At 38.9% G+C, this 72,089-nt stretch overlaps 1 protein-coding gene and 3 long non-coding RNA genes across 5 annotated transcripts; 1 reads left to right on the top strand and 3 right to left on the bottom strand.

Annotated features, from left to right (window-relative positions):
• The first annotated feature begins 1,549 nt into the window (after positions 1-1,549).
• LOC148679969 (uncharacterized) lies at positions 1,550-8,740 on the top strand. The gene is made up of 3 exons (XR_015942459.1): positions 1,550-5,282; positions 6,420-6,888; positions 8,628-8,740. It is a non-coding gene; the product is annotated as an uncharacterized LOC148679969 (long non-coding RNA).
• A 31,945-nt stretch (positions 8,741-40,685) lies between these two features.
• LOC148679968 (uncharacterized) lies at positions 40,686-51,150 on the bottom strand. The gene is made up of 2 exons (XR_015942455.1): positions 49,855-51,150; positions 40,686-41,803 (listed from the first exon to the last, which is right to left on the bottom strand). It is a non-coding gene; the product is annotated as an uncharacterized LOC148679968 (long non-coding RNA).
• LOC147840092 (uncharacterized) lies at positions 41,893-50,906 on the bottom strand. Of its 2 annotated transcripts, none has more exons than XM_088650008.1 (2): positions 50,443-50,906; positions 41,893-49,020 (listed from the first exon to the last, which is right to left on the bottom strand). In XM_088650008.1, the coding sequence occupies exon 2, from the start codon at positions 48,818-48,820 to the stop codon at positions 42,749-42,751; it is 6,072 nt and encodes a 2,023-aa protein (XP_088506134.1). In that variant the 5' UTR covers positions 48,821-49,020; positions 50,443-50,906; the 3' UTR covers positions 41,893-42,748. The 2 variants fall into 2 exon arrangements, with proteins under 2 accessions (XP_088506134.1, XP_087142497.2); XM_087286371.2 differs by lacking the exon at positions 50,443-50,906 and adding an exon at positions 49,696-49,757 and having other exon boundaries at positions 41,893-49,080.
• A 16,691-nt stretch (positions 51,151-67,841) lies between the features above and the next one.
• On the bottom strand, positions 67,842-70,460 carry LOC148679967 (uncharacterized). The gene is made up of 2 exons (XR_015942458.1): positions 70,185-70,460; positions 67,842-69,093 (listed from the first exon to the last, which is right to left on the bottom strand). It is a non-coding gene; the product is annotated as an uncharacterized LOC148679967 (long non-coding RNA).
• Positions 70,461-72,089: the final 1,629 nt, after the last annotated feature.

The raw sequence follows: 72,089 nt of genomic DNA, 5'->3' as shown, positions 1-72,089 counted from the left end.
ACTTGTTGGAATATCAAGACGAGAAGATGTAAAATTAGCAAAGAACAAAAAGGTAATAGTAAACAATGCAATTACATACAAAATGGGTTCAGTCTTGCTTGTTGTTCTTGTCCTTATTAAAACTACCCCAAAGAGAAGCACTTATGAACAAAGGACAAATCAATGCTCCTGTTTGAAGTGATCTTAATGTGTTTTAGATGCAGATGTCACTGTAAATTCCAAAAGACAACACTCTCTTGTAGCACATGTCACTTGAAACTACCCCAACAAATAGCACTTACCAAATACAGCATCAAAGTCAGTGCTTTTGTGAGGGTACCGATAGAGACAATGGTGGCAGACTAAAATCTTGTCTGTTTAAAGTTTTCACCAACAAAGGAAAATCCAGGATTTAAAATTGGATAGAAGAGGAGTACAAATGGAACAGAATCTTGGTGGGCAGAGGTGATTAAGTCAGCAAACATCTACCCCAACTTGATAGCACTTTCTACTTTGCTTAAAAGAAAGATGCTAAAGTTAGAGTTGACCTCAACTGGTTTCTATCAATTAAAAATGAGGCAGATGCAAAGGAGTGTCCCCATGTTACTCCAACTTGTTGGAATATCAAGACGAGAAGATGTAAAATTAGCAAAGAACAAAAAGGTAATAGTAAACACTGCAATTCCATACCAAATGGGTTCAGTCTTGCTTGTTGTTCTTGTCCTTATTAAAACTACCCCAAAGAGAAGCACTTATGAACAAAGGACAAATCAATGCTCCTGTTTGAAGTGATCTTAATGTGTTTTAGATGCAGATGTCACTGTAAATTCCAAAAGACAACACTCTCTTGTAGCACATGTCACTTGAAACTACCCCAACAAATAGCACTTACCAAATACAGCATCAAAGTCAGTGCTTTTGTGAGGGTACCGATAGAGACAATGGTGGCAGACTAAAATCTTGTCTGTTTAAAGTCTTCACCACCAAAGGAAAATCCAGGATTTAAAATTGGATAGAAGAGGAGTACAAATGGAACAGAATCATGGTGGACAGAGGTGACTTAGTCAGCAAACATCTACCCCAACTTGATAGCACTTTCTACTCTGCTTAAAAGAAAGATGCTAAAGTTAGAGTTGATGTCAACTGATTTTCTATCACAAGGGCAAAGAAATTAAAAATGAGGCAGATGCAAAGGAGTGTCCCCATGTTACTCCAACTTGTTGGAATATCAAGACGAGAAGATGTAAAATTAGCAAATAACAAAAAGGTAAAAGTAAACAATGCAATTCCATACAAAATGGGTTCAGTCTTGCTTGTTGTACCTGTCCTTATTAAAACTACCCCAAAGAGAAGCACTTATGAACAAAGGACAAATCAATGCTCCTGTTTGAAGTGATCTTAATGTGCTTTAGATTGAAATTTAATAAGCAAGGCATGCAGATGCCACTCTGAATTCCAAAAGACAACATTCTCTTGTAGCACAGGTCACTTGAAACTACCCCAACAAATAGCACTTACCAATTACAGCATCCAAGTCAGTGCCTTTGTGAGGGTACCGATAGTGACAATAGTAGCAGATTAAAACCTTGTCCGTTCATAGTCTTTAGCAGCAAGAGAAATCATTGGCAGGCAGTGCCACACGCATCTTGTTGTCTGCTGTTAGAAAGAGCAGATATGAGACATGTACTTTGCCAGGACCCATTATAAGGGTGCACTTGCCTTATGGTTTTGCCACAGTCGTTAACACTCAGCCTTTCTTGAACGCTAATCAAGTTTTGATTGCTGGCTGAAAGTCTTCAGAACAACTCTGCATTGTTGAAAGTGATGGGATTTTTCACACATTTGAATTGACTTGATGCAAATGCATCTAGGCTGTATGTGTCCTGCAGCAGGAAGGAATTAGGAGACCATTTGACAAGCTATACCAATTCCAGGTGCAAAACCAGTAAACAACGGGAGCACTCTCATGCAAACTCACACCCTCTAGTGTTTACTGTGTGTATGCTGCTGTTTGGATGCAAGTGGTAGAAGTGCATGATGGACAATACCATAATATAAAAATATAAACAGGGACAACACTGGCCAAATGAGAAACAGTTATTCTAAAACAGAATTACGATTGCTTCTCTTTCCAAACATTACTAGGTTGCAATTAAAAATAGAATAGAATAGGACTAAGAGGTGACTAAATCAGCAAACATCTACCCCAACTTGATAGCACTTTCTACTTTGCTTAAAAGAAAGATGCTAAAGTTAGAGTTGACCTCAACTGGTTTCTATCAATTAAAAATGAGGCAGATGCAAAGGAGTGTCCCCATGTTACTCCAACTTGTTGGAATATCAAGACGAGAAGATGTAAAATTAGCAAAGAACAAAAAGGTAATAGTAAACAATGCAATTCCATACAAAATGGGTTCAGTCTTGCTTGTTGTTCTTGTCCTTATTAAAACTACCCCAAAGAGAAGCACTTATGAACAAAGGACAAATCAATGCTCCTGTTTGAAGTGATCTTAATGTGTTTTAGATGCAGATGTCACTGTAAATTCCAAAAGACAACACTCTCTTGTAGCACATGTCACTTGAAACTACCCCAACAAATAGCACTTACCAAATACAGCATCAAAGTCAGTGCTTTTGTGAGGGTACCGATAGAGACAATGGCGGCAGACTAAAATCTTGTCTGTTTAAAGTCTTCACCACCAAAGGAAAATCCAGGATTTAAAATTGGATAGAAGAGGAGTACAAATGGAACAGAATCATGGTGGACAGAGGTGACTTAGTCAGCAAACATCTACCCCAACTTGATAGCACTTTCTACTCTGCTTAAAAGAAAGATGCTAAATTTAGAGTTGATGTCAACTGGTTTTCTATCACAAGCGCAAAGAAATTAAAAATGAGGAAGATGCAAAGGAGTGTCCCCATGTTACTCCAACTTGTTGGAATATCAAGACGAGAAGATGTAAAATTAGCAAAGAACAAAAAGGTAATAGTAAACAATGCAATTCCATACAAAATGGGTTCAGTCTTGCTTGTTGTTCTTGTCCTTATTAAAACTACCCCAAAGAGAAGCACTTATGAACAAAGGACAAATCAATGCTCCTGTTTGAAGTGATCTTAATGTGTTTTAGATGCAGATGTCACTGTAAATTCCAAAAGACAACACTCTCTTGTAGCACATGTCACTTGAAACTACCCCAACAAATAGCACTTACCAAATACAGCATCAAAGTCAGTGCTTTTGTGAGGGTACCGATAGAGACAATGGTAGCAGACTAAAATCTTGTCTGTTTAAAGTCTTCACCAACAAAGGAAAATCCAGGATTTAAAATTGGATAGAAGAGGAGTACAAATGGAACAGAATCTTGGTGGGCAGAGGTGACTAAGTCAGCAAACATCTACCCCAACTTGATAGCACTTTCTACTTTGCTTAAAAGAAAGATGCTAAAGTTAGAGTTGATGTCAACTGGTTTTCTATCACAAGGGCAAAGAAATTAAAAATGAGGAAGATGCAAAGGAGTGTCCCCATGTTACTCCAACTTGTTGGAATATCAAGACGAGAAGATGTAAAATTAGCAAATAACAAAAAGGTAAAAGTAAACAATGCAATTCCATACAAAATGGGTTCAGTCTTGCTTGTTGTACCTGTCCTTATTAAAACTACCCCAAAGAGAAGCACTTATGAACAAAGGACAAATCAATGCTCCTGTTTGAAGTGATCTTAATGTGCTTTAGATTGAAATTTAATAAGCAAGGCATGCAGATGCCACTCTGAATTCCAAAAGACAACATTCTCTTGTAGCACAGGTCACTTGAAACTACCCCAACAAATAGCACTTACCAATTACAGCATCCAAGTCAGTGCCTTTGTGAGGGTACCGATAGTGACAATAGTAGCAGATTAAAACCTTGTCCGTTCATAGTCTTTAGCAGCAAGAGAAATCATTGGCAGGCAGTGCCACACGCATCTTGTTGTCTGCTGTTAGAAAGAGCAGATATGAGACATGTACTTTGCCAGGACCCATTATAAGGGTGCACTTGCCTTATGGTTTTGCCACAGTCGTTAACACTCAGCCTTTCTTGAACGCTAATCAAGTTTTGATTGCTGGCTGAAAGTCTTCAGAACAACTCTGCATTGTTGAAAGTGATGGGATTTTTCACACATTTGAATTGACTTGATGCAAATGCATCTAGGCTTTATGTGTCCTGCAGCAGGAAGGAATTAGGAGACCATTTGACAAGCTATACCAATTCCAGGTGCAAAACCAGTAAACAACGGGAGCACTCTCATGCAAACTCACACCCTCTAGTGTTTACTGTGTGTATGCTGCTGTTTGGATGCAAGTGGTAGAAGTGCATGATGGACAAAACCATAATATAAAAATATAAACAGGGACAACACTGGCCAAATGAGAAACAGTTATTCTAAAACAGAATTACGATTGCTTCTCTTTCCAAACATTACTAGGTTGCAATTAAAAATTGAATAGAATAGGACTAAGAGGTGACTAAATCAGCAAACATCTACCCCAACTTGATAGCACTTTCTACTTTGCTTAAAAGAAAGATGCTAAAGTTAGAGTTGACCTCAACTGGTTTCTATCAATTAAAAATGAGGCAGATGCAAAGGAGTGTCCCCATGTTACTCCAACTTGTTGGAATATCAAGACGAGAAGATGTAAAATTAGCAAAGAACAAAAAGGTAATAGTAAACAATGCAATTCCATACAAAATGGGTTCAGTCTTGCTTGTTGTTCTTGTCCTTATTAAAACTACCCCAAAGAGAAGCACTTATGAACAAAGGACAAATCAATGCTCCTGTTTGAAGTGATCTTAATGTGTTTTAGATGCAGATGTCACTGTAAATTCCAAAAGACAACACTCTCTTGTAGCACATGTCACTTGAAACTACCCCAACAAATAGCACTTACCAAATACAGCATCAAAGTCAGTGCTTTTGTGAGGGTACCTATAGAGACAATGGTAGCAGACTAAAATCTTGTCTGTTTAAAGTCTTTACCAACAAAGGAAAATCCAGGATTTAAAATTGGATAGAAGAGGAGTACAAATGGAACAGAATCTTGGTGGGCAGAGGTGACTAAGTCAGCAAACATCTACCCCAACTTGATAGCACTTTCTACTTTGCTTAAAAGAAAGATGCTAAAGTTAGAGTTGATGTCAACTGGTTTTCTATCACAAGGGCAAAGAAATTAAAAATGAGGAAGATGCAAAGGAGTGTCCCCATGTTACTCCAACTTGTTGGAATATCAAGACGAGAAGATGTAAAATTAGCAAAGAACAAAAAGGTAATAGTAAACAATGCAATTCCATACAAAATGGGTTCAATCTTGCTTGTTGTTCTTGTCCTTATTAAAACTACCCCAAAGAGAAGCACTTATGAACAAAGGACAAATCAATGCTCCTGTTTGAAGTGATCTTAATGTGCTTTAGATCGAAATTTAATAAGCAAGGCATGCAGATGCCACTCTGAATTCCAAAAGACAACATTCTCTTGTAGCACAGGTCACTTGAAACTACCCCAACAAATAGCACTTACCAATTACAGCATCCAAGTCAGTGCCTTTGTGAGAGTACCGATAGTGACAATAGTAGCAGATTAAAACCTTGTCCGTCCATAGTCTTTAGCAGCAAGAGAAATCATTGTCAGGCAGTGCCACACGCATCTTGTTGTCTGCTGTTAGAAAGAGCAGATATGAGACATGTACTTTGCCAGGACCCATTATAAGGGTGCACTTGCCTTATGGTTTTGCCACAGTCGTTAACACTCAGCCTTTCTTGAACGCTAATCAAGTTTTGAATGCTGGCTGAAAGTCTTCAGAACAACTCTGCATTGTTGAAAGTGATGGGATTTTTCACACATTTGAATTGACTTGATGCAAATGCATCTAGGCTTTATGTGTCCTGCAGCAGGAAGGAATTAGGAGACCATTTGACAAGCTATACCAATTCCAGGTGCAAAACCAGTAAACAACGGGAGCACTCTCATGCAAACTCACACCCTCTAGTGTTTACTGTGTGTATGCTGCTGTTTGGATGCAAGTGGTAGAAGTGCATGATGGACAAAACCATAATATAAAAATAAAAACAGGGACAACACTGGCCAAATGAGAAACAGTTATTCTAAAACAGAATTACGATTGCTTCTCTTTCCAAACATTACTAGGTTGCAATTAAACATTGAATAGAATAGGACTACAAAAAGAACAGAATCTTGGTGGGCAGAGGTAACTAAGTCAGCAAACATTTACCCCAACTTGATAGCACTTTCTACTTCGCTTAAAAGAAAGATGCTAAAGTTAGAGTTGACCTCAACTGGTTTCTATCAATTAAAAATGAGGCAGATGCAAAGGAGTGTTCCCATGTTACTCCAACTTGTTGGAATATCAAGACGAGAAGATGTAAAATTAGCAAAGAACAAAAAGGTAATAGTAAACAATGCAATTCCATACAAAATGGGTTCAGTCTTGCTTGTTGTTCTTGTCCTTATTAAAACTACCCCAAAGAGAAGCACTTATGAACAAAGGACAAATCAATGCTCCTGTTTGAAGTGATCTTAATGTGTTTTAGATGCAGATGTCACTGTAAATTCCAAAAGACAACACTCTCTTGTAGCACATGTCACTTGAAACTACCCCAACAAATAGCACTTACCAAATACAGCATCAAAGTCAGTGCTTTTGTGAGGGTACCGATAGAGACAATGGTAGCAGACTAAAATCTTGTCTGTTTAAAGTCTTCACCAACAAAGGAAAATCCAGGATTTAAAATTGGATAGAAGAGGAGTACAAATGGAACAGAATCTTGGTGGGCAGAGGTGACTAAGTCAGCAAACATCTACCCCAACTTGATAGCACTTTCTACTTTGCTTAAAAGAAAGATGCTAAAGTTAGAGTTGACCTCAACTGGTTTCTATCAATTAAAAATGAGGCAGATGCAAAGGAGTGTCCCCATGTTACTCCAACTTGTTGGAATATCAAGACGAGAAGATGTAAAATTAGCAAAGAACAAAAAGGTAATAGTAAACAATGCAATTCCATACAAAATGGGTTCAGTCTTGCTTGTTGTTCTTGTCCTTATTAAAACTACCCCAAAGAGAAGCACTTATGAACAAAGGACAAATCAATGCTCCTGTTTGAAGTGATCTTAATGTGCTTTAGATCGAAATTTAATAAGCAAGGCATGCAGATGCCACTCTGAATTCCAAAAGACAACATTCTCTTGTAGCACAGGTCACTTGAAACTACCCCAACAAATAGCACTTACCAATTACAGCATCCAAGTCAGTGCCTTTGTGAGGGTACTGATAGTGACAATAGTAGCAGATTAAAACCTTGTCCGTTCATAGTCTTTAGCAGCAAGAGAAATCATTGTCAGGCAGTGCCACACGCATCTTGTTGTCTGCTGTTAGAAAGAGCAGATATGAGACATGTACTTTGCCAGGACCCATTATAAGGGTGCACTTGCCTTATGGTTTTGCCACAGTCGTTAACACTCAGCCTTTCTTGAACGCTAATCAAGTTTTGATTGCTGGCTGAAAGTCTTCAGAACAACTCTGCATTGTTGAAAGTGATGGGATTTTTCACACATTTGAATTGACTTGATGCAAATGCATCTAGGCTTTATGTGTCCTGCAGCAGGAAGGAATTAGGAGACCATTTGACAAGCTATACCAATTCCAGGTGCAAAACCAGTAAACAACGGGAGCACTCTCATGCAAACTCACACCCTCTAGTGTTTACTGTGTGTATGCTGCTGTTTGGATGCAAGTGGTAGAAGTGCATGATGGGCAAAACCATAATATAAAAATAAAAACAGGGACAACACTGGCCAAATGAGAAACAGTTATTCTAAAACAGAATTACGATTGCTTCTCTTTCCAAACATTACTAGGTTGCAATTAAAAATTGAATAGAATAGGACTACAAAAAGAACGAATCTTGGTGGGCAGAGGTGACTAAGTCAGCAAACATCTACCCCAACTTGATAGCACTTTCTACTTTGCTTAAAAGAAAGATGCTAAAGTTAGAGTTGATGTCAACTGCTTTTTTATCACAAGGGCAAAGAAATTAAAAATGAGGAAGATGCAAAAGAGTGTCCCCATGTTACTCCAACTTGTTGGAATATCAAGACGAGAAGATGTAAAATTAGCAAAGAACAAAAAGGTAATAGTAAACAATGCAATTCCATACAAAATGGGTTCAGTCTTGCTTGTTGTTCTTGTCCTTATTAAAACTACCCCAAAGAGAAGCACTTATGAACAAAGGACAAATCAATGCTCCTGTTTGAAGTGATCTTAATGTGTTTTAGATGCAGATGTCACTGTAAATTCCAAAAGACAACACTCTCTTGTAGCACATGTCACTTGAAACTACCCCAACAAATAGCACTTACCAAATACAGCATCAAAGTCAGTGCTTTTGTGAGGGTACCGATAGAGACAATGGTGGCAGACTAAAATCTTGTCTGTTTAAAGTCTTCACCACCAAAGGAAAATCCAGGATTTAAAATTGGATAAAAGAGGAGTACAAATGGAACAGAATCATGGTGGTCAGAGGTGACTTAGTCAGCAAACATCTACCCCAACTTGATAGCACTTTCTACTCTGCTTAAAAGAAAGATGCTAAAGTTAGAGTTGATGTCAACTGATTTTCTATCACAAGGGCAAAGAAATTAAAAATGAGGCAGATGCAAAGGAGTGTCCCCATGTTACTCCAACTTGTTGGAATATCAAGACGAGAAGATGTAAAATTAGCAAATAACAAAAAGGTAAAAGTAAACAATGCAATTCCATACAAAATGGGTTCAGTCTTGCTTGTTGTACCTGTCCTTATTAAAACTACCCCAAAGAGAAGCACTTATGAACAAAGGACAAATCAATGCTCCTGTTTGAAGTGATCTTAATGTGCTTTAGATTGAAATTTAATAAGCAAGGCATGCAGATGCCACTCTGAATTCCAAAAGACAGCATTCTCTTGTAGCACAGGTCACTTGAAACTACCCCAACAAATAGCACTTACCAATTACAGCATCCAAGTCAGTGCCTTTGTGAGGGTACCGATAGTGACAATAGTAGCAGATTAAAACCTTGTCCGTTCATAGTCTTTAGCAGCAAGAGAAATCATTGGCAGGCAGTGCCACACGCATCTTGTTGTCTGCTGTTAGAAAGAGCAGATATGAGACATGTACTTTGCCAGGACCCATTATAAGGGTGCACTTGCCTTATGGTTTTGCCACAGTCGTTAACACTCAGCCTTTCTTGAACGCTAATCAAGTTTTGATTGCTGGCTGAAAGTCTTCAGAACAACTCTGCATTGTTGAAAGTGATGGGATTTTTCACACATTTGAATTGACTTGATGCAAATGCATCTAGGCTTTATGTGTCCTGCAGCAGGAAGGAATTAGGAGACCATTTGACAAGCTATACCAATTCCAGGTGCAAAACCAGTAAACAACGGGAGCACTCTCATGCAAACTCACACCCTCTAGTGTTTACTGTGTGTATGCTGCTGTTTGGATGCAAGTGGTAGAAGTGCATGATGGACAAAACCATAATATAAAAATAAAAACAGGGACAACACTGGCCAAATGAGAAACAGTTATTCTAAAACAGAATTACGATTGCTTCTCTTTCCAAACATTACTAGGTTGCAATTAAAAATTGAATAGAATAGGACTACAAAAAGAACAGAATCTTGGTGGGCAGAGGTGACTAAGTCAGCAAACATCTACCCCAACTTGATAGCACTTTCTACTTTGCTTAAAAGAAAGATGCTAAAGTTAGAGTTGATGTCAAATGCTTTTTTATCACAAGTGCAAAGAAATTAAAAGTGAGGAAGATGCAAAAGAGTGTCCCCATGTTACTCCAACTTGTTGGAATATCAAGACGAGAAGATGTAAAATTAGCAAATAACAAAAAGGTAAAAGTAAACAATGCAATTCCATAAAAAAATGGGTTCAGTCTTGCTTGTTGTACCTGTCCTTATTAAAACTACCCCAAAGAGAAGCACTTATGAACAAAGGACAAATCAATGCTCCTGTTTGAAGTGATCTTAATGTGTTTTAGATGCAGATGTCAATGTAAATTCCAAAAGACAACACTCTCTTGTAGCACATGTCACTTGAAACTACCCCAACAAATAGCACTTACCAAATACAGCATCAAAGTCAGTGCTTTTGTGAGGGTACCGATAGAGACAATGGTGGCAGACTAAAATCTTGTCTGTTTAAAGTCTTCACCACCAAAGGAAAATCCAGGATTTAAAATTGTATAAAAGAGGAGTACAAATGGAACAGAATCATGGTGGTCAGAGGTGACTTAGTCAGCAAACATCTACCCCAACTTGATAGCACTTTCTACTCTGCTTAAAAGAAAGATGCTAAAGTTAGAGTTGATGTCAACTGATTTTCTATCACAAGGGCAAAGAAATTAAAAATGAGGCAGATGCAAAGGAGTGTCCCCATGTTACTCCAACTTGTTGGAATATCAAGACGAGAAGATGTAAAATTAGCAAATAACAAAAAGGTAAAAGTAAACAATGCAATTCCATACAAAATGGGTTCCGTCTGGCTTGTTGTACCTGTCCTTATTAAAACTACCCCAAAGAGAAGCACTTATGAACAAAGGACAAATCAATGCTCCTGTTTGAAGTGATCTTAATGTGCTTTAGATTGAAATTTAATAAGCAAGGCATGCAGATGCCACTCTGAATTCCAAAAGACAGCATTCTCTTGTAGCACAGGTCACTTGAAACTACCCCAACAAATAGCACTTACCAATTACAGCATCCAAGTCAGTGCCTTTGTGAGGGTACCGATAGTGACAATAGTAGCAGATTAAAACCTTGTCCGTTCATAGTCTTTAGCAGCAAGAGAAATCATTGGCAGGCAGTGCCACACGCATCTTGTTGTCTGCTGTTAGAAAGAGCAGATATGAGACATGTACTTTGCCAGGACCCATTATAAGGGTGCACTTGCCTTATGGTTTTGCCACAGTCGTTAACACTCAGCCTTTCTTGAACGCTAATCAAGTTTTGATTGCTGGCTGAAAGTCTTCAGAACAACTCTGCATTGTTGAAAGTGATGGGATTTTTCACACATTTGAATTGACTTGATGCAAATGCATCTAGGCTTTATGTGTCCTGCAGCAGGAAGGAATTAGGAGACCATTTGACAAGCTATACCAATTCCAGGTGCAAAACCAGGAAACAACGGGAGCACTCTCATGCAAACTCACACCCTCTAGTGTTTACTGTGTGTATGCTGCTGTTTGGATGCAAGTGGTAGAAGTGCATGATGGACAAAACCATAATATAAAAATAAAAACAGGGACAACACTGGCCAAATGAGAAACAGTTATTCTAAAACAGAATTACGATTGCTTCTCTTTCCAAACATTACTAGGTTGCAATTAAAAATTGAATAGAATAGGACTACAAAAAGAACAGAATCTTGGTGGGCAGAGGTGACTAAGTCAGCAAACATCTACCCCAACTTGATAGCACTTTCTACTTTGCTTAAAAGAAAGATGCTAAAGTTAGAGTTGATGTCAACTGCTTTTTTATTACAAGTGCAAAGAAATTAAAAATGAGGAAGATGCAAAAGAGTGTCCCCATGTTACTCCAACTTGTTGGAATATCAAGACGAGAAGATGTAAAATTAGCAAATAACAAAAAGGTAAAAGTAAACAATGCAATTCCATAAAAAAAATGGGTTCAGTCTTGCTTGTTGTACCTGTCCTTATTAAAACTACCCCAAAGAGAAGCACTTATGAACAAAGGACAAATCAATGCTCCTGTTTGAAGTGATCTTAATGTGCTTTAGATTGAAATTTAATAAGCAAGGCATGCAGATGCCACTCTGAATTCCAAAAGACAGCATTCTCTTGTAGCACAGGTCACTTGAAACTACCCCAACAAATAGCACTTACCAATTACAGCATCCAAGTCAGTGCCTTTGTGAGGGTACCGATAGTGACAATAGTAGCAGATTAAAACCTTGTCCGTTCATAGTCTTTAGCAGCAAGAGAAATCATTGGCAGGCAGTGCCACACGCATCTTGTTGTCTGCTGTTAGAAAGAGCAGATATGAGACATGTACTTTGCCAGGACCCATTATAAGGGTGCACTTGCCTTATGGTTTTGCCACAGTCGTTAACACTCAGCCTTTCTTGAAAGCTAATCAAGTTTTGAATGCTGGCTGAAAGTCTTCAGAACAACTCTGCATTGTTGAAAGTGATGGGATTTTTCACACATTTGAATTGACTTGATGCAAATGCATCTAGGCTTTATGTGTCCTGCAGCAGGAAGGAATTAGGAGACCATTTGACAAGCTATACCAATTCCAGGTGCAAAACCAGTAAACAACGGGAGCACTCTCATGCAAACTCACACCCTCTAGTGTTTACTGTGTGTATGCTGCTGTTTGGATGCAAGTGGTAGAAGTGCATGATGGACAAAACCATAATATAAAAATAAAAACAGGGACAACACTGGCCAAATGAGAAACAGTTATTCTAAAACAGAATTACGATTGCTTCTCTTTCCAAACATTACTAGGTTGCAATTAAAAATTGAATAGAATAGGACTACAAAAAGAACAGAATCTTGGTGGGCAGAGGTGACTAAGTCAGCAAACATCTACCCCAACTTGATAGCACTTTCTACTTTGCTTAAAAGAAAGATGCTAAAGTTAGAGTTGACCTCAACTGGTTTCTATCAATTAAAAATGAGGCAGATGCAAAGGAGTGTCCCCATGTTACTCCAACTTGTTGGAATATCAAGACGAGAAGATGTAAAATTAGCAAAGAACAAAAAGGTAATAGTAAACAATGCAATTCCATACAAAATGGGTTCAGTCTTGCTTGTTGTTCTTGTCCTTATTAAAACTACCCCAAAGAGAAGCACTTATGAACAAAGGACAAATCAATGCTCCTGTTTGAAGTGATCTTAATGTGTTTTAGATGCAGATGTCACTGTAAATTCCAAAAGACAACACTCTCTTGTAGCACATGTCACTTGAAACTACCCCAACAAATAGCACTTACCAAATACAGCATCAAAGTCAGTGCTTTTGTGAGGGTACCGATAGAGACAATGGTAGCAGACTAAAATCTTGTCTGTTTAAAGTCTTCACCAACAAAGGAAAATCCAGGATTTAAAATTGGATAGAAGAGGAGTACAAATGGAACAGAATCATGGTTGACAGAGGTGACTTTGTCAGCAAACAGCTACCCCAACTTGATAGCACTTTCTACTTTGCTTAAAAGAAAGATGCTAAAGTTAGAGTTGATGTCAACTGGTTTACTATCACAAGGGCAAAGAAATTAAAAATGAGGAAGATGCAAAGGAGTGTCCCCATGTTACTCCAACTTGTTGGAATATCAAGACGAGAAGATGTAAAATTAGCAAAGAACAAAAAGGTAATAGTAAACAATGCAATTCCATACAAAATGGGTTCAGTCTTGCTTGTTGTTCTTGTCCTTATTAAAACTACCCCAAAGAGAAGCACTTATGAACAAAGGACAAATCAATGCTCCTGTTTGAAGTGATCTTAATGTGCTTTAGATTGAAATTTAATAAGCAAGGCATGCAGATGCCACTCTGAATTCCAAAAGACAACATTCTCTTGTAGCACAGGTCATTTGAAACTACCCCAACAAATAGCACTTACCAATTACAGCATCCAAGTCAGTGCCTTTGTGAGGGTACCGATAGTGACAATAGTAGCAGATTAAAACGTTGTCCGTTCATAGTCTTTAGCAGCAAGAGAAATCATTGGCAGGCAGTGCCACACGCATCTTGTTGTCTACTGTTAGAAAGTTCATAGTCTTTAGCAGCAAGAGAAATCATTGGCAGGCAGTGCCACACGCATCTTGTTGTCTGCTGTTAGAAAGAGCAGATATGAGACATGTGTTTTGCCAGGACCCATTATAAGGGTGCACTTGCCTTATGGCTTTGCCACAGTCGTTAGCACTCAGCCTTTCTTGAACGCTAATCAAGTTTTGATTGCTGGCTGAAAGTCTTCAGAACAACTCTGCATTGTTGAAAGTGATGGGATTTTTCACACATTTGAATTGACTTGATGCAAATGCATCTAGGCTTTATGTGTCCTGCAGCAGGAAGGAATTAGGAGACCATTTGACAAGCTATACCAATTCCAGGTGCAAAACCAGTAAACAACGGGAGCACTCTCATGCAAACTCACACCCTCTAGTGTTTACTGTGTGTATGCTGCTGTTTGGATGCAAGTGGTAGAAGTGCATGATGGACAAAACCATAATATAAAAATAAAAACAGGGACAACACTGGCCAAATGAGAAACAGTTATTCTAAAACAGAATTACGATTGCTTCTCTTTCCAAACATTACTAGGTTGCAATTAAAGATTGAATAGAATAGGAGTACAAAAAGAACAGAATCTTGGTGGGCAGAGGTGACTAAGTCAGCAAACATCTACCCCAACTTGATAGCACTTTCTACTTTGCTTAAAAGAAAGATGCTAAAGTTAGAGTTGATGTCAACTGCTTTTTTATCAAAAGGGCAAAGAAATTAAAAATGAGGAAGATGCAAAAGATTGTCCCCATGTTACTCCAACTTGTTGGAATATCAAGACGAGAAGATGTAAAATTAGCAAAGAACAAAAAGGTAATAGTAAACACTGCAATTCCATGCCAAATGGGTTCAGTCTTGCTTGTTGTACGTGTCCTTATTAAAACTACCCCAAAGAGAAGCACTTATGAACAAAGGACAAATCAATGCTCCTGTTTGAAGTGATCTTAATGTGTTTTAGATGCAGATGTCACTGTAAATTCCAAAAGACAACACTCTCTTGTAGCACAGGTCACTTGAAACTACCCCAACAAATAGCACTTACCGAATACAGCATCAAAGTCAGTGCTTTTGTGAGGGGACCGATAGAGACAATGGTGGCAGACTAAAATCTTGTCAGTTTAAAGTCTTCACCAGCAAAGGAAAATCCAGGATTTAAAATTGGATAGAAGAGGAGTACAAATGGAACAGAATCATGGTTGACAGAGGTGACTTAGTCAGCAAACAGCTACCCCAACTTGATAGCACTTTCTATTCTGCTTAAAAGAAAGATGCTAAAGTTAGAGTTGACGTCAACTGGTTTTCTATCACAAGGGCAAAGAAATTAAAAATGAGGCAGATGCAAAGGAGTGTCCGCATGTTACTCCAACTTGTTGGAATATCAAGACGAGAAGATGTAAAATTAGCAAAGAACAAAAAGGTAATAGTAAACAATGCAATTCCATACAAAATGGGTTCAGTCTTGCTTGTTGTTCTTGTCCTTATTAAAACTACCCCAAAGAGAAGCACTTATGAACAAAGGACAAATCAATGCTCCTGTTTGAAGTGATCTTAATGTGCTTTAGATTGAAATTTAATAAGCAAGGCATGCAGATGCCACTCTGAATTCCAAAAGACAACATTCTCTTGTAGCACAGGTCACTTGAAACTACCCCAACAAATAGCACTTACCAATTACAGCATCCAAGTCAGTGCCTTTGCGAGGGTACCGATAGTGACAATAGTAGCAGATTAAAACCTTGTCCGTTCATAGTCTTTAGCAGCAAGAGAAATCATTGGCAGGCAGTGCCACACGCATCTTGTTGTCTGCTGTTGGAAAGAGCAGATATGAGACATGTGTTTTGCCAGGACCCATTATAAGGGTGCACTTGCCTTATGGCTTTGCCACAGTCGTTAGCACTCAGCCTTTCTTGAACGCTAATCAAGTTTTGATTGCTGGCTGAAAGTCTTCAGAACAACTCTGCATTGTTGAAAGTGATGGGATTTTTCACACATTTGAATTGACTTGATGCAAATGCATCTAGGCTTTATGTGTCCTGCAGCAGGAAGGAATTAGGAGACCATTTGACAAGCTATACCAATTCCAGGTGCAAAACCAGTAAACAACGGGAGCACTCTCATGCAAACTCACACCCTCTAGTGTTTACTGTGTGTATGCTGCTGTTTGGATGCAAGTGGTAGAAGTGCATGATGGACAAAACCATAATATAAAAATAAAAACAGGGACAACACTGGCCAAATGAGAAACAGTTATTCTAAAACAGAATTACGATTGCTTCTCTTTCCAAACATTACTAGGTTGCAATTAAAAATTGAATAGAATAGGACTACAAAAAGAACAGAATCTTGGTGGGCAGAGGTGACTAAGTCAGCAAACATCTACCCCAACTTGATAGCACTTTCTACTTTGCTTAAAAGAAAGATGCTAAAGTTAGAGTTGATGTCAACTGCTTTTTTATCACAAGGGCAAAGAAATTAAAAATGAGGAAGATGCAAAAGAGTGTCCCCATGCTACTCCAACTTGTTGGAATATCAAGACGAGAAGATGTAAAATTAGCAAAGAACAAAAAGGTAATAGTAAACACTGCAATTCCATGCCAAATGGGTTCAGTCTTGCTTGTTGTACGTGTCCTTATTAAAACTACCCCAAAGAGAAGCACTTATGAACAAAGGACAAATCAATGCTCCTGTTTGAAGTGATCTTAATGTGTTTTAGATGCAGATGTCACTGTAAATTCCAAAAGACAACACTCTCTTGTAGCACAGGTCACTTGAAACTACCCCAACAAATAGCACTTACCGAATACAGCATCAAAGTCAGTGCTTTTGTGAGGGTACCGATAGAGACAATGGTGGCAGACTAAAATCTTGTCAGTTTAAAGTCTTCACCAGCAAAGGAAAATCCAGGATTTAAAATTGGATAGAAGAGGAGTACAAATGGAACAGAATCATGGTTGACAGAGGTGACTTAGTCAGCAAACAGCTACCCCAACTTGATAGCACTTTCTATTCTGCTTAAAAGAAAGATGCTAAAGTTAGAGTTGACGTCAACTGGTTTTCTATCACAAGGGCAAAGAAATTAAAAATGAGTCAGATGCAAAGGAGTGTCCCCATGTTACTCCAACTTGTTGGAATATCAAGACGAGAAGATGTAAAATTAGCAAAGAACAAAAAGGTAATAGTAAACAATGCAATTCCATACAAAATGGGTTCAGTCTTGCTTGTTGTTCTTGTCCTTATTAAAACTACCCCAAAGAGAAGCACTTATGAACAAAGGACAAATCAATGCTCCTGTTTGAAGTGATCTTAATGTGCTTTAGATTGAAATTTAATAAGCAAGGCATGCAGATGCCACTCTGAATTCCAAAAGACAACATTCTCTTGTAGCACAGGTCACTTGAAACTACCCCAACAAATAGCACTTACCAATTACAGCATCCAAGTCAGTGCCTTTGCGAGGGTACCGATAGTGACAATAGTAGCAGATTAAAACCTTGTCCGTTCATAGTCTTTAGCAGCAAGAGAAATCATTGGCAGGCAGTGCCACACGCATCTTGTTGTCTGCTGTTAGAAAGAGCAGATATGAGACATGTGTTTTGCCAGGACCCATTATAAGGGTGCACTTGCCTTATGGCTTTGCCACAGTCGTTAGCACTCAGCCTTTCTTGAACGCTAATCAAGTTTTGATTGCTGGCTGAAAGTCTTCAGAACAACTCTGCATTGTTGAAAGTGATGGGATTTTTCACACATTTGAATTGACTTGATGCAAATGCATCTAGGCTTTATGTGTCCTGCAGCAGGAAGGAATTAGGAGACCATTTGACAAGCTATACCAATTCCAGGTGCAAAACCAGTAAACAACGGGAGCACTCTCATGCAAACTCACACCCTCTAGTGTTTACTGTGTGTATGCTGCTGTTTGGATGCAAGTGGTAGAAGTGCATGATGGACAAAACCATAATATAAAAATAAAAACAGGGACAACACTGGCCAAATGAGAAACAGTTATTCTAAAACAGAATTACGATTGCTTCTCTTTCCAAACATTACTAGGTTGCAATTAAAGATTGAATAGAATAGGACTACAAAAAGAACAGAATCTTGGTGGGCAGAGGTGACTAAGTCAGCAAACATCTACCCCAACTTGATAGCACTTTCTACTTTGCTTAAAAGAAAGATGCTAAAGTTAGAGTTGATGTCAACTGCTTTTTTATCACAAGGGCAAAGAAATTAAAAATGAGGAAGATGCAAAAGAGTGTCCCCATGCTACTCCAACTTGTTGGAATATCAAGACGAGAAGATGTAAAATTAGCAAAGAACAAAAAGGTAATAGTAAACACTGCAATTCCATGCCAAATGGGTTCAGTCTTGCTTGTTGTACGTGTCCTTATTAAAACTACCCCAAAGAGAAGCACTTATGAACAAAGGACAAATCAATGCTCCTGTTTGAAGTGATCTTAATGTGTTTTAGATGCAGATGTCACTGTAAATTCCAAAAGACAACACTCTCTTGTAGCACAGGTCACTTGAAACTACCCCAACAAATAGCACTTACCGAATACAGCATCAAAGTCAGTGCTTTTGTGAGGGTACCGATAGAGACAATGGTGGCAGACTAAAATCTTGTCAGTTTAAAGTCTTCACCAGCAAAGGAAAATCCAGGATTTAAAATTGGATAGAAGAGGAGTACAAATGGAACAGAATCATGGTTGACAGAGGTGACTTAGTCAGCAAACAGCTACCCCAACTTGATAGCACTTTCTATTCTGCTTAAAAGAAAGATGCTAAAGTTAGAGTTGACGTCAACTGGTTTTCTATCACAAGGGCAAAGAAATTAAAAATGAGTCAGATGCAAAGGAGTGTCCCCATGTTACTCCAACTTGTTGGAATATCAAGACGAGAAGATGTAAAATTAGCAAAGAACAAAAAGGTAATAGTAAACAATGCAATTCCATACAAAATGGGTTCAGTCTTGCTTGTTGTTCTTGTCCTTATTAAAACTACCCCAAAGAGAAGCACTTATGAACAAAGGACAAATCAATGCTCCTGTTTGAAGTGATCTTAATGTGCTTTAGATTGAAATTTAATAAGCAAGGCATGCAGATGCCACTCTGAATTCCAAAAGACAACATTCTCTTGTAGCACAGGTCACTTGAAACTACCCCAACAAATAGCACTTACCAATTACAGCATCCAAGTCAGTGCCTTTGCGAGGGTACCGATAGTGACAATAGTAGCAGATTAAAACCTTGTCCGTTCATAGTCTTTAGCAGCAAGAGAAATCATTGGCAGGCAGTGCCACACGCATCTTGTTGTCTGCTGTTAGAAAGAGCAGATATGAGACATGTGTTTTGCCAGGACCCATTATAAGGGTGCACTTGCCTTATGGCTTTGCCACAGTCGTTAGCACTCAGCCTTTCTTGAACGCTAATCAAGTTTTGATTGCTGGCTGAAAGTCTTCAGAACAACTCTGCATTGTTGAAAGTGATGGGATTTTTCACACATTTGAATTGACTTGATGCAAATGCATCTAGGCTTTATGTGTCCTGCAGCAGGAAGGAATTAGGAGACCATTTGACAAGCTATACCAATTCCAGGTGCAAAACCAGTAAACAACGGGAGCACTCTCATGCAAACTCACACCCTCTAGTGTTTACTGTGTGTATGCTGCTGTTTGGATGCAAGTGGTAGAAGTGCATGATGGACAAAACCATAATATAAAAATAAAAACAGGGACAACACTGGCCAAATGAGAAACAGTTATTCTAAAACAGAATTACGATTGCTTCTCTTTCCAAACATTACTAGGTTGCAATTAAAGATTGAATAGAATAGGAGTACAAAAAGAACAGAATCTTGGTGGGCAGAGGTGACTAAGTCAGCAAACATCTACCCCAACTTGATAGCACTTTCTACTTTGCTTAAAAGAAAGATGCTAAAGTTAGAGTTGATGTCAACTGCTTTTTTATCACAAGGGCAAAGAAATTAAAAATGAGGAAGATGCAAAAGAGTGTCCCCATGCTACTCCAACTTGTTGGAATATCAAGACGAGAAGATGTAAAATTAGCAAAGAACAAAAAGGTAATAGTAAACACTGCAATTCCATGCCAAATGGGTTCAGTCTTGCTTGTTGTACGTGTCCTTATTAAAACTACCCCAAAGAGAAGCACTTATGAACAAAGGACAAATCAATGCTCCTGTTTGAAGTGATCTTAATGTGTTTTAGATGCAGATGTCACTGTAAATTCCAAAAGACAACACTCTCTTGTAGCACAGGTCACTTGAAACTACCCCAACAAATAGCACTTACCAAATACAGCATCAAAGTCAGTGCTTTTGTGAGGGTACCGATAGAGACAATGGTGGCAGACTAAAATCTTGTCAGTTTAAAGTCTTCACCAGCAAAGGAAAATCCAGGATTTAAAATTGGATAGAAGAGGAGTACAAATGGAACAGAATCATGGTTGACAGAGGTGACTTAGTCAGCAAACAGCTACCCCAACTTGATAGCACTTTCTATTCTGCTTAAAAGAAAGATGCTAAAGTTAGAGTTGACGTCAACTGGTTTTCTATCACAAGGGCAAAGAAATTAAAAATGAGGCAGATGCAAAGGAGTGTCCCCATGTTACTCCAACTTGTTGGAATATCAAGACGAGAAGATGTAAAATTAGCAAAGAACAAAAAGGTAATAGTAAACAATGCAATTCCATACAAAATGGGTTCAGTCTTGCTTGTTGTTCTTGTCCTTATTAAAACTACCCCAAAGAGAAGCACTTATGAACAAAGGACAAATCAATGCTCCTGTTTGAAGTGATCTTAATGTGCTTTAGATTGAAATTTAATAAGCAAGGCATGCAGATGCCACTCTGAATTCCAAAAGACAACATTCTCTTGTAGCACAGGTCACTTGAAACTACCCCAACAAATAGCACTTACCAATTACAGCATCCAAGTCAGTGCCTTTGTGAGGGTACCGATAGTGACAATAGTAGCAGATTAAAACCTTGTCCGTTCATAGTCTTTAGCAGCAAGAGAAATCATTGGCAGGCAGTGCCACACGCATCTTGTTGTCTGCTGTTAGAAAGAGCAGATATGAGACATGTACTTTGCCAGGACCCATTATAAGGGTGCACTTGCCTTATGGTTTTGCCACAGTCGTTAACACTCAGCCTTTCTTGAACGCTAATCAAGTTTTGATTGCTGGCTGAAAGTCTTCAGAACAACTCTGCATTGTTGAAAGTGATGGGATTTTTCACACATTTGAATTGACTTGATGCAAATGCATCTAGGCTTTATGTGTCCTGCAGCAGGAAGGAATTAGGAGACCATTTGACAAGCTATACCAATTCCAGGTGCAAAACCAGTAAACAACGGGAGCACTCTCATGCAAACTCACACCCTCTAGTGTTTACTGTGTGTATGCTGCTGTTTGGATGCAAGTGGTAGAAGTGCATGATGGACAAAACCATAATATAAAAATAAAAACAGGGACAACACTGGCCAAATGAGAAACAGTTATTCTAAAACAGAATTACGATTGCTTCTCTTTCCAAACATTACTAGGTTGCAATTAAAAATTGAATAGAATAGGACTACAAAAAGAACAGAATCTTGGTGGGCAGAGGTGACTAAGTCAGCAAACATCTACCCCAACTTGATAGCACTTTCTACTTTGCTTAAAAGAAAGATGCTAAAGTTAGAGTTGATGTCAAATGCTTTTTTATCACAAGTGCAAAGAAATTAAAGTGAGGAAGATGCAAAAGAGTGTCCCCATGTTACTCCAACTTGTTGGAATATCAAGACGAGAAGATGTAAAATTAGCAAATAACAAAAAGGTAAAAGTAAACAATGCAATTCCATAAAAAAATGGGTTCAGTCTTGCTTGTTGTACCTGTCCTTATTAAAACTACCCCAAAGAGAAGCACTTATGAACAAAGGACAAATCAATGCTCCTGTTTGAAGTGATCTTAATGTGTTTTAGATGCAGATGTCAATGTAAATTCCAAAAGACAACACTCTCTTGTAGCACATGTCACTTGAAACTACCCCAACAAATAGCACTTACCAAATACAGCATCAAAGTCAGTGCTTTTGTGAGGGTACCGATAGAGACAATGGTGGCAGACTAAAATCTTGTCTGTTTAAAGTCTTCACCACCAAAGGAAAATCCAGGATTTAAAATTGGATAAAAGAGGAGTACAAATGGAACAGAATCATGGTGGTCAGAGGTGACTTAGTCAGCAAACATCTACCCCAACTTGATAGCACTTTCTACTCTGCTTAAAAGAAAGATGCTAAAGTTAGAGTTGATGTCAACTGATTTTCTATCACAAGGGCAAAGAAATTAAAAATGAGGCAGATGCAAAGGAGTGTCCCCATGTTACTCCAACTTGTTGGAATATCAAGACGAGAAGATGTAAAATTAGCAAATAACAAAAAGGTAAAAGTAAACAATGCAATTCCATACAAAATGGGTTCCGTCTGGCTTGTTGTACCTGTCCTTATTAAAACTACCCCAAAGAGAAGCACTTATGAACAAAGGACAAATCAATGCTCCTGTTTGAAGTGATCTTAATGTGCTTTAGATTGAAATTTAATAAGCAAGGCATGCAGATGCCACTCTGAATTCCAAAAGACAACATTCTCTTGTAGCACAGGTCACTTGAAACTACCCCAACAAATAGCACTTACCAATTACAGCATCCAAGTCAGTGCCTTTGTGAGGGTACCGATAGTGACAATAGTAGCAGATTAAAACCTTGTCCGTTCATAGTCTTTAGCAGCAAGAGAAATCATTGGCAGGCAGTGCCACACGCATCTTGTTGTCTGCTGTTAGAAAGAGCAGATATGAGACATGTACTTTGCCAGGACCCATTATAAGGGTGCACTTGCCTTATGGTTTTGCCACAGTCGTTAACACTCAGCCTTTCTTGAACGCTAATCAAGTTTTGATTGCTGGCTGAAAGTCTTCAGAACAACTCTGCATTGTTGAAAGTGATGGGATTTTTCACACATTTGAATTGACTTGATGCAAATGCATCTAGGCTTTATGTGTCCTGCAGCAGGAAGGAATTAGGAGACCATTTGACAAGCTATACCAATTCCAGGTGCAAAACCAGTAAACAACGGGAGCACTCTCATGCAAACTCACACCCTCTAGTGTTTACTGTGTGTATGCTGCTGTTTGGATGCAAGTGGTAGAAGTGCATGATGGACAAAACCATAATATAAAAATAAAAACAGGGACAACACTGGCCAAATGAGAAACAGTTATTCTAAAACAGAATTACGATTGCTTCTCTTTCCAAACATTACTAGGTTGCAATTAAAAATTGAATAGAATAGGACTACAAAAAGAACAGAATCTTGGTGGGCAGAGGTGACTAAGTCAGCAAACATCTACCCCAACTTGATAGCACTTTCTACTTTGCTTAAAAGAAAGATGCTAAAGTTAGAGTTGATGTCAAATGCTTTTTTATCACAAGTGCAAAGAAATTAAAGTGAGGAAGATGCAAAAGAGTGTCCCCATGTTACTCCAACTTGTTGGAATATCAAGACGAGAAGATGTAAAATTAGCAAATAACAAAAAGGTAAAAGTAAACAATGCAATTCCATAAAAAAATGGGTTCAGTCTTGCTTGTTGTACCTGTCCTTATTAAAACTACCCCAAAGAGAAGCACTTATGAACAAAGGACAAATCAATGCTCCTGTTTGAAGTGATCTTAATGTGTTTTAGATGCAGATGTCAATGTAAATTCCAAAAGACAACACTCTCTTGTAGCACATGTCACTTGAAACTACCCCAACAAATAGCACTTACCAAATACAGCATCAAAGTCAGTGCTTTTGTGAGGGTACCGATAGAGACAATGGTGGCAGACTAAAATCTTGTCTGTTTAAAGTCTTCACCACCAAAGGAAAATCCAGGATTTAAAATTGGATAAAAGAGGAGTACAAATGGAACAGAATCATGGTGGTCAGAGGTGACTTAGTCAGCAAACATCTACCCCAACTTGATAGCACTTTCTACTCTGCTTAAAAGAAAGATGCTAAAGTTAGAGTTGATGTCAACTGATTTTCTATCACAAGGGCAAAGAAATTAAAAATGAGGCAGATGCAAAGGAGTGTCCCCATGTTACTCCAACTTGTTGGAATATCAAGACGAGAAGATGTAAAATTAGCAAATAACAAAAAGGTAAAAGTAAACAATGCAATTCCATACAAAATGGGTTCCGTCTGGCTTGTTGTACCTGTCCTTATTAAAACTACCCCAAAGAGAAGCACTTATGAACAAAGGACAAATCAATGCTCCTGTTTGAAGTGATCTTAATGTGCTTTAGATTGAAATTTAATAAGCAAGGCATGCAGATGCCACTCTGAATTCCAAAAGACAGCATTCTCTTGTAGCACAGGTCACTTGAAACTACCCCAACAAATAGCACTTACCAATTACAGCATCCAAGTCAGTGCCTTTGTGAGGGTACCGATAGTGACAATAGTAGCAGATTAAAACCTTGTCCGTTCATAGTCTTTAGCAGCAAGAGAAATCATTGGCAGGCAGTGCCACACGCATCTTGTTGTCTGCTGTTAGAAAGAGCAGATATGAGACATGTACTTTGCCAGGACCCATTATAAGGGTGCACTTGCCTTATGGTTTTGCCACAGTCGTTAACACTCAGCCTTTCTTGAACGCTAATCAAGTTTTGATTGCTGGCTGAAAGTCTTCAGAACAACTCTGCATTGTTGAAAGTGATGGGATTTTTCACACATTTGAATTGACTTGATGCAAATGCATCTAGGCTTTATGTGTCCTGCAGCAGGAAGGAATTAGGAGACCATTTGACAAGCTATACCAATTCCAGGTGCAAAACCAGTAAACAACGGGAGCACTCTCATGCAAACTCACACCCTCTAGTGTTTACTGTGTGTATGCTGCTGTTTGGATGCAAGTGGTAGAAGTGCATGATGGACAAAACCATAATATAAAAATAAAAACAGGGACAACACTGGCCAAATGAGAAACAGTTATTCTAAAACAGAATTACGATTGCTTCTCTTTCCAAACATTACTAGGTTGCAATTAAAAATTGAATAGAATAGGACTACAAAAAGAACAGAATCTTGGTGGGCAGAGGTGACTAAGTCAGCAAACATCTACCCCAACTTGATAGCACTTTCTACTTTGCTTAAAAGAAAGATGCTAAAGTTAGAGTTGATGTCAACTGCTTTTTTATCACAAGTGCAAAGAAATTAAAAGTGAGGAAGATGCAAAAGAGTGTCCCCATGTTACTCCAACTTGTTGGAATATCAAGACGAGAAGATGTAAAATTAGCAAATAACAAAAAGGTAAAAGTAAACAATGCAATTCCATAAAAAAATGGGTTCAGTCTTGCTTGTTGTACCTGTCCTTATTAAAACTACCCCAAAGAGAAGCACTTATGAACAAAGGACAAATCAATGCTCCTGTTTGAAGTGATCTTAATGTGTTTTAGATGCAGATGTCAATGTAAATTCCAAAAGACAACACTCTCTTGTAGCACATGTCACTTGAAACTACCCCAACAAATAGCACTTACCAAATACAGCATCAAAGTCAGTGCTTTTGTGAGGGTACCGATAGAGACAATGGTGGCAGACTAAAATCTTGTCTGCTTAAAGTCTTCACCACCAAAGGAAAATCCAGGATTTAAAATTGGATAAAAGAGGAGTACAAATGGAACAGAATCATGGTGGTCAGAGGTGACTTAGTCAGCAAACATCTACCCCAACTTGATAGCACTTTCTACTCTGCTTAAAAGAAAGATGCTAAAGTTAGAGTTGATGTCAACTGATTTTCTATCACAAGGGCAAAGAAATTAAAAATGAGGCAGATGCAAAGGAGTGTCCCCATGTTACTCCAACTTGTTGGAATATCAAGACGAGAAGATGTAAAATTAGCAAATAACAAAAAGGTAAAAGTAAACAATGCAATTCCATACAAAATGGGTTCCGTCTTGCTTGTTGTACCTGTCCTTATTAAAACTACCCCAAAGAGAAGCACTTATGAACAAAGGACAAATCAATGCTCCTGTTTGAAGTGATCTTAATGTGCTTTAGATTGAAATTTAATAAGCAAGGCATGCAGATGCCACTCTGAATTCCAAAAGACAGCATTCTCTTGTAGCACAGGTCACTTGAAACTACCCCAACAAATAGCACTTACCAATTACAGCATCCAAGTCAGTGCCTTTGTGAGGGTACCGATAGTGACAATAGTAGCAGATTAAAACCTTGTCCGTTCATAGTCTTTAGCAGCAAGAGAAATCATTGGCAGGCAGTGCCACACGCATCTTGTTGTCTGCTGTTAGAAAGAGCAGATATGAGACATGTACTTTGCCAGGACCCATTATAAGGGTGCACTTGCCTTATGGTTTTGCCACAGTCGTTAACACTCAGCCTTTCTTGAACGCTAATCAAGTTTTGATTGCTGGCTGAAAGTCTTCAGAACAACTCTGCATTGTTGAAAGTGATGGGATTTTTCACACATTTGAATTGACTTGATGCAAATGCATCTAGGCTTTATGTGTCCTGCAGCAGGAAGGAATTAGGAGACCATTTGACAAGCTATACCAATTCCAGGTGCAAAACCAGGAAACAACGGGAGCACTCTCATGCAAACTCACACCCTCTAGTGTTTACTGTGTGTATGCTGCTGTTTGGATGCAAGTGGTAGAAGTGCATGATGGACAAAACCATAATATAAAAATATAAACAGGGACAACACTGGCCAAATGAGAAACAGTTATTCTAAAACAGAATTACGATTGCTTCTCTTTCCAAACATTACTAGGTTGCAATTAAAAATTGAATAGAATAGGACTACAAAAAGAACAGAATCTTGGTGGGCAGAGGTGACTAAGTCAGCAAACATCTACCCCAACTTGATAGCACTTTCTACTTTGCTTAAAAGAAAGATGCTAAAGTTAGAGTTGATGTCAACTGCTTTTTTATTACAAGTGCAAAGAAATTAAAAATGAGGAAGATGCAAAAGAGTGTCCCCATGTTACTCCAACTTGTTGGAATATCAAGACGAGAAGATGTAAAATTAGCAAATAACAAAAAGGTAAAAGTAAACAATGCAATTCCATAAAAAAAATGGGTTCAGTCTTGCTTGTTGTACCTGTCCTTATTAAAACTACCCCAAAGAGAAGCACTTATGAACAAAGGACAAATCAATGCTCCTGTTTGAAGTGATCTTAATGTGCTTTAGATTGAAATTTAATAAGCAAGGCATGCAGATGCCACTCTGAATTCCAAAAGACAACATTCTCTTGTAGCACAGGTCACTTGAAACTACCCCAACAAATAGCACTTACCAATTACAGCATCCAAGTCAGTGCCTTTGTGAGGGTACCGATAGTGACAATAGTAGCAGATTAAAACCTTGTCCGTTCATAGTCTTTAGCAGCAAGAGAAATCATTGGCAGGCAGTGCCACACGCATCTTGTTGTCTGCTGTTAGAAAGAGCAGATATGAGACATGTACTTTGCCAGGACCCATTATAAGGGTGCACTTGCCTTATGGTTTTGCCACAGTCGTTAACACTCAGCCTTTCTTGAACGCTAATCAAGTTTTGATTGCTGGCTGAAAGTCTTCAGAACAACTCTGCATTGTTGAAAGTGATGGGATTTTTCACACATTTGAATTGACTTGATGCAAATGCATCTAGGCTGTATGTGTCCTGCAGCAGGAAGGAATTAGGAGACCATTTGACAAGCTATACCAATTCCAGGTGCAAAACCAGTAAACAACGGGAGCACTCTCATGCAAACTCACACCCTCTAGTGTTTACTGTGTGTATGCTGCTGTTTGGATGCAAGTGGTAGAAGTGCATGATGGACAAAACCATAATATAAAAATATAAACAGGGACAACACTGGCCAAATGAGAAACAGTTATTCTAAAACAGAATTACGATTGCTTCTCTTTCCAAACATTACTAGGTTGCAATTAAAAATTGAATAGAATAGGACTACAAAAAGAACAGAATCTTGGTGGGCAGAGGTGATTAAGTCAGCAAACATCTACCCCATCTTGATAGCACTTTCTACTTTGCTTAAAAGAAAGATGCTAAAGTTAGAGTTGACCTCAACTGGTTTCTATCAATTAAAAATGAGGCAGATGCAAAGGAGTGTCCCCATGTTACTCCAACTTGTTGGAATATCAAGACGAGAAGATGTAAAATTAGCAAAGAACAAAAAGGTAATAGTAAACACTGCAATTCCATACCAAATGGGTTCAGTCTTGCTTGTTGTTCTTGTCCTTATTAAAACTACCCCAAAGAGAAGCACTTATGAACAAAGGACAAATCAATGCTCCTGTTTGAAGTGATCTTAATGTGTTTTAGATGCAGATGTCACTGTAAATTCCAAAAGACAACACTCTCTTGTAGCACATGTCACTTGAAACTACCCCAACAAATAGCACTTACCAAATACAGCATCAAAGTCAGTGCTTTTGTGAGGGTACCGATAGAGACAATGGTGGCAGACTAAAATCTTGTCTGTTTAAAGTCTTCACCACCAAAGGAAAATCCAGGATTTAAAATTGGATAGAAGAGGAGTACAAATGGAACAGAATCATGGTGGACAGAGGTGACTTAGTCAGCAAACATCTACCCCAACTTGATAGCACTTTCTACTCTGCTTAAAAGAAAGATGCTAAAGTTAGAGTTGATGTCAACTGATTTTCTATCACAAGGGCAAAGAAATTAAAAATGAGGCAGATGCAAAGGAGTGTCCCCATGTTACTCCAACTTGTTGGAATATCAAGACGAGAAGATGTAAAATTAGCAAATAACAAAAAGGTAAAAGTAAACAATGCAATTCCATACAAAATGGGTTCAGTCTTGCTTGTTGTACCTGTCCTTATTAAAACTACCCCAAAGAGAAGCACTTATGAACAAAGGACAAATCAATGCTCCTGTTTGAAGTGATCTTAATGTGCTTTAGATTGAAATTTAATAAGCAAGGCATGCAGATGCCACTCTGAATTCCAAAAGACAACATTCTCTTGTAGCACAGGTCACTTGAAACTACCCCAACAAATAGCACTTACCAATTACAGCATCCAAGTCAGTGCCTTTGTGAGGGTACCGATAGTGACAATAGTAGCAGATTAAAACCTTGTCCGTTCATAGTCTTTAGCAGCAAGAGAAATCATTGGCAGGCAGTGCCACACGCATCTTGTTGTCTGCTGTTAGAAAGAGCAGATATGAGACATGTACTTTGCCAGGACCCATTATAAGGGTGCACTTGCCTTATGGTTTTGCCACAGTCGTTAACACTCAGCCTTTCTTGAACGCTAATCAAGTTTTGATTGCTGGCTGAAAGTCTTCAGAACAACTCTGCATTGTTGAAAGTGATGGGATTTTTCACACATTTGAATTGACTTGATGCAAATGCATCTAGGCTTTATGTGTCCTGCAGCAGGAAGGAATTAGGAGACCATTTGACAAGCTATACCAATTCCAGGTGCAAAACCAGTAAACAACGGGAGCACTCTCATGCAAACTCACACCCTCTAGTGTTTACTGTGTGTATGCTGCTGTTTGGATGCAAGTGGTAGAAGTGCATGATGGACAAAACCATAATATAAAAATATAAACAGGGACAACACTGGCCAAATGAGAAACAGTTATTCTAAAACAGAATTACGATTGCTTCTCTTTCCAAACATTACTAGGTTGCAATTAAAAATTGAATAGAATAGGAGTACAAAAAGAACAGAATCTTGGTGGGCAGAGGTGACTAAGTCAGCAAACATCTACCCCAACTTGATAGCACTTTCTACTTTGCTTAAAAGAAAGATGCTAAAGTTAGAGTTGATGTCAACTGCTTTTTTATCACAAGGGCAAAGAAATTAAAAATGAGGAAGATGCAAAAGATTGTCCCCATGTTACTCCAACTTGTTGGAATATCAAGACGAGAAGATGTAAAATTAGCAAAGAACAAAAAGGTAATAGTAAACACTGCAATTCCATGCCAAATGGGTTCAGTCTTGCTTGTTGTACGTGTCCTTATTAAAACTACCCCAAAGAGAAGCACTTATGAACAAAGGACAAATCAATGCTCCTGTTTGAAGTGATCTTAATGTGTTTTAGATGCAGATGTCACTGTAAATTCCAAAAGACAACACTCTCTTGTAGCACAGGTCACTTGAAACTACCCCAACAAATAGCACTTACCAAATACAGCATCAAAGTCAGTGCTTTTGTGAGGGTACCGATAGAGACAATGGTGGCAGACTAAAATCTTGTCAGTTTAAAGTCTTCACCAGCAAAGGAAAATCCAGGATTTAAAATTGGATAGAAGAGGAGTACAAATGGAACAGAATCATGGTTGACAGAGGTGACTTAGTCAGCAAACAGCTACCCCAACTTGATAGCACTTTCTACTCTGCTTAAAAGAAAGATGTTAAAGTTAGAGTTGATGTCAACTGGTTTTCTATCACAAGCGCAAAGAAATTAAAAATGAGGAAGATGCAAAGGAGTGTCCCCATGTTACTCCAACTTGTTGGAATATCAAGACGAGAAGATGTAAAATTAGCAAAGAACAAAAAGGTAATAGTAAACAATGCAATTCCATACAAAATGGGTTCAGTCTTGCTTGTTGTTCTTGTCCTTATTAAAACTACCCCAAAGAGAAGCACTTATGAACAAAGGACAAATCAATGCTCCTGTTTGAAGTGATCTTAATGTGTTTTAGATGCAGATGTCACTGTAAATTCCAAAAGACAACACTCTCTTGTAGCACATGTCACTTGAAACTACCCCAACAAATAGCACTTACCAAATACAGCATCAAAGTCAGTGCTTTTGTGAGGGTACCGATAGAGACAATGGTAGCAGACTAAAATCTTGTCTGTTTAAAGTCTTCACCAACAAAGGAAAATCCAGGATTTAAAATTGGATAGAAGAGGAGTACAAATGGAACAGAATCTTGGTGGGCAGAGGTGACTAAGTCAGCAAACATCTACCCCAACTTGATAGCACTTTCTACTTTGCTTAAAAGAAAGATGCTAAAGTTAGAGTTGATGTCAACTGGTTTTCTATCACAAGGGCAAAGAAATTAAAAATGAGGCAGATGCAAAGGAGTGTCCCCATGTTACTCCAACTTGTTGGAATATCAAGACGAGAAGATGTAAAATTAGCAAATAACAAAAAGGTAAAAGTAAACAATGCAATTCCATACAAAATGGGTTCAGTCTTGCTTGTTGTACCTGTCCTTATTAAAACTACCCCAAAGAGAAGCACTTATGAACAAAGGACAAATTAATGCTCCTGTTTGAAGTGATCTTAATGTGCTTTAGATTGAAATTTAATAAGCAAGGCATGCAGATGCCACTCTGAATTCCAAAAGACAACATTCTCTTGTAGCACAGGTCACTTGAAACTACCCCAACAAATAGCACTTACCAATTACAGCATCCAAGTCAGTGCCTTTGTGAGGGTACCGATAGTGACAATAGTAGCAGATTAAAACCTTGTCCGTTCATAGTCTTTAGCAGCAAGAGAAATCATTGGCAGGCAGTGCCACACGCATCTTGTTGTCTGCTGTTAGAAAGAGCAGATATGAGACATGTACTTTGCCAGGACCCATTATAAGGGTGCACTTGCCTTATGGTTTTGCCACAGTCGTTAACACTCAGCCTTTCTTGAACGCTAATCAAGTTTTGATTGCTGGCTGAAAGTCTTCAGAACAACTCTGCATTGTTGAAAGTGATGGGATTTTTCACACATTTGAATTGACTTGATGCAAATGCATCTAGGCTTTATGTGTCCTGCAGCAGGAAGGAATTAGGAGACCATTTGACAAGCTATACCAATTCCAGGTGCAAAACCAGTAAACAACGGGAGCACTCTCATGCAAACTCACACCCTCTAGTGTTTACTGTGTGTATGCTGCTGTTTGGATGCAAGTGGTAGAAGTGCATGATGGACAAAACCATAATATAAAAATATAAACAGGGACAACACTGGCCAAATGAGAAACAGTTATTCTAAAACAGAATTACGATTGCTTCTCTTTCCAAACATTACTAGGTTGCAATTAAAAATTGAATAGAATAGGACTACAAAAAGAACAGAATCTTGGTGGGCAGAGGTGATTAAGTCAGCAAACATCTACCCCAACTTGATAGCACTTTCTACTTTGCTTAAAAGAAAGATGCTAAAGTTAGAGTTGACCTCAACTGGTTTCTATCAATTAAAAATGAGGCAGATGCAAAGGAGTGTCCCCATGTTACTCCAACTTGTTGGAATATCAAGACGAGAAGATGTAAAATTAGCAAAGAACAAAAAGGTAATAGTAAACACTGCAATTCCATACCAAATGGGTTCAGTCTTGCTTGTTGTTCTTGTCCTTATTAAAACTACCCCAAAGAGAAGCACTTATGAACAAAGGACAAATCAATGCTCCTGTTTGAAGTGATCTTAATGTGTTTTAGATGCAGATGTCACTGTAAATTCCAAAAGACAACACTCTCTTGTAGCACATGTCACTTGAAACTACCCCAACAAATAGCACTTACCAAATACAGCATCAAAGTCAGTGCTTTTCTGAGGGTACCGATAGAGACAATGGTGGCAGACTAAAATCTTGTCTGTTTAAAGTCTTCACCACCAAAGGAAAATCCAGGATTTAAAATTGGATAGAAGAGGAGTACAAATGGAACAGAATCATGGTGGACAGAGGTGACTTAGTCAGCAAACATCTACCCCAACTTGATAGCACTTTCTACTCTGCTTAAAAGAAAGATGCTAAAGTTAGAGTTGATGTCAACTGATTTTCTATCACAAGGGCAAAGAAATTAAAAATGAGGCAGATGCAAAGGAGTGTCCCCATGTTACTCCAACTTGTTGGAATATCAAGACGAGAAGATGTAAAATTAGCAAATAACAAAAAGGTAAAAGTAAACAATGCAATTCCATACAAAATGGGTTCAGTCTTGCTTGTTGTACCTGTCCTTATTAAAACTACCCCAAAGAGAAGCACTTATGAACAAAGGACAAATCAATGCTCCTGTTTGAAGTGATCTTAATGTGCTTTAGATCGAAATTTAATAAGCAAGGCATGCAGATGCCACTCTGAATTCCAAAAGACAACATTCTCTTGTAGCACAGGTCACTTGAAACTACCCCAACAAATAGCACTTACCAATTACAGCATCCAAGTCAGTGCCTTTGTGAGGGTACCGATAGTGACAATAGTAGCAGATTAAAACCTTGTCCGTTCATAGTCTTTAGCAGCAAGAGAAATCATTGGCAGGCAGTGCCACACGCATCTTGTTGTCTGCTGTTAGAAAGAGCAGATATGAGACATGTACTTTGCCAGGACCCATTATAAGGGTGCACTTGCCTTATGGTTTTGCCACAGTCGTTAACACTCAGCCTTTCTTGAACGCTAATCAAGTTTTGATTGCTGGCTGAAAGTCTTCAGAACAACTCTGCATTGTTGAAAGTGATGGGATTTTTCACACATTTGAATTGACTTGATGCAAATGCATCTAGGCTTTATGTGTCCTGCAGCAGGAAGGAATTAGGAGACCATTTGACAAGCTATACCAATTCCAGGTGCAAAACCAGTAAACAACGGGAGCACTCTCATGCAAACTCACACCCTCTAGTGTTTACTGTGTGTATGCTGCTGTTTGGATGCAAGTGGTAGAAGTGCATGATGGACAAAACCATAATATAAAAATATAAACAGGGACAACACTGGCCAAATAAGAAACAGTTATTCTAAAACAGAATTACGATTGCTTCTCTTTCCAAACATTACTAGGTTGCAATTAAAAATTGAATAGAATAGGACTAAGAGGTGACTAAATCAGCAAACATCTACCCCAACTTGATAGCACTTTCTACTTTGCTTAAAAGAAAGATGCTAAAGTTAGAGTTGACCTCAACTGGTTTCTATCAATTAAAAATGAGGCAGATGCAAAGGAGTGTCCCCATGTTACTCCAACTTGTTGGAATATCAAGACGAGAAGATGTAAAATTAGCAAAGAACAAAAAGGTAATAGTAAACAATGCAATTCCATACAAAATGGGTTCAGTCTTGCTTGTTGTTCTTATCCTTATTAAAACTACCCCAAAGAGAAGCACTTATGAACAAAGGACAAATCAATGCTCCTGTTTGAAGTGATCTTAATGTGTTTTAGATGCAGATGTCACTGTAAATTCCAAAAGACAACACTCTCTTGTAGCACATGTCACTTGAAACTACCCCAACAAATAGCACTTACCAAATACAGCATCAAAGTCAGTGCTTTTGTGAGGGTACCGATAGAGACAATGGTGGCAGACTAAAATCTTGTCTGTTTAAAGTCTTCACCAACAAAGGAAAATCCAGGATTTAAAATTGGATAGAAGAGGAGTACAAATGGAACAGAATCTTGGTGGGCAGAGGTGACTAAGTCAGCAAACATCTACCCCAACTTGATAGCACTTTCTACTTTGCTTAAAAGAAAGATGTTAAAGTTAGAGTTGATGTCAACTGGTTTTCTATCACAAGCGCAAAGAAATTAAAAATGAGGAAGATGCAAAGGAGTGTCCCCATGTTACTCCAACTTGTTGGAATATCAAGACGAGAAGATGTAAAATTAGCAAAGAACAAAAAGGTAATAGTAAACAATGCAATTCCATACAAAATGGGTTCAGTCTTGCTTGTTGTTCTTGTCCTTATTAAAACTACCCCAAAGAGAAGCACTTATGAACAAAGGACAAATCAATGCTCCTGTTTGAAGTGATCTTAATGTGTTTTAGATGCAGATGTCACTGTAAATTCAAAAAGACAACACTCTCTTGTAGCACAGGTCACTTGAAACTACCCCAACAAATAGCACTTACCAAATACAGCATCAAAGTCAGTGCTTTTGTGAGGGTACCGATAGAGACAATGGTGGCAGACTAAAATCTTGTCAGTTTAAAGTCTTCACCAGCAAAGGAAAATCCAGGATTTAAAATTGGATAGAAGAGGAGTACAAATGGAACAGAATCATGGTTGACAGAGGTGACTTAGTCAGCAAACAGCTACCCCAACTTGATAGCACTTTCTACTCTGCTTAAAAGAAAGATGCTAAAGTTAGAGTTGACGTCAACTGGTTTTCTATCACAAGGGCAAAGAAATTAAAAATGAGGCAGATGCAAAGGAGTGTCCCCATGTTACTCCAACTTGTTGGAATATCAAGACGAGAAGATGTAAAATTAGCAAAGAACAAAAAGGTAATAGTAAACAATGCAATTCCATACAAAATGGGTTCAGTCTTGCTTGTTGTTCTTGTCCTTATTAAAACTACCCCAAAGAGAAGCACTTATGAACAAAGGACAAATCAATGCTCCTGTTTGAAGTGATCTTAATGTGTTTTAGATGCAGATGTCACTGTAAATTCCAAAAGACAACACTCTCTTGTAGCACATGTCACTTGAAACTACCCCAACAAATAGCACTTACCAAATACAGCATCAAAGTCAGTGCTTTTGTGAGGGTACCGATAGAGACAATGGTGGCAGACTAAAATCTTGTCTGTTTAAAGTTTTCACCAACAAAGGAAAATCCAGGATTTAAAATTGGATAGAAGAGGAGTACAAATGGAACAGAATCTTGGTGGGCAGAGGTGATTAAGTCAGCAAACATCTACCCCAACTTGATAGCACTTTCTACTTTGCTTAAAAGAAAGATGCTAAAGTTAGAGTTGACCTCAACTGGTTTCTATCAATTAAAAATGAGGCAGATGCAAAGGAGTGTCCCCATGTTACTCCAACTTGTTGGAATATCAAGACGAGAAGATGTAAAATTAGCAAAGAACAAAAAGGTAATAGTAAACACTGCAATTCCATACCAAATGGGTTCAGTCTTGCTTGTTGTTCTTGTCCTTATTAAAACTACCCCAAAGAGAAGCACTTATGAACAAAGGACAAATCAATGCTCCTGTTTGAAGTGATCTTAATGTGTTTTAGATGCAGATGTCACTGTAAATTCCAAAAGACAACACTCTCTTGTAGCACATGTCACTTGAAACTACCCCAACAAATAGCACTTACCAAATACAGCATCAAAGTCAGTGCTTTTGTGAGGGTACCGATAGAGACAATGGTGGCAGACTAAAATCTTGTCTGTTTAAAGTCTTCACCACCAAAGGAAAATCCAGGATTTAAAATTGGATAGAAGAGGAGTACAAATGGAACAGAATCATGGTGGACAGAGGTGACTTAGTCAGCAAACATCTACCCCAACTTGATAGCACTTTCTACTCTGCTTAAAAGAAAGATGCTAAAGTTAGAGTTGATGTCAACTGATTTTCTATCACAAGGGCAAAGAAATTAAAAATGAGGCAGATGCAAAGGAGTGTCCCCATGTTACTCCAACTTGTTGGAATATCAAGATGAGAAGATGTAAAATTAGCAAATAACAAAAAGGTAAAAGTAAACAATGCAATTCCATACAAAATGGGTTCAGTCTTGCTTGTTGTACCTGTCCTTATTAAAACTACCCCAAAGAGAAGCACTTATGAACAAAGGACAAATCAATGCTCCTGTTTGAAGTGATCTTAATGTGCTTTAGATGCAGATGTCACTGTAAATTCAAAAAGACAACACTCTCTTGTAGCACAGGTCACTTGAAACTACCCCAACAAATAGCACTTACCAAATACAGCATCAAAGTCAGTGCTTTTGTGAGGGTACCGATAGAGACAATGGTGGCAGACTAAAATCTTGTCAGTTTAAAGTCTTCACCAGCAAAGGAAAATCCAGGATTTAAAATTGGATAGAAGAGGAGTACAAATGGAACAGAATCATGGTTGACAGAGGTGACTTAGTCAGCAAACAGCTACCCCAACTTGATAGCACTTTCTACTCTGCTTAAAAGAAAGATGCTAAAGTTAGAGTTGACGTCAACTGGTTTTCTATCACAAGGGCAAAGAAATTAAAAATGAGGCAGATGCAAAGGAGTGTCCCCATGTTACTCCAACTTGTTGGAATATCAAGACGAGAAGATGTAAAATTAGCAAAGAACAAAAAGGTAATAGTAAACAATGCAATTCCATACAAAATGGGTTCAGTCTTGCTTGTTGTTCTTGTCCTTATTAAAACTACCCCAAAGAGAAGCACTTATGAACAAAGGACAAATCAATGCTCCTGTTTGAAGTGATCTTAATGTGTTTTAGATGCAGATGTCACTGTAAATTCCAAAAGACAACACTCTCTTGTAGCACATGTCACTTGAAACTACCCCAACAAATAGCACTTACCAAATACAGCATCAAAGTCAGTGCTTTTGTGAGGGTACCGATAGAGACAATGGTGGCAGACTAAAATCTTGTCTGTTTAAAGTTTTCACCAACAAAGGAAAATCCAGGATTTAAAATTGGATAGAAGAGGAGTACAAATGGAACAGAATCTTGGTGGGCAGAGGTGATTAAGTCAGCAAACATCTACCCCAACTTGATAGCACTTTCTACTTTGCTTAAAAGAAAGATGCTAAAGTTAGAGTTGACCTCAACTGGTTTCTATCAATTAAAAATGAGGCAGATGCAAAGGAGTGTCCCCATGTTACTCCAACTTGTTGGAATATCAAGACGAGAAGATGTAAAATTAGCAAAGAACAAAAAGGTAATAGTAAACACTGCAATTCCATACCAAATGGGTTCAGTCTTGCTTGTTGTTCTTGTCCTTATTAAAACTACCCCAAAGAGAAGCACTTATGAACAAAGGACAAATCAATGCTCCTGTTTGAAGTGATCTTAATGTGTTTTAGATGCAGATGTCACTGTAAATTCCAAAAGACAACACTCTCTTGTAGCACATGTCACTTGAAACTACCCCAACAAATAGCACTTACCAAATACAGCATCAAAGTCAGTGCTTTTGTGAGGGTACCGATAGAGACAATGGTGGCAGACTAAAATCTTGTCTGTTTAAAGTCTTCACCACCAAAGGAAAATCCAGGATTTAAAATTGGATAGAAGAGGAGTACAAATGGAACAGAATCATGGTGGACAGAGGTGACTTAGTCAGCAAACATCTACCCCAACTTGATAGCACTTTCTACTCTGCTTAAAAGAAAGATGCTAAAGTTAGAGTTGATGTCAACTGATTTTCTATCACAAGGGCAAAGAAATTAAAAATGAGGCAGATGCAAAGGAGTGTCCCCATGTTACTCCAACTTGTTGGAATATCAAGATGAGAAGATGTAAAATTAGCAAATAACAAAAAGGTAAAAGTAAACAATGCAATTCCATACAAAATGGGTTCAGTCTTGCTTGTTGTACCTGTCCTTATTAAAACTACCCCAAAGAGAAGCACTTATGAACAAAGGACAAATCAATGCTCCTGTTTGAAGTGATCTTAATGTGCTTTAGATTGAAATTTAATAAGCAAGGCATGCAGATGCCACTCTGAATTCCAAAAGACAACATTCTCTTGTAGCACAGGTCACTTGAAACAACCCCAACAAATAGCACTTACCAATTACAGCATCCAAGTCAGTGCCTTTGTGAGGGTACCGATAGTGACAATAGTAGCAGATTAAAACCTTGTCCGTTCATAGTCTTTAGCAGCAAGAGAAATCATTGGCAGGCAGTGCCACACGCATCTTGTTGTCTGCTGTTAGAAAGAGCAGATATGAGACATGTACTTTGCCAGGACCCATTATAAGGGTGCACTTGCCTTATGGTTTTGCCACAGTCGTTAACACTCAGCCTTTCTTGAACGCTAATCAAGTTTTGATTGCTGGCTGAAAGTCTTCAGAACAACTCTGCATTGTTGAAAGTGATGGGATTTTTCACACATTTGAATTGACTTGATGCAAATGCATCTAGGCTTTATGTGTCCTGCAGCAGGAAGGAATTAGGAGACCATTTGACAAGCTATACCAATTCCAGGTGCAAAACCAGTAAACAACGGGAGCACTCTCATGCAAACTCACACCCTCTAGTGTTTACTGTGTGTATGCTGCTGTTTGGATGCAAGTGGTAGAAGTGCATGATGGACAAAACCATAATATAAAAATATAAACAGGGACAACACTGGCCAAATGAGAAACAGTTATTCTAAAACAGAATTACGATTGCTTCTCTTTCCAAACATTACTAGGTTGCAATTAAAAATTGAATAGAATAGGACTAAGAGGTGACTAAATCAGCAAACATCTACCCCAACTTGATAGCACTTTCTACTTTGCTTAAAAGAAAGATGCTAAAGTTAGAGTTGACCTCAACTGGTTTCTATCAATTAAAAATGAGGCATATGCAAAGGAGTGTCCCCATGTTACTCCAACTTGTTGGAATATCAAGACGAGAAGATGTAAAATTAGCAAAGAACAAAAAGGTAATAGTAAACAATGCAATTCCATACAAAATGGGTTCAGTCTTGCTTGTTGTTCTTATCCTTATTAAAACTACCCCAAAGAGAAGCACTTATGAACAAAGGACAAATCAATGCTCCTGTTTGAAGTGATCTTAATGTGTTTTAGATGCAGATGTCACTGTAAATTCCAAAAGACAACACTCTCTTGTAGCACATGTCACTTGAAAATACCCCAACAAATAGCACTTACCAAATACAGCATCAAAGTCAGTGCTTTTGTGAGGGTACCGATAGAGACAATGGTGGCAGACTAAAATCTTGTCTGTTTAAAGTCTTCACCAACAAAGGAAAATCCAGGATTTAAAATTGGATAGAAGAGGAGTACAAATGGAACAGAATCTTGGTGGGCAGAGGTGACTAAGTCAGCAAACATCTACCCCAACTTGATAGCACTTTCTACTTTGCTTAAAAGAAAGATGTTAAAGTTAGAGTTGATGTCAACTGGTTTTCTATCACAAGCGCAAAGAAATTAAAAATGAGGAAGATGCAAAGGAGTGTCCCCATGTTACTCCAACTTGTTGGAATATCAAGACGAGAAGATGTAAAATTAGCAAAGAACAAAAAGGTAATAGTAAACAATGCAATTCCATACAAAATGGGTTCAGTCTTGCTTGTTGTTCTTGTCCTTATTAAAACTACCCCAAAGAGAAGCACTTATGAACAAAGGACAAATCAATGCTCCTGTTTGAAGTGATCTTAATGTGTTTTAGATGCAGATGTCACTGTAAATTCCAAAAGACAACACTCTCTTGTAGCACATGTCACTTGAAACTACCCCAACAAATAGCACTTACCAAATACAGCATCAAAGTCAGTGCTTTTGTGAGGGTACCGATAGAGACAATGGTAGCAGACTAAAATCTTGTCTGTTTAAAGTCTTCACCAACAAAGGAAAATCCAGGATTTAAAATTGGATAGAAGAGGAGTACAAATGGAACAGAATCTTGGTGGGCAGAGGTGACTAAGTCAGCAAACATCTACCCCAACTTGATAGCACTTTCTACTTTGCTTAAAAGAAAGATGCTAAAGTTAGAGTTGATGTCAACTGGTTTTCTATCACAAGGGCAAAGAAATTAAAAATGAGGCAGATGCAAAGGAGTGTCCCCATGTTACTCCAACTTGTTGGAATATCAAGACGAGAAGATGTAAAATTAGCAAATAACAAAAAGGTAAAAGTAAACAATGCAATTCCATACAAAATGGGTTCAGTCTTGCTTGTTGTACCTGTCCTTATTAAAACTACCCCAAAGAGAAGCACTTATGAACAAAGGACAAATCAATGCTCCTGTTTGAAGTGATCTTAATGTGCTTTAGATTGAAATTTAATAAGCAAGGCATGCAGATGCCACTCTGAATTCCAAAAGACAACATTCTCTTGTAGCACAGGTCACTTGAAACTACCCCAACAAATAGCACTTACCAATTACAGCATCCAAGTCAGTGCCTTTGTGAGGGTACCGATAGTGACAATAGTAGCAGATTAAAACCTTGTCCGTTCATAGTCTTTAGCAGCAAGAGAAATCATTGGCAGGCAGTGCCACACGCATCTTGTTGTCTGCTGTTAGAAAGAGCAGATATGAGACATGTACTTTGCCAGGACCCATTATAAGGGTGCACTTGCCTTATGGTTTTGCCACAGTCGTTAACACTCAGCCTTTCTTGAACGCTAATCAAGTTTTGATTGCTGGCTGAAAGTCTTCAGAACAACTCTGCATTGTTGAAAGTGATGGGATTTTTCACACATTTGAATTGACTTGATGCAAATGCATCTAGGCTTTATGTGTCCTGCAGCAGGAAGGAATTAGGAGACCATTTGACAAGCTATACCAATTCCAGGTGCAAAACCAGTAAACAACGGGAGCACTCTCATGCAAACTCACACCCTCTAGTGTTTACTGTGTGTATGCTGCTGTTTGGATGCAAGTGGTAGAAGTGCATGATGGACAAAACCATAATATAAAAATATAAACAGGGACAACACTGGCCAAATGAGAAACAGTTATTCTAAAACAGAATTACGATTGCTTCTCTTTCCAAACATTACTAGGTTGCAATTAAAAATTGAATAGAATAGGACTACAAAAAGAACAGAATCTTGGTGGGCAGAGGTGATTAAGTCAGCAAACATCTACCCCAACTTGATAGCACTTTCTACTTTGCTTAAAAGAAAGATGCTAAAGTTAGAGTTGACCTCAACTGGTTTCTATCAATTAAAAATGAGGCAGATGCAAAGGAGTGTCCCCATGTTACTCCAACTTGTTGGAATATCAAGACGAGAAGATGTAAAATTAGCAAAGAACAAAAAGGTAATAGTAAACACTGCAATTCCATACCAAATGGGTTCAGTCTTGCTTGTTGTTCTTGTCCTTATTAAAACTACCCCAAAGAGAAGCACTTATGAACAAAGGACAAATCAATGCTCCTGTTTGAAGTGATCTTAATGTGTTTTAGATGCAGATATCACTGTAAATTCCAAAAGACAACACTCTCTTGTAGCACATGTCACTTGAAACTACCCCAACAAATAGCACTTACCAAATACAGCATCAAAGTCAGTGCTTTTCTGAGGGTACCTGTAGCGGGTCCAGGACTCCTGTATCAGCCGACAGTTTAGTGATCCCAGCAATCTGTTAAATGGTGGAATAAACACAAGACAAATATATGCGTGTGATCAGCTCTCCATGTTACTGGGCTATATTTATTTTTCTCAACATGTTCACATCAAACAAATTTAAATGGCAAGACTTGCAATATCTAAAATAAATTGCTATAGAATTTACTGTTTATACATATTGACTGTTTCAGCCTCCTTCTTGTAAATAAACAGCTTTTCTTTGACAAATATATTCATCAGCCAATAGCTGTGTAGTACATCTGAGTATTCACACGCTATTTAGTGTCACATGAATCAAATAAACTTAATTGGCTTTTATCTGTACCAAAAATGCATTAAACATGACATTCTCTGAATGTTTTGCCCATATAGATCACTCACATGCACTTTTTAAAGCAAACTAAACATTATTAGAACTGAAATACATGCATATACAAGCATATTCACCTTTATTAAACTATTTGAGTAGATATAAATCCCCTTAAATCGCGGGTAAACATCGCGATTTTAAACCCTCATTAAACATGTAAATGTAATCAAACACAAATCTTTTCCAAAGACTTAATATGCACAAACATGTATTATTTCCATATCAATACAGATTGACACTTAGAACAGTCAACTAACCTGTTAAATGGTGGAATAAACACAAGACAAATATATGCGTGTGATCAGCTCTCCATGTTACTGGGCTATCGCGAGCAGTCCAGAAAAGGCTGAATCACACACTGTGCTCTCTTAGCGCCCTCTATCGCTCTGGCGGAACCACCATTCCCTTTATACATTTACACATGCATATCATTAATATCCTCAATTGTGGCAAACCAATATTTGGGGTGTCACACTCTCCCCCACACAGAAGGTGAATACCTTATATATATTTTTTCATTCTCATATATAACTTTCAATAATTTGGAACCATAACTGGAAATAGCATTTCTTGATATGGACTACTAATATGGCCTAACCATGTATGTACAGGTGTGTGCATCAATGTTAATGGCTGTATTGTGTTGGCAGCTACTGTGTTTATTTTAGGTATTGTTTGGAATACAGGCTGTCCTAGTAATGGGTAAGTCATTCTTTGAGCAGGTCTCCTTTCCCGGAGTGACCGTCTACTTGTTTCATAGGGTTCACACTCATGCGACTCTTGCCCTTGGTCCTCAATGGCCTGCTGCTCTTTTGAGCCTTCACAGTCTGACTCCATGTCCTGTCCTGTTTCTTGAATGTCCACAAAAATCAAGTTTTCTGATTGGTCACCCTCCTGCCTTATGTCCTCAGTTTCAGTTGGTAATTGTCCCACAGCCCTCGGAATCTCATCCCTCACTGTGATATCAGGCTCTTCCAGTTCTTCCTGGGGCAACTCACTTTCCAAATTCTTTCTTTCACTTCCTGAATACTTTGGATTGCTTATCCTCCTCCAACAGTATCCTTCCTCTTCGTCAGAGTTAGACTGTTCATCCTCCCTTCTCTCGTCTCTTGGTGTAACCTTTCTATTTGTGTTTTTTCCCATACTAACATTCATTTCTTTAGAGACTCGCTGTTTCCTTGGGTCCAGGCTCTCAGCTGTTGGTAAGTCATTTACGAGTAGGAGGTGGTTTCGGTGTAGTGTTCTGACCTTGTGTTCATCTCTTTCAGGGTGCACTTTGTACACAAAGTTGTCACCTAACTGCTCTTTCACCACATAAATAGTGGGTTCCCAAAAAGAACGCAGCTTTCCTGGGCCGCCTCTCTGACTCAAATTCCTAACCAAGACACGATCTCCAGGTCTTAGGATGATACAGCTGGCTTTCTGATCATAATACTCTTTGTTACGTAGGCTTCTCTGTTTACTGCTCTGTGCTGCAATCTTATAGGCCTCTGCCATCTGATCAGCCCAGTGTTCAGCATACTCATTTTGGGTGTTGAAATCATTGTCTTGCGCTAACCCAAACAGTAAGTCAATGGGGAGTCGTGGGTGACGGCCATACATGAGGTAGAACGGAGAGTACCCAGTCGACTCATGTTTGGTGCAATTGTAGGCATGGATTACCTTGGGTAGATGTTCCTTCCAGTTTTGTTTATCCTTTTCAGTCAGAGTGCGCAGCATCTGTAGCAAGGTTCGGTTCATTCTCTCCACAGGATTACCCTGGGGGTGGTATGGAGTAGTCCTGGAGTGACCAACACCAGAGAGCTTTTGCAGAGTGTGGAAGAGGGAGTTTTCAAACTCACGCCCCTGGTCATGGTGTAATTTTGCAGGGAATCCAAAACGAGGTATGTAATCGTTGAATATTTTCTCAGCTGCCGACTTGCCAGATTTGTTCTTGGTAGGGTATGCCTGAACAAATCTGGTAAAGTGGTCAATTACCATCAAGATATATTCGTACCCACCGCGGCTGGCCTCCAGGTGCAAATAATCAATACACACCAATTCCAGGGGGGTGCTTGATGTGATCCCACCCATTGGTGCACGCACATGTGTCACTGGCTGCTTCTGTGTGATGCATGGACACTGGCGAGTCACATACTCCTCCACACTTTTCCGCATCCCAGGCCAGTAGAACCTCTCTCGAGCCAACTGTAATACTTTCTCTGTTCCAACATGACTCATGTTATTGTGCAGCTGTTGAAGGATCATCTGCCGATACTTTGTTGGTAGTACAAGCTGTCTCCTTTGCATTGTCTTCCTATACATAATGTTGTTCTCTAGGACAAGCTTGTGCCATTCTCTTAACAACTTCTTTGTGTCACCAGCTGCCATGCGCCAAACATCAGGGGTCAATGTCTTACCAGCTTCCTTTAATTCCATCACTGGTCCAATCATTAAATCCTCACGCTGTGCTCTACTCAATTCATCAGGACTGATGACTGGTATTGACTGGTTCTGGAGGATAACCATGTCGGGAGCTGTCAAATTTAGAGCTGCAACCCAGGCTACATCTTGGTTTTTCCACATCAAATTACCCTCCCAGGTTTTTTGGATGGCCGCTTGTGACAAACCCTCTGTGCACTCACTGATGTAATGGTCCATGTCCAAGGGGGACCGAGACAACATGTCAGCATCATTGTTACTTTTGCCAGGGCGGTATTTTATCTCAAATCGGAAATCTGCAAGTTCCCCCACCCAACGATAGCCTGACGCATTCAACTTTGCAGAACTCATCACATAAGTGAGAGGATTATTGTCCGTATATATTGTGAAATACGGGGCATAGAAAAGGTAGTCGCGAAACTTTTCGCACACTGCCCACTTGAGTGCGAGAAATTCCAGCTTACCGGAATGGAGTCTATAATTCTTCTCAGCTGGCGACAATGTCCTTGAGCCATACGCAATGACCCGTAATTTACCCTCTTGTCTCTGATAAAGCACCGCCCCCAATCCTTGCTCTGAAGCATCGGTGTGTAGTACAAACGGTGCATCAAAGTTGGGGTATGCCAGCACGGGCGGGTTGGTAAGCATGTCAATCAATTTGTCCAGACTCTGTTGGTGTTTGTCTTCCCACACTATAGGATTTCGAGAGGGCAGCTGTAGACCCCTTTTCTTTTCCTTTCTCCGTCCTTCTTGTGATGCAGCTCCAGCTGTGTGTGCCTGAAGAAGCTCATAAATGGGTTTAGCTAACCTGGCAAAGTCCTGGATGTAGGTCCTGTAGTAGCTCAGGAAGCCCACCAAACGACGAACTTCTCCAACGTTTTGGGGAACTTTGTCACGAAGTACCCTCACAGCCTCCAGATCTTTGGGGTCAACTCTTACCCCATCTGCTGACACAAGACGACCCAAATACCGGACTTCATGTTTGAACAGCTCGCACTTAGCTGGACGCAGCTTAACTCCATGATGCCGGAGGGCCCTGAACACAACCCGCAATTTCTCTACATGCTCTTCAAATGATTTAGCAAAGCAGAGCACATCGTCCAGGTAGGGCAGGCAACACTCATCACGGATAGACTCTAACATGTCTTCCATACTCCGCTGAAAAGCGGCTGGGGCATTTGACAGACCAAAGGGTATCCTCACCCATTCGAAGAGGCCCCAAGGAGTCACAAATGCTGTCAAATGTCTCGACCCTTCTGCCATAAACCCCTGGTGATAGGCCTTTCCCTGGTCAAGTATGGAGAACCAGCGGTAACCACCCAAGGTGTTCATGAGGTCCTGGATCCTTGGCAGAGGATGACGATCTGGAACAGTTTTCTTATTGAGCTGCCGGTAGTCAATACATAAACGTAATGTCCCGTCTCTCTTGCGGACACATACTACCGGAGCAGCATAGGGTGAACGAGATTTTACTATCCAGCCCTTGGCCAGCAAGTCTTGTATATACTCTTTTACCTCTTTTAAGAGTGGTTTGGGTATGGAAGTATAAGCCTTCTGCACTGGAATATCATCCTTTAAGCTCAAAGTCATCTGTAGGCTGGGGATGTTCCCAATGTCAGTTTCGTTATGAGCAAACACAGCTGACTCTTCATAAAGAAGTTGTCTCACAATGGCTTGTTCACTTGATTTTAGGTGAGTAAGGTCCACAGGGGGATGCCATGGTGTATCACTGTCCTCTGGCAAGATGGGTAGTGGTGAGGTACTTTTCTGTGGGTTGTTTAGGTCCTCTTGCTCTGTCTGGATAATCTTAGCAATGGCTGCTATTTCTCCAAGTATAGCTCTTTTTGGAATGGTCACCTCATGCTTAGTATGATTCCCAACTGGAACTCTTATATATGACCGTCCACTTTTGTTAATTTCCACCAGTCCTCCTCCAAGATCCAGATGTGATAGATGTGGGGTGTCTTCACTTGGCTCAAACAGTACTCTCGTGTCTGAAGTGGTGAAGTTGGGAGGTACTCTACATTTTACATTAGCAACCTGTCCTGGCTGAATGGTGACACTTTGCGGCCCTACTCTCACCCATGCTGTGTCTGCATGTACTTTATGTGCACTAATGAAGCCAACGGACACTTTAACCAGGTCATCTTGGTTACCTTCAGTGCTACTCATGAGAGAGTGTAAGGTAGTGAGGATGTTTGTACTATCTATAGGTCCTGCAATCAACTCCGCAATCACATTAAATCCCAAAAGAGGCCTCTCTAATTGTAGTTGACTGACTAAAAAGGGCACTTGGATAGAGTAACGAGTCCCGTCTTGTCCAGGCAAACTTACTGTGGCCTCAACCCATCCACTAAATGGGATTACTTCTCCATTGATAGCAAACACCTCCAGACCAGCACTGGGCCCCACTATTTCAGATAAGGGGTGAACCTCATGTGTGGGTAAGTATTTTTCCCTCCAGCTTTGATCTATAATGCTTACTTGTGCTCCAGTGTCGAGGAGCATGCTTACTTGTTTATCTCCAATTTCTCCATCCAGTAGACACTTCTTTCCGACAAACTGGACTATTCTCTCCTCTGAGTGCTCAGGTTGTCTTGGCTGTGGTCTCCTTGCAGAACTATTCCTATTATTCCATGAACCAACACTGACTGTATATTTGTGGCAGGGTGATCTGGAATCGGAAACTGTTGTCTGCGGTGTACTCTTAAACCTGGTGTTGGTTGTTACTTTTGTTTTTCTATGCAGGCAACCGACAGCACGGTGACCCTCTTCGCCGCACAAGAAACAGTGATTGCAGGCCTCCCCTGTCCCTTGTTTAATACAGTTAGCACAACTTGGACTTCGCTTCTTTTCAGGTGCCTTACTCATGCACTGACAATGCTGTTCTTTCTCTTTAGCCTGCTGCAGCGAGGTAACTAAATTTGTGAGTGCTTCTACTTGTGTAGTGAGTTTGCGAATCTCTTTGTCAGTTTGTTCAGTAGTCACAGCAGCTGCTTTAATTTCTGGAGCCCCTTCAATCTGGGCGCTACGAGCATGAGTGACCTTGGGTCGTGTCAGTGACTGCAGCCGACGCTGCCTCTCCTCCTCCTCACTTGTAACCTTTACAAGCTGCCTAAGAAGCATATCATCAGTGACATCTCCTGCCGTCACAAGCTGTTTAATCTCACGACGAAGCTCACCTTGCTTGGGCCCTAAACCTTGGCAAACCGTGTGGAGAAATACCTCTTGTATGGTTTTAGCGTCATATCTTATATCAGCAGTGCTGTGTTTGGAAGCAAACTGAATCTTTTGTTTAAGTCCAATTGCACGATAAAGAAATTGCTGTGGGCTTTCATTTTCCCCTTGGCGCGCACACATTAAACTTTGGAACAGTTCTGTGCTACTCTTATCTCCCAAGTGAGATTGTAAAAGCCCCTTTAACTCTCGTACTGTCAAATTCTCTTTCTCCATTAACATCTCTTTGAAGTGGCCAGGTTTAGTGATTTTTAGTACCCCTCGAATAATTTCACTTTCACTAAACTGTTCATGCAGACCCTCCTCAATTTGTCGGCACAAGCTGTTGAAACTAATCTCAGAAGTAGAGTCACCAATCTGGCCTCCATGAACTTTAAACTCTCTCCGTGAGAGAAATGGTAGTTCCCTCCTGCTTATCTGGTCTCCGTCGCTGTGTAAGGTAGGATAAGTTGGAAAGGGAAGTGTGAGAGGGCTGACTCGTGGGGGCAGGGCATGGGGATTCGTAGCTTGAATTTTTGCTCCAAGCTCCTCATACATCTTCAACATCTGCTGATACTCAGTGTCTACCATGTTTGTGTGTGTGTGACTGGTACTTGTGTTTGCATCAGGTGTTGTGTGATCAATATGACCCTGGGCTCTCCCTTTACTTGGGTCATGTGTTTTATTTTCCTGTGCTGCTATTTGTTTAGACTGAGAAATCTGTAAAACCTTGTCTCTTAAGTCCAGTAGCACACCCATTCCCTCATCTTCCTCCCCCATTAGACGCTTACAGCACAAAAACCCACTAACATAATCAAAACATCCCTCTTCATCCTCTAATAACTCTTGCGAGTCGGCCCTTTTGTCTATTTGTTCGATGTCTTTAGCAATAAGGAAGAGTTCATCAGCAGAAAGTTCACAGAGCTCTTTCCTGATCTCTCTCACCAGATTTCTTCTCTCGTTTGCCATAGTACTAACTTTTTCTCCACTGTTAGCACCTTCCAAACTACAGCAGGAAATCCAATTCAGAATCCCCAGCTGCTGGTCTTCGGATTCTTTGGGATAAGCTCCACTCGTCCAGCAGGTGGCGCTGATCCCGGACGAGCCCCCAAGAACTGTAGCGGGTCCAGGACTCCTGTATCAGCCGACAGTTTAGTGATCCCAGCAATCTGTTAAATGGTGGAATAAACACAAGACAAATATATGCGTGTGATCAGCTCTCCATGTTACTGGGCTATATTTATTTTTCTCAACATGTTCACATCAAACAAATTTAAATGGCAAGACTTGCAATATCTAAAATAAATTGCTATAGAATTTACTGTTTATACATATTGACTGTTTCAGCCTCCTTCTTGTAAATAAACAGCTTTTCTTTGACAAATATATTCATCAGCCAATAGCTGTGTAGTACATCTGAGTATTCACACGCTATTTAGTGTCACATGAATCAAATAAACTTAATTGGCTTTTATCTGTACCAAAAATGCATTAAACATGACATTCTCTGAATGTTTTGCCCATATAGATCACTCACATGCACTTTTTAAAGCAAACTAAACATTATTAGAACTGAAATACATGTATATACAAGCATATTCACCTTTATTAAACTATTTGAGTAGATATAAATCCCCTTAAATCGCGGGTAAACATCGCGATTTTAAACCCTCATTAAACATGTAAATGTAATCAAACACAAATCTTTTCCAAAGACTTAATATGCACAAACATGTATTATTTCCATATCAATACAGATTGACACTTAGAACAGTCAACTAACCTGTTAAATGGTGGAATAAACACAAGACAAATATATGCGTGTGATCAGCTCTCCATGTTACTGGGCTATCGCGAGCAGTCCAGAAAAGGCTGAATCACACACTGTGCTCTCTTAGCGCCCTCTATCGCTCTGGCGGAACCACCATTCCCTTTATACATTTACACATGCATATCATTAATATCCTCAATTGTGGCAAACCAATATTTGGGGTGTCACATACCGATAGAGACAATGGTGGCAGACTAAAATCTTGTCTGTTTAAAGTCTTCACCAACAAAGGAAAATCCAGGATTTAAAATTGGATAGAAGAGGAGTACAAATGGAACAGAATCATGGTGGACAGAGGTGACTTAGTCAGCAAACATCTACCCCAACTTGATAGCACTTTCTACTCTGCTTAAAAGAAAGATGCTAAAGTTAGAGTTGATGTCAACTGATTTTCTATCACAAGGGCAAAGAAATTAAAAATGAGGCAGATGCAAAGGAGTGTCCCCATGTTACTCCAACTTGTTGGAATATCAAGACGAGAAGATGTAAAATTAGCAAATAACAAAAAGGTAAAAGTAAACAATGCAATTCCATACAAAATGGGTTCAGTCTTGCTTGTTGTACCTGTCCTTATTAAAACTACCCCAAAGAGAAGCACTTATGAACAAAGGACAAATCAATGCTCCTGTTTGAAGTGATCTTAATGTGCTTTAGATTGAAATTTAATAAGCAAGGCATGCAGATGCCACTCTGAATTCCAAAAGACAACATTCTCTTGTAGCACAGGTCACTTGAAACTACCCCAACAAATAGCACTTACCAATTACAGCATCCAAGTCAGTGCCTTTGTGAGGGTACCGATAGTGACAATAGTAGCAGATTAAAACCTTGTCCGTTCATAGTCTTTAGCAGCAAGAGAAATCATTGGCAGGCAGTGCCACACGCATCTTGTTGTCTGCTGTTAGAAAGAGCAGATATGAGACATGTACTTTGCCAGGACCCATTATAAGGGTGCACTTGCCTTATGGTTTTGCCACAGTCGTTAACACTCAGCCTTTCTTGAACGCTAATCAAGTTTTGATTGCTGGCTGAAAGTCTTCAGAACAACTCTGCATTGTTGAAAGTGATGGGATTTTTCACACATTTGAATTGACTTGATGCAAATGCATCTAGGCTTTATGTGTCCTGCAGCAGGAAGGAATTAGGAGACCATTTGACAAGCTATACCAATTCCAGGTGCAAAACCAGTAAACAACGGGAGCACTCTCATGCAAACTCACACCCTCTAGTGTTTACTGTGTGTATGCTGCTGTTTGGATGCAAGTGGTAGAAGTGCATGATGGACAAAACCATAATATAAAAATATAAACAGGGACAACACTGGCCAAATGAGAAACAGTTATTCTAAAACAGAATTACGATTGCTTCTCTTTCCAAACATTACTAGGTTGCAATTAAAAATTGAATAGAATAGGACTACAAAAAGAACAGAATCTTGGTGGGCAGAGGTGATTAAGTCAGCAAACATCTACCCCAACTTGATAGCACTTTCTACTTTGCTTAAAAGAAAGATGCTAAAGTTAGAGTTGACCTCAACTGGTTTCTATCAATTAAAAATGAGGCAGATGCAAAGGAGTGTCCCCATGTTACTCCAACTTGTTGGAATATCAAGACGAGAAGATGTAAAATTAGCAAAGAACAAAAAGGTAATAGTAAACACTGCAATTCCATACCAAATGGGTTCAGTCTTGCTTGTTGTTCTTGTCCTTATTAAAACTACCCCAAAGAGAAGCACTTATGAACAAAGGACAAATCAATGCTCCTGTTTGAAGTGATCTTAATGTGTTTTAGATGCAGATATCACTGTAAATTCCAAAAGACAACACTCTCTTGTAGCACATGTCACTTGAAACTACCCCAACAAATAGCACTTACCAAATACAGCATCAAAGTCAGTGCTTTTCTGAGGGTACCGATAGAGACAATGGTGGCAGACTAAAATCTTGTCTGTTTAAAGTCTTCACCAACAAAGGAAAATCCAGGATTTAAAATTGGATAGAAGAGGAGTACAAATGGAACAGAATCATGGTGGACAGAGGTGACTTAGTCAGCAAACATCTACCCCAACTTGATAGCACTTTCTACTCTGCTTAAAAGAAAGATGCTAAAGTTAGAGTTGATGTCAACTGATTTTCTATCACAAGGGCAAAGAAATTAAAAATGAGGCAGATGCAAAGGAGTGTCCCCATGTTACTCCAACTTGTTGGAATATCAAGACGAGAAGATGTAAAATTAGCAAATAACAAAAAGGTAAAAGTAAACAATGCAATTCCATACAAAATGGGTTCAGTCTTGCTTGTTGTACCTGTCCTTATTAAAACTACCCCAAAGAGAAGCACTTATGAACAAAGGACAAATCAATGCTCCTGTTTGAAGTGATCTTAATGTGCTTTAGATTGAAATTTAATAAGCAAGGCATGCAGATGCCACTCTGAATTCCAAAAGACAACATTCTCTTGTAGCACAGGTCACTTGAAACTACCCCAACAAATAGCACTTACCAATTACAGCATCCAAGTCAGTGCCTTTGTGAGGGTACCGATAGTGACAATAGTAGCAGATTAAAACCTTGTCCGTTCATAGTCTTTAGCAGCAAGAGAAATCATTGGCAGGCAGTGCCACACGCATCTTGTTGTCTGCTGTTAGAAAGAGCAGATATGAGACATGTACTTTGCCAGGACCCATTATAAGGGTGCACTTGCCTTATGGTTTTGCCACAGTCGTTAACACTCAGCCTTTCTTGAACGCTAATCAAGTTTTGATTGCTGGCTGAAAGTCTTCAGAACAACTCTGCATTGTTGAAAGTGATGGGATTTTTCACACATTTGAATTGACTTGATGCAAATGCATCTAGGCTTTATGTGTCCTGCAGCAGGAAGGAATTAGGAGACCATTTGACAAGCTATACCAATTCCAGGTGCAAAACCAGTAAACAACGGGAGCACTCTCATGCAAACTCACACCCTCTAGTGTTTACTGTGTGTATGCTGCTGTTTGGATGCAAGTGGTAGAAGTGCATGATGGACAAAACCATAATATAAAAATATAAACAGGGACAACACTGGCCAAATGAGAAACAGTTATTCTAAAACAGAATTACGATTGCTTCTCTTTCCAAACATTACTAGGTTGCAATTAAAAATTGAATAGAATAGGACTAAGAGGTGACTAAATCAGCAAACATCTACCCCAACTTGATAGCACTTTCTACTTTGCTTAAAAGAAAGATGCTAAAGTTAGAGTTGACCTCAACTGGTTTCTATCAATTAAAAATGAGGCATATGCAAAGGAGTGTCCCCATGTTACTCCAACTTGTTGGAATATCAAGACGAGAAGATGTAAAATTAGCAAAGAACAAAAAGGTAATAGTAAACAATGCAATTCCATACAAAATGGGTTCAGTCTTGCTTGTTGTTCTTGTCCTTATTAAAACTACCCCAAAGAGAAGCACTTATGAACAAAGGACAAATCAATGCTCCTGTTTGAAGTGATCTTAATGTGTTTTAGATGCAGATGTCACTGTAAATTCCAAAAGACAACACTCTCTTGTAGCACATGTCACTTGAAACTACCCCAACAAATAGCACTTACCAAATACAGCATCAAAGTCAGTGCTTTTGTGAGGGTACCGATAGAGACAATGGTAGCAGACTAAAATCTTGTCTGTTTAAAGTCTTCACCAACAAAGGAAAATCCAGGATTTAAAATTGGATAGAAGAGGAGTACAAATGGAACAGAATCTTGGTGGGCAGAGGTGACTAAGTCAGCAAACATCTACCCCAACTTGATAGCACTTTCTACTTTGCTTAAAAGAAAGATGCTAAAGTTAGAGTTGATGTCAACTGGTTTTCTATCACAAGGGCAAAGAAATTAAAAATGAGGAAGATGCAAAGGAGTGTCCCCATGTTACTCCAACTTGTTGGAATATCAAGACGAGAAGATGTAAAATTAGCAAATAACAAAAAGGTAAAAGTAAACAATGCAATTCCATACAAAATGGGTTCAGTCTTGCTTGTTGTACCTGTCCTTATTAAAACTACCCCAAAGAGAAGCACTTATGAACAAAGGACAAATCAATGCTCCTGTTTGAAGTGATCTTAATGTGCTTTAGATTGAAATTTAATAAGCAAGGCATGCAGATGCCACTCTGAATTCCAAAAGACAACATTCTCTTGTAGCACAGGTCACTTGAAACTACCCCAACAAATAGCACTTACCAATTACAGCATCCAAGTCAGTGCCTTTGTGAGGGTACCGATAGTGACAATAGTAGCAGATTAAAACCTTGTCCGTTCATAGTCTTTAGCAGCAAGAGAAATCATTGGCAGGCAGTGCCACACGCATCTTGTTGTCTGCTGTTAGAAAGAGCAGATATGAGACATGTACTTTGCCAGGACCCATTATAAGGGTGCACTTGCCTTATGGTTTTGCCACAGTCGTTAACACTCAGCCTTTCTTGAACGCTAATCAAGTTTTGATTGCTGGCTGAAAGTCTTCAGAACAACTCTGCATTGTTGAAAGTGATGGGATTTTTCACACATTTGAATTGACTTGATGCAAATGCATCTAGGCTTTATGTGTCCTGCAGCAGGAAGGAATTAGGAGACCATTTGACAAGCTATACCATTCCAGGTGCAAAACCAGTAAACAACGGGAGCACTCTCATGCAAACTCACACCCTCTAGTGTTTACTGTGTGTATGCTGCTGTTTGGATGCAAGTGGTAGAAGTGCATGATGGACAAAACCATAATATAAAAATATAAACAGGGACAACACTGGCCAAATGAGAAACAGTTATTCTAAAACAGAATTACGATTGCTTCTCTTTCCAAACATTACTAGGTTGCAATTAAAAATTGAATAGAATAGGACTACAAAAAGAACAGAATCTTGGTGGGCAGAGGTGATTAAGTCAGCAAACATCTACCCCAACTTGATAGCACTTTCTACTTTGCTTAAAAGAAAGATGCTAAAGTTAGAGTTGACCTCAACTGGTTTCTATCAATTAAAAATGAGGCAGATGCAAAGGAGTGTCCCCATGTTACTCCAACTTGTTGGAATATCAAGACGAGAAGATGTAAAATTAGCAAAGAACAAAAAGGTAATAGTAAACACTGCAATTCCATACCAAATGGGTTCAGTCTTGCTTGTTGTTCTTGTCCTTATTAAAACTACCCCAAAGAGAAGCACTTATGAACAAAGGACAAATCAATGCTCCTGTTTGAAGTGATCTTAATGTGTTTTAGATGCAGATGTCACTGTAAATTCCAAAAGACAACACTCTCTTGTAGCACATGTCACTTGAAACTACCCCAACAAATAGCATTTACCAAATACAGCATCAAAGTCAGTGCTTTTGTGAGGGTACCGATAGAGACAATGGTGGCAGACTAAAATCTTGTCTGTTTAAAGTCTTCACCACCAAAGGAAAATCCAGGATTTAAAATTGGATAGAAGAGGAGTACAAATGGAACAGAATCATGGTGGACAGAGGTGACTTAGTCAGCAAACATCTACCCCAACTTGATAGCACTTTCTACTCTGCTTAAAAGAAAGATGCTAAAGTTAGAGTTGATGTCAACTGATTTTCTATCACAAGGGCAAAGAAATTAAAAATGAGGCAGATGCAAAGGAGTGTCCCCATGTTACTCCAACTTGTTGGAATATCAAGACGAGAAGATGTAAAATTAGCAAATAACAAAAAGGTAAAAGTAAACAATGCAATTCCATACAAAATGGGTTCAGTCTTGCTTGTTGTACCTGTCCTTATTAAAACTACCCCAAAGAGAAGCACTTATGAACAAAGGACAAATCAATGCTCCTGTTTGAAGTGATCTTAATGTGCTTTAGATTGAAATTTAATAAGCAAGGCATGCAGATGCCACTCTGAATTCCAAAAGACAACATTCTCTTGTAGCACAGGTCACTTGAAACTACCCCAACAAATAGCACTTACCAATTACAGCATCCAAGTCAGTGCCTTTGTGAGGGTACCGATAGTGACAATAGTAGCAGATTAAAACCTTGTCCGTTCATAGTCTTTAGCAGCAAGAGAAATCATTGGCAGGCAGTGCCACACGCATCTTGTTGTCTGCTGTTAGAAAGAGCAGATATGAGACATGTACTTTGCCAGGACCCATTATAAGGGTGCACTTGCCTTATGGTTTTGCCACAGTCGTTAACACTCAGCCTTTCTTGAACGCTAATCAAGTTTTGATTGCTGGCTGAAAGTCTTCAGAACAACTCTGCATTGTTGAAAGTGATGGGATTTTTCACACATTTGAATTGACTTGATGCAAATGCATCTAGGCTTTATGTGTCCTGCAGCAGGAAGGAATTAGGAGACCATTTGACAAGCTATACCAATTCCAGGTGCAAAACCAGTAAACAACGGGAGCACTCTCATGCAAACTCACACCCTCTAGTGTTTACTGTGTGTATGCTGCTGTTTGGATGCAAGTGGTAGAAGTGCATGATGGACAAAACCATAATATAAAAATATAAACAGGGACAACACTGGCCAAATGAGAAACAGTTATTCTAAAACAGAATTACGATTGCTTCTCTTTCCAAACATTACTAGGTTGCAATTAAAAATTGAATAGAATAGGACTAAGAGGTGACTAAATCAGCAAACATCTACCCCAACTTGATAGCACTTTCTACTTTGCTTAAAAGAAAGATGCTAAAGTTAGAGTTGACCTCAACTGGTTTCTATCAATTAAAAATGAGGCATATGCAAAGGAGTGTCCCCATGTTACTCCAACTTGTTGGAATATCAAGACGAGAAGATGTAAAATTAGCAAAGAACAAAAAGGTAATAGTAAACAATGCAATTCCATACAAAATGGGTTCAGTCTTGCTTGTTGTTCTTGTCCTTATTAAAACTACCCCAAAGAGAAGCACTTATGAACAAAGGACAAATCAATGCTCCTGTTTGAAGTGATCTTAATGTGTTTTAGATGCAGATGTCACTGTAAATTCCAAAAGACAACACTCTCTTGTAGCACATGTCACTTGAAACTACCCCAACAAATAGCACTTACCAAATACAGCATCAAAGTCAGTGCTTTTGTGAGGGTACCGATAGAGACAATGGTAGCAGACTAAAATCTTGTCTGTTTAAAGTCTTCACCAACAAAGGAAAATCCAGGATTTAAAATTGGATAGAAGAGGAGTACAAATGGAACAGAATCTTGGTGGGCAGAGGTGACTAAGTCAGCAAACATCTACCCCAACTTGATAGCACTTTCTACTTTGCTTAAAAGAAAGATGCTAAAGTTAGAGTTGATGTCAACTGGTTTTCTATCACAAGGGCAAAGAAATTAAAAATGAGGAAGATGCAAAGGAGTGTCCCCATGTTACTCCAACTTGTTGGAATATCAAGACGAGAAGATGTAAAATTAGCAAATAACAAAAAGGTAAAAGTAAACAATGCAATTCCATACAAAATGGGTTCAGTCTTGCTTGTTGTACCTGTCCTTATTAAAACTACCCCAAAGAGAAGCACTTATGAACAAAGGACAAATCAATGCTCCTGTTTGAAGTGATCTTAATGTGTTTTAGATGCAGATGTCACTGTAAATTCAAAAAGACAACACTCTCTTGTAGCACAGGTCACTTGAAACTACCCCAACAAATAGCACTTACCAAATACAGCATCAAAGTCAGTGCTTTTGTGAGGGTACCGATAGAGACAATGGTGGCAGACTAAAATCTTGTCAGTTTAAAGTCTTCACCAGCAAAGGAAAATCCAGGATTTAAAATTGGATAGAAGAGGAGTACAAATGGAACAGAATCATGGTTGACAGAGGTGACTTAGTCAGCAAACAGCTACCCCAACTTGATAGCACTTTCTACTCTGCTTAAAAGAAAGATGCTAAAGTTAGAGTTGACGTCAACTGGTTTTCTATCACAAGGGCAAAGAAATTAAAAATGAGGCAGATGCAAAGGAGTGTCCCCATGTTACTCCAACTTGTTGGAATATCAAGACGAGAAGATGTAAAATTAGCAAAGAACAAAAAGGTAATAGTAAACAATGCAATTCCATACAAAATGGGTTCAGTCTTGCTTGTTGTTCTTGTCCTTATTAAAACTACCCCAAAGAGAAGCACTTATGAACAAAGGACAAATCAATGCTCCTGTTTGAAGTGATCTTAATGTGTTTTAGATGCAGATGTCACTGTAAATTCCAAAAGACAACACTCTCTTGTAGCACATGTCACTTGAAACTACCCCAACAAATAGCACTTACCAAATACAGCATCAAAGTCAGTGCTTTTGTGAGGGTACCGATAGAGACAATGGTGGCAGACTAAAATCTTGTCTGTTTAAAGTTTTCACCAACAAAGGAAAATCCAGGATTTAAAATTGGATAGAAGAGGAGTACAAATGGAACAGAATCTTGGTGGGCAGAGGTGATTAAGTCAGCAAACATCTACCCCAACTTGATAGCACTTTCTACTTTGCTTAAAAGAAAGATGCTAAAGTTAGAGTTGACCTCAACTGGTTTCTATCAATTAAAAATGAGGCAGATGCAAAGGAGTGTCCCCATGTTACTCCAACTTGTTGGAATATCAAGACGAGAAGATGTAAAATTAGCAAAGATCAAAAAGGTAATAGTAAACACTGCAATTCCATACCAAATGGGTTCAGTCTTGCTTGTTGTTCTTGTCCTTATTAAAACTACCCCAAAGAGAAGCACTTATGAACAAAGGACAAATCAATGCTCCTGTTTGAAGTGATCTTAATGTGTTTTAGATGCAGATGTCACTGTAAATTCCAAAAGACAACACTCTCTTGTAGCACATGTCACTTGAAACTACCCCAACAAATAGCACTTACCAAATACAGCATCAAAGTCAGTGCTTTTGTGAGGGTACCGATAGAGACAATGGTGGCAGACTAAAATCTTGTCTGTTTAAAGTCTTCACCACCAAAGGAAAATCCAGGATTTAAAATTGGATAGAAGAGGAGTACAAATGGAACAGAATCATGGTGGACAGAGGTGACTTAGTCAGCAAACATCTACCCCAACTTGATAGCACTTTCTACTCTGCTTAAAAGAAAGATGCTAAAGTTAGAGTTGATGTCAACTGATTTTCTATCACAAGGGCAAAGAAATTAAAAATGAGGCAGATGCAAAGGAGTGTCCCCATGTTACTCCAACTTGTTGGAATATCAAGATGAGAAGATGTAAAATTAGCAAATAACAAAAAGGTAAAAGTAAACAATGCAATTCCATACAAAATGGGTTCAGTCTTGCTTGTTGTACCTGTCCTTATTAAAACTACCCCAAAGAGAAGCACTTATGAACAAAGGACAAATCAATGCTCCTGTTTGAAGTGATCTTAATGTGCTTTAGATGCAGATGTCACTGTAAATTCAAAAAGACAACACTCTCTTGTAGCACAGGTCACTTGAAACTACCCCAACAAATAGCACTTACCAAATACAGCATCAAAGTCAGTGCTTTTGTGAGGGTACCGATAGAGACAATGGTGGCAGACTAAAATCTTGTCAGTTTAAAGTCTTCACCAGCAAAGGAAAATCCAGGATTTAAAATTGGATAGAAGAGGAGTACAAATGGAACAGAATCATGGTTGACAGAGGTGACTTAGTCAGCAAACAGCTACCCCAACTTGATAGCACTTTCTACTCTGCTTAAAAGAAAGATGCTAAAGTTAGAGTTGACGTCAACTGGTTTTCTATCACAAGGGCAAAGAAATTAAAAATGAGGCAGATGCAAAGGAGTGTCCCCATGTTACTCCAACTTGTTGGAATATCAAGACGAGAAGATGTAAAATTAGCAAAGAACAAAAAGGTAATAGTAAACAATGCAATTCCATACAAAATGGGTTCAGTCTTGCTTGTTGTTCTTGTCCTTATTAAAACTACCCCAAAGAGAAGCACTTATGAACAAAGGACAAATCAATGCTCCTGTTTGAAGTGATCTTAATGTGTTTTAGATGCAGATGTCACTGTAAATTCCAAAAGACAACACTCTCTTGTAGCACATGTCACTTGAAACTACCCCAACAAATAGCACTTACCAAATACAGCATCAAAGTCAGTGCTTTTGTGAGGGTACCGATAGAGACAATGGTGGCAGACTAAAATCTTGTCTGTTTAAAGTTTTCACCAACAAAGGAAAATCCAGGATTTAAAATTGGATAGAAGAGGAGTACAAATGGAACAGAATCTTGGTGGGCAGAGGTGATTAAGTCAGCAAACATCTACCCCAACTTGATAGCACTTTCTACTTTGCTTAAAAGAAAGATGCTAAAGTTAGAGTTGACCTCAACTGGTTTCTATCAATTAAAAATGAGGCAGATGCAAAGGAGTGTCCCCATGTTACTCCAACTTGTTGGAATATCAAGACGAGAAGATGTAAAATTAGCAAAGAACAAAAAGGTAATAGTAAACACTGCAATTCCATACCAAATGGGTTCAGTCTTGCTTGTTGTTCTTGTCCTTATTAAAACTACCCCAAAGAGAAGCACTTATGAACAAAGGACAAATCAATGCTCCTGTTTGAAGTGATCTTAATGTGTTTTAGATGCAGATGTCACTGTAAATTCCAAAAGACAACACTCTCTTGTAGCACATGTCACTTGAAACTACCCCAACAAATAGCACTTACCAAATACAGCATCAAAGTCAGTGCTTTTGTGAGGGTACCGATAGAGACAATGGTGGCAGACTAAAATCTTGTCTGTTTAAAGTCTTCACCACCAAAGGAAAATCCAGGATTTAAAATTGGATAGAAGAGGAGTACAAATGGAACAGAATCATGGTGGACAGAGGTGACTTAGTCAGCAAACATCTACCCCAACTTGATAGCACTTTCTACTCTGCTTAAAAGAAAGATGCTAAAGTTAGAGTTGATGTCAACTGATTTTCTATCACAAGGGCAAAGAAATTAAAAATGAGGCAGATGCAAAGGAGTGTCCCCATGTTACTCCAACTTGTTGGAATATCAAGATGAGAAGATGTAAAATTAGCAAATAACAAAAAGGTAAAAGTAAACAATGCAATTCCATACAAAATGGGTTCAGTCTTGCTTGTTGTACCTGTCCTTATTAAAACTACCCCAAAGAGAAGCACTTATGAACAAAGGACAAATCAATGCTCCTGTTTGAAGTGATCTTAATGTGCTTTAGATTGAAATTTAATAAGCAAGGCATGCAGATGCCACTCTGAATTCCAAAAGACAACATTCTCTTGTAGCACAGGTCACTTGAAACAACCCCAACAAATAGCACTTACCAATTACAGCATCCAAGTCAGTGCCTTTGTGAGGGTACCGATAGTGACAATAGTAGCAGATTAAAACCTTGTCCGTTCATAGTCTTTAGCAGCAAGAGAAATCATTGGCAGGCAGTGCCACACGCATCTTGTTGTCTGCTGTTAGAAAGAGCAGATATGAGACATGTACTTTGCCAGGACCCATTATAAGGGTGCACTTGCCTTATGGTTTTGCCACAGTCGTTAACACTCAGCCTTTCTTGAACGCTAATCAAGTTTTGATTGCTGGCTGAAAGTCTTCAGAACAACTCTGCATTGTTGAAAGTGATGGGATTTTTCACACATTTGAATTGACTTGATGCAAATGCATCTAGGCTTTATGTGTCCTGCAGCAGGAAGGAATTAGGAGACCATTTGACAAGCTATACCAATTCCAGGTGCAAAACCAGTAAACAACGGGAGCACTCTCATGCAAACTCACACCCTCTAGTGTTTACTGTGTGTATGCTGCTGTTTGGATGCAAGTGGTAGAAGTGCATGATGGACAAAACCATAATATAAAAATATAAACAGGGACAACACTGGCCAAATGAGAAACAGTTATTCTAAAACAGAATTACGATTGCTTCTCTTTCCAAACATTACTAGGTTGCAATTAAAAATTGAATAGAATAGGACTAAGAGGTGACTAAATCAGCAAACATCTACCCCAACTTGATAGCACTTTCTACTTTGCTTAAAAGAAAGATGCTAAAGTTAGAGTTGACCTCAACTGGTTTCTATCAATTAAAAATGAGGCATATGCAAAGGAGTGTCCCCATGTTACTCCAACTTGTTGGAATATCAAGACGAGAAGATGTAAAATTAGCAAAGAACAAAAAGGTAATAGTAAACAATGCAATTCCATACAAAATGGGTTCAGTCTTGCTTGTTGTTCTTATCCTTATTAAAACTACCCCAAAGAGAAGCACTTATGAACAAAGGACAAATCAATGCTCCTGTTTGAAGTGATCTTAATGTGTTTTAGATGCAGATGTCACTGTAAATTCCAAAAGACAACACTCTCTTGTAGCACATGTCACTTGAAACTACCCCAACAAATAGCACTTACCAAATACAGCATCAAAGTCAGTGCTTTTGTGAGGGTACCGATAGAGACAATGGTGGCAGACTAAAATCTTGTCTGTTTAAAGTCTTCACCAACAAAGGAAAATCCAGGATTTAAAATTGGATAGAAGAGGAGTACAAATGGAACAGAATCTTGGTGGGCAGAGGTGACTAAGTCAGCAAACATCTACCCCAACTTGATAGCACTTTCTACTTTGCTTAAAAGAAAGATGTTAAAGTTAGAGTTGATGTCAACTGGTTTTCTATCACAAGCGCAAAGAAATTAAAAATGAGGAAGATGCAAAGGAGTGTCCCCATGTTACTCCAACTTGTTGGAATATCAAGACGAGAAGATGTAAAATTAGCAAAGAACAAAAAGGTAATAGTAAACAATGCAATTCCATACAAAATGGGTTCAGTCTTGCTTGTTGTTCTTGTCCTTATTAAAACTACCCCAAAGAGAAGCACTTATGAACAAAGGACAAATCAATGCTCCTGTTTGAAGTGATCTTAATGTGTTTTAGATGCAGATGTCACTGTAAATTCCAAAAGACAACACTCTCTTGTAGCACATGTCACTTGAAACTACCCCAACAAATAGCACTTACCAAATACAGCATCAAAGTCAGTGCTTTTGTGAGGGTACCGATAGAGACAATGGTAGCAGACTAAAATCTTGTCTGTTTAAAGTCTTCACCAACAAAGGAAAATCCAGGATTTAAAATTGGATAGAAGAGGAGTACAAATGGAACAGAATCTTGGTGGGCAGAGGTGACTAAGTCAGCAAACATCTACCCCAACTTGATAGCACTTTCTACTTTGCTTAAAAGAAAGATGCTAAAGTTAGAGTTGATGTCAACTGGTTTTCTATCACAAGGGCAAAGAAATTAAAAATGAGGCAGATGCAAAGGAGTGTCCCCATGTTACTCCAACTTGTTGGAATATCAAGACGAGAAGATGTAAAATTAGCAAATAACAAAAAGGTAAAAGTAAACAATGCAATTCCATACAAAATGGGTTCAGTCTTGCTTGTTGTACCTGTCCTTATTAAAACTACCCCAAAGAGAAGCACTTATGAACAAAGGACAAATCAATGCTCCTGTTTGAAGTGATCTTAATGTGCTTTAGATTGAAATTTAATAAGCAAGGCATGCAGATGCCACTCTGAATTCCAAAAGACAACATTCTCTTGTAGCACAGGTCACTTGAAACTACCCCAACAAATAGCACTTACCAATTACAGCATCCAAGTCAGTGCCTTTGTGAGGGTACCGATAGTGACAATAGTAGCAGATTAAAACCTTGTCCGTTCATAGTCTTTAGCAGCAAGAGAAATCATTGGCAGGCAGTGCCACACGCATCTTGTTGTCTGCTGTTAGAAAGAGCAGATATGAGACATGTACTTTGCCAGGACCCATTATAAGGGTGCACTTGCCTTATGGTTTTGCCACAGTCGTTAACACTCAGCCTTTCTTGAACGCTAATCAAGTTTTGATTGCTGGCTGAAAGTCTTCAGAACAACTCTGCATTGTTGAAAGTGATGGGATTTTTCACACATTTGAATTGACTTGATGCAAATGCATCTAGGCTGTATGTGTCCTGCAGCAGGAAGGAATTAGGAGACCATTTGACAAGCTATACCAATTCCAGGTGCAAAACCAGTAAACAACGGGAGCACTCTCATGCAAACTCACACCCTCTAGTGTTTACTGTGTGTATGCTGCTGTTTGGATGCAAGTGGTAGAAGTGCATGATGGACAAAACCATAATATAAAAATATAAACAGGGACAACACTGGCCAAATGAGAAACAGTTATTCTAAAACAGAATTACGATTGCTTCTCTTTCCAAACATTACTAGGTTGCAATTAAAAATTGAATAGAATAGGACTACAAAAAGAACAGAATCTTGGTGGGCAGAGGTGATTAAGTCAGCAAACATCTACCCCAACTTGATAGCACTTTCTACTTTGCTTAAAAGAAAGATGCTAAAGTTAGAGTTGACCTCAACTGGTTTCTATCAATTAAAAATGAGGCAGATGCAAAGGAGTGTCCCCATGTTACTCCAACTTGTTGGAATATCAAGACGAGAAGATGTAAAATTAGCAAAGAACAAAAAGGTAATAGTAAACACTGCAATTCCATACCAAATGGGTTCAGTCTTGCTTGTTGTTCTTGTCCTTATTAAAACTACCCCAAAGAGAAGCACTTATGAACAAAGGACAAATCAATGCTCCTGTTTGAAGTGATCTTAATGTGTTTTAGATGCAGATGTCACTGTAAATTCCAAAAGACAACACTCTCTTGTAGCACATGTCACTTGAAACTACCCCAACAAATAGCATTTACCAAATACAGCATCAAAGTCAGTGCTTTTGTGAGGGTACCGATAGAGACAATGGTGGCAGACTAAAATCTTGTCTGTTTAAAGTCTTCACCACCAAAGGAAAATCCAGGATTTAAAATTGGATAGAAGAGGAGTACAAATGGAACAGAATCATGGTGGACAGAGGTGACTTAGTCAGCAAACATCTACCCCAACTTGATAGCACTTTCTACTCTGCTTAAAAGAAAGATGCTAAAGTTAGAGTTGATGTCAACTGATTTTCTATCACAAGGGCAAAGAAATTAAAAATGAGGCAGATGCAAAGGAGTGTCCCCATGTTACTCCAACTTGTTGGAATATCAAGACGAGAAGATGTAAAATTAGCAAATAACAAAAAGGTAAAAGTAAACAATGCAATTCCATACAAAATGGGTTCAGTCTTGCTTGTTGTACCTGTCCTTATTAAAACTACCCCAAAGAGAAGCACTTATGAACAAAGGACAAATCAATGCTCCTGTTTGAAGTGATCTTAATGTGCTTTAGATTGAAATTTAATAAGCAAGGCATGCAGATGCCACTCTGAATTCCAAAAGACAACATTCTCTTGTAGCACAGGTCACTTGAAACTACCCCAACAAATAGCACTTACCAATTACAGCATCCAAGTCAGTGCCTTTGTGAGGGTACCGATAGTGACAATAGTAGCAGATTAAAACCTTGTCCGTTCATAGTCTTTAGCAGCAAGAGAAATCATTGGCAGGCAGTGCCACACGCATCTTGTTGTCTGCTGTTAGAAAGAGCAGATATGAGACATGTACTTTGCCAGGACCCATTATAAGGGTGCACTTGCCTTATGGTTTTGCCACAGTCGTTAACACTCAGCCTTTCTTGAACGCTAATCAAGTTTTGATTGCTGGCTGAAAGTCTTCAGAACAACTCTGCATTGTTGAAAGTGATGGGATTTTTCACACATTTGAATTGACTTGATGCAAATGCATCTAGGCTTTATGTGTCCTGCAGCAGGAAGGAATTAGGAGACCATTTGACAAGCTATACCAATTCCAGGTGCAAAACCAGTAAACAACGGGAGCACTCTCATGCAAACTCACACCCTCTAGTGTTTACTGTGTGTATGCTGCTGTTTGGATGCAAGTGGTAGAAGTGCATGATGGACAAAACCATAATATAAAAATATAAACAGGGACAACACTGGCCAAATGAGAAACAGTTATTCTAAAACAGAATTACGATTGCTTCTCTTTCCAAACATTACTAGGTTGCAATTAAAAATTGAATAGAATAGGAGTACAAAAAGAACAGAATCTTGGTGGGCAGAGGTGACTAAGTCAGCAAACATCTACCCCAACTTGATAGCACTTTCTACTTTGCTTAAAAGAAAGATGCTAAAGTTAGAGTTGATGTCAACTGCTTTTTTATCACAAGGGCAAAGAAATTAAAAATGAGGAAGATGCAAAAGATTGTCCCCATGTTACTCCAACTTGTTGGAATATCAAGACGAGAAGATGTAAATTTAGCAAAGAACAAAAAGGTAATAGTAAACACTGCAATTCCATGCCAAATGGGTTCAGTCTTGCTTGTTGTACGTGTCCTTATTAAAACTACCCCAAAGAGAAGCACTTATGAACAAAGGACAAATCAATGCTCCTGTTTGAAGTGATCTTAATGTGTTTTAGATGCAGATGTCACTGTAAATTCCAAAAGACAACACTCTCTTGTAGCACAGGTCACTTGAAACTACCCCAACAAATAGCACTTACCAAATACAGCATCAAAGTCAGTGCTTTTGTGAGGGTACCGATAGAGACAATGGTGGCAGACTAAAATCTTGTCAGTTTAAAGTCTTCACCAGCAAAGGAAAATCCAGGATTTAAAATTGGATAGAAGAGGAGTACAAATGGAACAGAATCATGGTTGACAGAGGTGACTTAGTCAGCAAACAGCTACCCCAACTTGATAGCACTTTCTACTCTGCTTAAAAGAAAGATGCTAAAGTTAGAGTTGACGTCAACTGGTTTTCTATCACAAGGGCAAAGAAATTAAAAATGAGGCAGATGCAAAGGAGTGTCCCCATGTTACTCCAACTTGTTGGAATATCAAGACGAGAAGATGTAAAATTAGCAAAGAACAAAAAGGTAATAGTAAACAATGCAATTCCATACAAAATGGGTTCAGTCTTGCTTGTTGTTCTTGTCCTTATTAAAACTACCCCAAAGAGAAGCACTTATGAACAAAGGACAAATCAGTGCTCCTGTTTGAAGTGATCTTAATGTGTTTTAGATGCAGATGTCACTGTAAATTCCAAAAGACAACACTCTCTTGTAGCACATGTCACTTGAAACTACCCCAACAAATAGCACTTACCAAATACAGCATCAAAGTCAGTGCTTTTGTGAGGGTACCGATAGAGACAATGGTGGCAGACTAAAATCTTGTCTGTTTAAAGTTTTCACCAACAAAGGAAAATCCAGGATTTAAAATTGGATAGAAGAGGAGTACAAATGGAACAGAATCTTGGTGGGCAGAGGTGATTAAGTCAGCAAACATCTACCCCAACTTGATAGCACTTTCTACTTTGCTTAAAAGAAAGATGCTAAAGTTAGAGTTGACCTCAACTGGTTTCTATCAATTAAAAATGAGGCAGATGCAAAGGAGTGTCCCCATGTTACTCCAACTTGTTGGAATATCAAGACGAGAAGATGTAAAATTAGCAAAGAACAAAAAGGTAATAGTAAACACTGCAATTCCATACCAAATGGGTTCAGTCTTGCTTGTTGTTCTTGTCCTTATTAAAACTACCCCAAAGAGAAGCACTTATGAACAAAGGACAAATCAATGCTCCTGTTTGAAGTGATCTTAATGTGTTTTAGATGCAGATGTCACTGTAAATTCCAAAAGACAACACTCTCTTGTAGCACATGTCACTTGAAACTACCCCAACAAATAGCACTTACCAAATACAGCATCAAAGTCAGTGCTTTTGTGAGGGTACCGATAGAGACAATGGTGGCAGACTAAAATCTTGTCTGTTTAAAGTCTTCACCACCAAAGGAAAATCCAGGATTTAAAATTGGATAGAAGAGGAGTACAAATGGAACAGAATCATGGTGGACAGAGGTGACTTAGTCAGCAAACATCTACCCCAACTTGATAGCACTTTCTACTCTGCTTAAAAGAAAGATGCTAAAGTTAGAGTTGATGTCAACTGATTTTCTATCACAAGGGCAAAGAAATTAAAAATGAGGCAGATGCAAAGGAGTGTCCCCATGTTACTCCAACTTGTTGGAATATCAAGACGAGAAGATGTAAAATTAGCAAATAACAAAAAGGTAAAAGTAAACAACGCAATTCCATACAAAATGGGTTCAGTCTTGCTTGTTGTACCTGTCCTTATTAAAACTACCCCAAAGAGAAGCACTTATGAACAAAGGACAAATCAATGCTCCTGTTTGAAGTGATCTTAATGTGCTTTAGATTGAAATTTAATAAGCAAGGCATGCAGATGCCACTCTGAATTCCAAAAGACAACATTCTCTTGTAGCACAGGTCACTTGAAACTACCCCAACAAATAGCACTTACCAATTACAGCATCCAAGTCAGTGCCTTTGTGAGGGTACCGATAGTGACAATAGTAGCAGATTAAAACCTTGTCCGTTCATAGTCTTTAGCAGCAAGAGAAATCATTGGCAGGCAGTGCCACACGCATCTTGTTGTCTGCTGTTAGAAAGAGCAGATATGAGACATGTACTTTGCCAGGACCCATTATAAGGGTGCACTTGCCTTATGGTTTTGCCACAGTCGTTAACACTCAGCCTTTCTTGAACGCTAATCAAGTTTTGATTGCTGGCTGAAAGTCTTCAGAACAACTCTGCATTGTTGAAAGTGATGGGATTTTTCACACATTTGAATTGACTTGATGCAAATGCATCTAGGCTTTATGTGTCCTGCAGCAGGAAGGAATTAGGAGACCATTTGACAAGCTATACCAATTCCAGGTGCAAAACCAGTAAACAACGGGAGCACTCTCATGCAAACTCACACCCTCTAGTGTTTACTGTGTGTATGCTGCTGTTTGGATGCAAGTGGTAGAAGTGCATGATGGACAAAACCATAATATAAAAATATAAACAGGGACAACACTGGCCAAATGAGAAACAGTTATTCTAAAACAGAATTACGATTGCTTCTCTTTCCAAACATTACTAGGTTGCAATTAAAAATTGAATAGAATAGGACTACAAAAAGAACAGAATCTTGGTGGGCAGAGGTGATTAAGTCAGCAAACATCTACCCCAACTTGATAGCACTTTCTACTTTGCTTAAAAGAAAGATGCTAAAGTTAGAGTTGACCTCAACTGGTTTCTATCAATTAAAAATGAGGCAGATGCAAAGGAGTGTCCCCATGTTACTCCAACTTGTTGGAATATCAAGACGAGAAGATGTAAAATTAGCAAAGAACAAAAAGGTAATAGTAAACACTGCAATTCCATACCAAATGGGTTCAGTCTTGCTTGTTGTTCTTGTCCTTATTAAAACTTCCCCAAAGAGAAGCACTTATGAACAAAGGACAAATCAATGCTCCTGTTTGAAGTGATCTTAATGTGCTTTAGATTGAAATTTAATAAGCAAGGCATGCAGATGCCACTCTGAATTCCAAAAGACAACATTCTCTTGTAGCACAGGTCACTTGAAACTACCCCAACAAATAGCACTTACCAATTACAGCATCCAAGTCAGTGCCTTTGTGAGGGTACCGATAATGACAATAGTAGCAGATTAAAACCTTGTCCGTCCATAGTCTTTAGCAGCAAGAGAAATCATTGGCAGGCAGTGCCACACGCATCTTGTTGTCTGCTGTTAGAAAGAGCAGATATGAGACATGTACTTTGCCAGGACCCATTATAAGGGTGCACTTGCCTTATGGTTTTGCCACAGTCGTTAACACTCAGCCTTTCTTGAACGCTAATCAAGTTTTGATTGCTGGCTGAAAGTCTTCAGAACAACTCTGCATTATTGAAAGTGATGGGATTTTTCACACATTTGAATTGACTTGATGCAAATGCATCTAGGCTTTATGTGTCCTGCAGCAGGAAGGAATTAGGAGACCATTTGACAAGCTATACCAATTCCAGGTGCAAAACCAGTAAACAACGGGAGCACTCTCATGCAAACTCACACCCTCTAGTGTTTACTGTGTGTATGCTGCTGTTTGGATGCAAGTGGTAGAAGTGCATGATGGACAAAACCATAATATAAAAATATAAACAGGGACAACACTGGCCAAATGAGAAACAGTTATTCTAAAACAGAATTACGATTGCTTCTCTTTCCAAACATTACTAGGTTGCAATTAAAAATTGAATAGAATAGGACTAAGAGGTGACTAAATCAGCAAACATCTACCCCAACTTGATAGCACTTTCTACTTTGCTTAAAAGAAAGATGCTAAAGTTAGAGTTGACCTCAACTGGTTTCTATCAATTAAAAATGAGGCAGATGCAAAGGAGTGTCCCCATGTTACTCCAACTTGTTGGAATATCAAGACGAGAAGATGTAAAATTAGCAAAGAACAAACAGGTAATAGTAAACAATGCAATTCCATACAAAATGGGTTCAGTCTTGCTTGTTGTTCTTGTCCTTATTAAAACTACCCCAAAGAGAAGCACTTATGAACAAAGGACAAATCAATGCTCCTGTTTGAAGTGATCTTAATGTGTTTTAGATGCAGATGTCACTGTAAATTCCAAAAGACAACACTCTCTTGTAGCACATGTCACTTGAAACTACCCCAACAAATAGCACTTACCAAATACAGCATCAAAGTCAGTGCTTTTGTGAGGGTACCTATAGAGACAATGGTAGCAGACTAAAATCTTGTCTGTTTAAAGTCTTTACCAACAAAGGAAAATCCAGGATTTAAAATTGGATAGAAGAGGAGTACAAATGGAACAGAATCTTGGTGGGCAGAGGTGACTAAGTCAGCAAACATCTACCCCAACTTGATAGCACTTTCTACTTTGCTTAAAAGAAAGATGCTAAAGTTAGAGTTGATGTCAACTGGTTTTCTATCACAAGGGCAAAGAAATTAAAAATGAGGAAGATGCAAAGGAGTGTCCCCATGTTACTCCAACTTGTTGGAATATCAAGACGAGAAGATGTAAAATTAGCAAAGAACAAAAAGGTAATAATAAACAATGCAATTCCATACAAAATGGGTTCAATCTTGCTTGTTGTTCTTGTCCTTATTAAAACTACCCCAAAGAGAAGCACTTATGAACAAAGGACAAATCAATGCTCCTGTTTGAAGTGATCTTAATGTGCTTTAGATCGAAATTTAATAAGCAAGGCATGCAGATGCCACTCTGAATTCCAAAAGACAACATTCTCTTGTAGCACAGGTCACTTGAAACTACCCCAACAAATAGCACTTACCAATTACAGCATCCAAGTCAGTGCCTTTGTGAGAGTACCGATAGTGACAATAGTAGCAGATTAAAACCTTGTCCGTCCATAGTCTTTAGCAGCAAGAGAAATCATTGTCAGGCAGTGCCACACGCATCTTGTTGTCTGCTGTTAGAAAGAGCAGATATGAGACATGTACTTTGCCAGGACCCATTATAAGGGTGCACTTGCCTTATGGTTTTGCCACAGTCGTTAACACTCAGCCTTTCTTGAACGCTAATCAAGTTTTGAATGCTGGCTGAAAGTCTTCAGAACAACTCTGCATTGTTGAAAGTGATGGGATTTTTCACACATTTGAATTGACTTGATGCAAATGCATCTAGGCTTTATGTGTCCTGCAGCAGGAAGGAATTAGGAGACCATTTGACAAGCTATACCAATTCCAGGTGCAAAACCAGTAAACAACGGGAGCACTCTCAAGCAAACTCACACCCTCTAGTGTTTACTGTGTGTATGCTGCTGTTTGGATGCAAGTGGTAGAAGTGCATGATGGACAAAACCATAATATAAAAACAAAAACAGGGACAACACTGGCCAAATGAGAAACAGTTATTCTAAAACAGAATTACGATTGCTTCTCTTTCCAAACATTACTAGGTTGCAATTAAACATTGAATAGAATAGGACTACAAAAAGAACAGAATCTTGGTGGGCAGAGGTAACTAAGTCAGCAAACATTTACCCCAACTTGATAGCACTTTCTACTTCGCTTAAAAGAAAGATGCTAAAGTTAGAGTTGACCTCAACTGGTTTCTATCAATTAAAAATGAGGCAGATGCAAAGGAGTGTTCCCATGTTACTCCAACTTGTTGGAATATCAAGACGAGAAGATGTAAAATTAGCAAAGAACAAAAAGGTAATAGTAAACAATGCAATTCCATACAAAATGGGTTCAGTCTTGCTTGTTGTTCTTGTCCTTATTAAAACTACCCCAAAGAGAAGCACTTATGAACAAAGGACAAATCAATGCTCCTGTTTGAAGTGATCTTAATGTGTTTTAGATGCAGATGTCACTGTAAATTCCAAAAGACAACACTCTCTTGTAGCACATGTCACTTGAAACTACCCCAACAAATAGCACTTACCAAATACAGCATCAAAGTCAGTGCTTTTGTGAGGGTACCGATAGAGACAATGGTAGCAGACTAAAATCTTGTCTGTTTAAAGTCTTCACCAACAAAGGAAAATCCAGGATTTAAAATTGGATAGAAGAGGAGTACAAATGGAACAGAATCTTGGTGGGCA

The sequence above is a fragment of the Danio rerio genome, chromosome 4 (assembly GCF_052040795.2).
Source record: "Danio rerio strain M-AB ecotype USA chromosome 4, GRCz13ab, whole genome shotgun sequence".
Lineage (NCBI taxonomy): Eukaryota > Metazoa > Chordata > Actinopteri > Cypriniformes > Danionidae > Danio > Danio rerio.
The sequence above is the reverse complement of the archived record's forward strand: the minus strand, read 5'-3'. Positions and strand labels throughout refer to the sequence as shown.

Coding starts and splice junctions, on each gene's coding strand:
- LOC147840092 (XM_088650008.1), bottom strand. CDS start 48,820: ATGGCAAACGAGAGAAGAAATCTGGTGAGAGAGATCAGGAAAGAGCTC.